Raw genomic sequence first — 72,089 nt, forward strand, 5'->3', positions numbered from 1 at the left:
TTTCAAATGGTATGAATCGCCTTTACTTCGGATGGGCATATTATACCTTGAAACAAACAAAACATGAAAATATGCCTAAATCCATCCTCTAGTGATCACTGTCTCTTTCGACATGATAATCCTTCCTTTATTAAACGGGATATGTTTGTTAGCACTTTGTGGAAAGTAACGTTTCACAAGTGGACTGAAATGAAATGGCTTATGGCTTTTAGTGACGAGAGTGTCCGAGAACAAGTTTGGCTTGCCAGATGCCGGTCATTGAAATTGACTCCCGTAGGCTACCTACGCGTCGTGATGATGATTATGATGATGAATACGACACATACACCCAGCTCCCTTGCTAGCAAAATTAATCAATTATGGCTAAAATTCCAGACCCTGCCGGGAATCGATCACTGGAACCCTGTGACCAAAGGCCAGCATACTAACCATTTAGCCATGGAGCAGGACAGAACTGGACTGATCAGACCAGACTGAAAACCTCAGCCGTATCAAAATCTTCCTGGGTGAACGAGAATGGTGAATTCATCCGGGTCCCTAATTTTCACATCATTTTAACTTTACGTGCTTCAGCGCTGCACTAGGAATAGTCTATTATTTTCTCGGAGACGTTTCGGCATCTGGTAGACAGCATTCGTAGAATTCGAACTGTAAGTTAAAAAAAGACAGAGAGTGGGAGTGGGCGAACGCAGTAAGATGTCCACAACTGGGCAGTACATCCGAAGAGCACATAGAGGACAGTATCAGTTAGATGTCTGGATACTTTTGACTATTTAATAATTTATTCCCATTTTTTCGGAAGTTTCGATTGAATGAACTTGAATAGAACTGAAATTTTACTTTGCATGCTACTGTGCTGAGAAGTCCATATCTGAAATCCCATAAAGCATTGTCACTGCATTGATATATAAAAGAGGCTTGCATTGGGTTCTAAACGACGCACTAGCCAATAGCTTCTTGAAAATTGTGTCGTAATCAAACGGATGAACTCCGTTTCCACACCAGGGCGAAATGCTTGTATTGTCACTTTTCCTGATTGAAAAGGCTTGGAGAGCTTGAATACTTTATCTTGAAATTATTTCACTAAGAACATATTTCGTCACTGAATTGTGTGTACAGTAGTACTTTGGATGTATAGCTGTGACATTAGTCCATAACATTTGGGTACATGTTATTCCGGCCACTAGAATGTATTTGCGGACACCAATCTGAGGAGAAAAAATTCATTTCCTGCCGTTGAATTTAGTGCGAGGGAGAGGGGCAGGCTACTGAATTTTCTATGTGTTAATTTTAGCCTGATTCACACTAAATTTGGTGAGTCATATAGTTTAGTAAAATTACGAAAAATTCAAAATTTGGTTTAAGCTGAGCAAGTATTTTCGGAATTATCAGTCTCCCTTCGACGAATATTGTCTCTTTCGAAGTGATCCAGTCAAACCAATTTTTTGTTTTACGGTTTGAAACTTAGTCATTAAGGGTAGAAGGTTCTTGTAAATAATTGTTATTTTTATTTACTAATTATTAAAATTTTACATTTTTAACATAATTTTTGTTTATAAATGGCATCGTATCTGAGCAGTACTAGTAGTAGTAGTAGTAGTAGCGGTAGTAGTAGTAGTAGTAGTACCAACAAACAAACTTGCTGGTAGCAGCTTCTTCATTACAAATACGATACAGTTCGTGATTGTATCCTCTCCCCGATGACTTCTCAGTTCAGTTCACAGGTGTGACTATAAAACGATGTAATCTAACTTTGTAATCTGCAAACCAATGCAACCCCGATATAATCTGTTGTTTTACCTCCAGGTACTGCGTTAGTTACATGTGTTGAATTCTGAATGAGATGCCTGGCTTATAGAACACAGTAGCTCAAAGCCTGTTGATGTGTTAGAGCGTACGTAATCTACAAACGAATCTGCCTCTGCGGATTATTGATAGAGTGTCGACCTACGTATTCTATGATCGTGGGTTCGAAAAAGGTAGAGGTAGTAGGATTTTTGAAGGCTAAAAGGAAGTCCATTTTGCACTTCAAGTTGGACGACTTTGGCATCTAAATGATATCTGGTGACACATTTATTATTCACCCAACAAAATTAATTAAAACTCAGGCATAAATTATCCAACACATAAGGTTTCTCTGTCGTCTGGTAGAGTACAACGAATCGTCTAAATTTACACGCAGGCAGTTTAAATGGCGGAAGATTACATTGCCTGCACACGGGAGCTGAACCCATATTATTATTATTATTATTATTATTATTATTATTATTATTACTATTATTACTAAACCGAATAGCACCAGCCATCGAAGCATTCCTTCCAGTTGAACAAGCAGGATTTCGACCCAGCCGTGACTGCAGTGACCAAGTACTGTCCTTGACCACATATCTGGAGGTTGGTTTTGAGAAGAAATTGAAAAGCGTCTCTGTCTTCTTAGATCTTACAGCTGCATATGACACAGTCTGGAGGGAAGGTCTTATGCTTAAACTGATTAAAGCTGTTCCTTGCTTAAAAATTACTACACTAATTGACAGAATGTTAAGCAACCGACTATTTCAAGTTCACTCAGAACACAACAGAAGCAAATTCCACAAAGTCAACAATGGTCTGCCTCAAGGGTCGGTTCTATCTCCTACTCTCTTCAACTTATACATCCACGACCTGCCTGAAACAGTGTCCCGAAAGTTCATATATGCGGACGATATTTGCCTTACAATTCAACGACCCAACTTCGCAGAAGCTGAAATAGTTCTTAACCGAGACCTTGAACTGTTGGATGACCACTTTCAAAGATGGTACCTTCATCCCAATCCACAGAAAACAGTGACATCTACATTCCATCTGAACAACGCAGAAGCAAACCACCATCCAAGGGTATTCTTCAAGGGCCATGAACTACAATATTGTGCCAATCCCAGTTACTTAGGAGTAACATTGGACAGGTCTCTTACGTACAAAAATCATCTGCAGAAAACCGCCAACAAACTAAAAAGTCGTAATAACATTCTCCAACGATTGGCTGGAACTTCCTGGGGAGCAGATGGAAACACATTAAGGACAACATCTCTGGCCTTAGTCTATTCTGCAGCAGAATACTACTCTGGTGTCTGGCTTAACAGTGCTCACACACAGCTAGTAGATTCACAACTTCGTCAAACCATGCGAATCATAACTGGTACACTTCGTGCTACACCGACCCAATGGTTACCGGTTCTCAGCAATATACTACCTCCACATATCAGGAGACAGAAGGCCCTTTTTCAGCTATGGACCAGAATGCTAAAGAATGAACGTCTACCTGTCCATGAGGATATCAGACAGAAATGCACACGCCTGAAGTCTCGCCAGCCTGCTTGGAAGACAGCCGTGAAGATAACATCTAGTGAATTCAACCCCACCTCTAAATGGTTAACAGAGTGGTCTTTATCCCCAGCTCGGGCAATAGTGGATATTGATTACCCATCCACAAAGCTGGCAGGCTTTGATCTGCCACGTTGCACCTGGAGTAGACTAAACCGCATGAGATGTGGAGTAGGTAGAACAGCATCTACTTTACACACCTGGGGCTGGTCAGTTTCTCCATACTGTGATTGTGGGGAGGTTCGACAAACAATGAAACATGTAGTGCAGGAATGTCCACTCCGTGCTTTCACTGGCACCATGGAAGATCTCAACACAGCAACACCCGAAGCAGTGAAGTGGGTGGCGGGTTTGGACATTCACATTTAGTGACATGTACATCACTCGCACTCAGTGTGTATATATGAACTGTCAGAGTTGATAGGTGGATAGCGATGTAAATATATTGTGTTTTCTTCTTGTATTTTCAAACTTTGTAAATTGCTTTCTTTGACTGTATAGATATGATAATTTGTATTTACTTTGTACTCATCTTTCACTGGTTGTGTAAATAGTTTATAGGTTGTCATTATTCATCATACGCCAAATAAAATAATAAATAATAAATATTTTATTATATATAATTCACAATTTTACAATTGGGTTTATGACCTCCTTCGGTACAATGTACAGGAAGAAGTACTATTTAGTACATACGCACATATGCTTCATACATATCGGTATACACTTAGATTGTTGACAAATAAATTTAACAGATATTAATGAGATATTTACTATAAATAAATGGTCAAAATTATTAGTTGATGATTTTCACTAGTCCTCTGTATATGGTGGATGGTTCATGCCAATAAACTTCCTTACTATGTGGCTAGTAGCCAGGATTGCTGCTTTTTGTAATTCTCTGTAAGTCAGAGGGTGGAGATTAAGGGCTTAAATGCTCCTGTGTAGTGTCTTTGGTATAATACCATTACTTACAATCACTACTGGAATTATGATAACATTGTTGAGTTTCCACGTGGTTTTTAACTCTGTGGCCAGATCTGTGTATTTGGAAACCTTCTCTCTATGTGTTGATTCGAAGTTGTGAGTATTAGGGCATGCTATGTCAATTATGAAGCAGATTTTGTTGTTTTTATCTACAAAAGTTATATCTCGTCTATTGCAGGTAATAGTTTTATCAGTAATGATACTTCTATCCCAGTAAATTTTGTAATTTTCACTTTCCAAGACTGATTGGGGTTTGTACTTCCAATATGCTGTGGTACAATGGATTAGGTTATTTTGCCGCGCTAATTTCTGGTGAGTGATTTTTGCAATTTGGTCATGGCTGTACATGTAGTCTGTGTTTGCCATTAATTGACAACCTGAGGTTATGTGCTGAATGGTTTCTGGAGGTGTATTACATCGCCAGCACGGATCTGAATAGACAGACGGATCATGTAGTATATGCTTTCTGTAGTTCCTTGTGGCAATGACTTGATCTTGAATGGCGAACATGAAGCCCTCTGTTTCTGGGTATATATCCGAATGTGTCAGCCATTCATGCGACGCTTCTTTGTCGATATATGGCTGATTTAACTCACTTGGATACCGTCCATGGAGAGGTTTCTTTTCCCACAGAATTATCTTTTCCTCATTTGTGGAGAATGACATTGTAAGTGAAGCCGGGGTGTTCATATTGAGGGGTGTAAAACCGTTATCTGCCACAACCATTGCACTATGTAGGGCAGAGGTTTCTGATTTATGTTTGAAGTAGCACTTTAATGATGTAATTTGTCCATTGTGTAATTTCTCAAGGTCTATTAGTCCACGACCACCATCAGAACGAGGCAGAGTGAGTCTTTCTGAGGCTGATTTTGCATTGTGCATGTTGTGTTTTGTTAGTAACACGTTCACTTTCGTCTAAATTGGCACGCAGGCAGTTTAAATGGTGAAAGATTAAATTGCCTGCCCACAGGAGCTGAGCCCATATTATTATTATTATTATTATTATTATTATTATTATTATTATTATTATTATTATTATTATTATTGTATCGTTTGATACACCTATACGCCGCACATTTGAATTTTCCGCCTTAAATTCCTTTCTAGCGGAGAAACTCTGAACTTTAACAACTGAATTAATCCAACAGTTCCTCAGAAGATGCCACTGTGTGTATTTCGATTTTTTTTTCTTTAGGTTGATCAAGAAGTGTGGACCTTCTCTGACAGATGTCTCTACCCAAGAAACTATGATTATGCACCCTGTTGCGAAGTGAAGGAACTTTTGTTGAAGAAATTTTGTATTTATAAGTTTTGGTCCTTACTAAATTTTGTTCTTTCAATTTTGGGGTTGGCAATATTAATCTTTCTTTCCGCCAGTTTTGAACTCAGCCAATCCCGAATTTTTTAAATTAATTTTTGACCAATAGTGTCTTTCTTCTTCGATGTTGATGTATAACTTTTAGCTACCCAATACAGTTGAGTGGGTGTGTCTTAATTATTCATGAAAGGTCTCGAAGCTTCCACGAGGGTTTAAAAACTGCTGATTTTCACGGCTCTTGGCCACTCGAACAACATCTAGCTCAGTGTGTGGATATGTAGCAGGGGGTGGGAAGCGCCTCTTTCTTCAGGCAGCCGTTCTTCAACAAGGTAATGGCCTCTTAACATCTTTATTTTTTTCTTGGTCAGCAGTTTAACCCCCGGGGAAGGTTCAAAACCTTTTCAAGTATCCTACCTGTTTAAATTGTAACTTAGTGCCGGATTATGTAAACATTTTCTTATTACTTTAAATGTAAACCGGGGATAGAGAAGGCCTTACCCTCTCGAGCTCCCCTTCATCTTGAATTTGAGGTGACTACGTTTTTGTAACCGTTCTTCTATTCCTTCTTAATGTGTTAAATTTATTCTGTACTAGCAAATGTACCCGTGCTTCGCTACGGTATTCTGCATTTTATACGAATATTGAAGTAAATACTGTACATGCAGTAAATAAGATTGTTTTAAAATAGCATGTCTCTTAGCGTTATCCGAGAAATAGCATGGAGAGGTTCCCATACGTTGTTTCCAATGTAAAGTGCTTGTTACGGATTTGTGATGATAACGACAGGCTCACTTGCCTACTGCCATTCACAATCGAGTTGGGAAGTTTACATTATAATTGCAGGCCCCGTTGCCCACTACAATCGATTTGGGGAGTTTCCATTAAAATGGCAGCCCCCCTTTCCTACTTCCAGACATATTACAAAATGAGGAGTTTTTATTATAATGGCAGGAAACTTACCTACAACCAGTCAAAATTGAGTTGTACAGTTATCATTATAATGACAGGCCTCTTTTCCAACTGCCAGCCAGCTTACTGCCAGTCACAACATGTTGGTGAGTTTCCATCAAAATAGCAGGCCAGTATGCCTAATGCCAGTCACATTTTAGATGGTTACATCTGCTTATAACTGCGGGAACGCTTGCCTACAGCCAAACACAACCGGGTAAGGGGAGTTTTGAACAAAACTGCATGCTCCCTTGCTTTCTGCAAGAGAAGTGAATAATTCATTACAATGGTAGGCCTGCCTTATTAATGCCACTTACACAGGAATTGGAGAAGGACCCCATTCCCACTGCCAGTCAAAGTCGGTGTGGGGAGTACTGATTACAACATCAGTGAATATATATAGTTCGACATACGAAAGTATGTGCTTGGTTACAATATTGCAGACCTTCATTTACAGATTAACTGCTGCTAAACGGTACATCATATCGAGAAAGTATTGTACCATAAGACGCCGGTTTTCGCGGCCTAAATTGCTGGTCTTATGATATCACATCTATTCATGGGTCAGATTGAGTTAGAAACGTGGAATAGGGTAAAATTTGTGTAAGATTATCTCACATTGCATTGCTTTTCGGATAATTAAGTCACAGCTACATACATAGCATTTGGCTCACATATGGCTACTGGGTGGACCAATTTTCGTGTAGAGTTTGATGATTCTATCTTTCCTATAAATGATGGAAGGTATGAATTATGTATGTGAAAAGTCAAAATTTACTTAATATCGAGAAATAGAGAAAAATCAAACGTAAAAGGATAGAAATACGACAAAAAGTCGTAATACCAAGGTTGTAGATCACTCCAAATTGAACAAGGATTGTGCCATCCGTTATGTGATAATTCTTCCCGAAGGTCTGCACCATCATTAAAATTGCCTCCATATTTCGATATTCTTCGGGATAAGAAGAGAAAAACTTAATAATCTTGAAAGTTTTCCGTCCGTTACAGGCTAAAACGTATAATTTTGCCAAATTTCAATATCCTTCTTCGACTGGCAGATTATGCCGCAATCTGGGTTTTAGGTGAAGAGTGTAAAAATTAGGACTTTCAAGAAACTAAACCAAAAAATATGCAGATGGTCATTATTACCCCTTCAAAGTGTAGCTGTACGAAAATTTCGCCAAAATAGTCAATGTACAGGCTCACAGACGTTACGATTTTATTTGAATAGATAGATAAGGAACCTGCTCAACGTACAACACCTTTTGGGCTATATCCGCTGGACTTAACCTGAAAAACGGACCGTTCATGATATCTCCCTTATTAATCCTCCTGTCGAAAAAATGCACATGAAAATATGCTTTAGGGATGGAATTCCATCACGTTTGGTCGATTTCCAGTCAGGTTGGTCTTGTACTGTATATATTGTGTAAGAGTAAAATCACCATTTCGGTTCCCTATAAACCGCCAGTCCATTCCGGGAACTTGAAATGTTATTGACGATTAACACGTAGCATTTGACAGGTGGATGTCAATGTAAAGTTTGACTCAAATATCTTCAGTAGTTTTCAAGTTGTAAAAAATACGCTTTACACGCACCCGCTCTTGAGTTAAGTCCGGTGGGACTTATTCCGGAAAACGGTCCGTTAATGATATCTCCCTTATTAATCCTCGTATTGAAATGATGCATATGAGGAAAATGGCTTAGAAATTAATTTCCATTAAGGCAGGTAAATTTACATTAAGTTTGGTTGTGTATATTTTGTGGGAATGCAAAATCACGGTTTCAGTTTCGCATAATCCTCCAGTCAATTCAGGGATTTAGAAACAATGTTTGTACTAAAACCTAGCAAAGGACAGGTGGATTCTAAATATCAAGTTTGGTGGAAATATATCCGGTAGTTTCCAAGTTGTAGACAAACAGACAAACAAACAGACAAGACACCAAAACTGAATATATGCAGATGGTCATTATTACACCTGAAACGGATAACTGTACGGAAATTTCGCCAAAATTGTCAATGTACAGACACACTCTAGAAGTGCAGACCTTTATTTCGATAGTTACTGCTTTGAAACTGTACAACATATCTACAAACGGACTTCACCATCAGACGCCGCCCCTTTTAGTGCTCTACATAGCTGGTCCTATGACATCTTCTCGTATCTTCTATAATTATGGGTTAGACTGAGTTAGGGTCATTGAATGGGGTGAAATTTTTGTACAGTTTTCACATACTACTTTATATCTTTGGTACTCATGTGACAGCTAGAATGATAAAATTTGGCTATAACATGGCCAATGGTCATGTCAATGTGCGTGCCGAATGTCATGATTCTACCTTTCTTATAAGTGTGCCAAATGATAACATATACGTGTAAAAGTACAAAATCAACTTGAAATCGAGAAATACAGCTGTATTTAACGTATTAGGGATAGAAATACGACGAAAAGTCATACGGCAAAAGTTGTAGATCTCTCCAAAATGAAACGCCATTTGCTTTCTGACTTGTGATACGACTTACTGATTAGCCACCAATTCCCCGAAACGAAGGTCTGCACCGTCGTTAAAATTGCATCCATATTTCGGAATGGCGTGGAATGACATTAGTAGACGAATAGGTTTGAATGGCGTCTATAAAAGTAGAAAAGATCTCAATATGAAGATAAAGTTGGAATTCAAGAGGACAAACTGGGGCAAATATTCATTTATAGGAAGGGGAATTAGGGATTGGAATAACTTACCAAGGGAGATGTTCAATAAATTTCCATTTTCTTTGAAATCATTTCGGAAAAGGCTAGGAAAGCAACAGATAGGGAATCTGCCACCTGGGTGACTGCCCTAAATGCAGATCAGTATTAATTGATTGATTGATTGATTGATTGATTGATTGATTGATTGATTGATTGATTGATTGATTGATTGATTGATTGATTGATTGATTGATTGATTGATTGATTGATTGATTGATTGATTGATTGATTGATTGGAATTTTCCTGGGCCAAATTTATACATTTGTATAGCTTAGAATATTTCCTCAAATAAAAGAGTGTCCAGCATTCGGGATTAGCACTCGCATACATACGTGGTAATTAAGGAAGAAAATAATACAGTTTAGTAAGTTGAAATTAATAGAAAATGGATTATAACTGAGGACATCCGGATGACGACAAATATGTAAACACCAAGTGAATGTACTGGAAAATCAAACGCTCCTCAATAAATTATGCCGGTGTGAGTTATGGATATAAGAAAGCGGTAATCGGAGATAAATTTAGGCGTAGGGATTCTTAGGTAATCAGATAAGAAGATGAATATTTGCGTTATTACTTAAGCTATTCGAGGACGGTTATAACCTCCAATGATATTCCGCCAATATCCCGCAGAATGGCTGATTGACGACTCTCTTGCTTTCTACCCAAGGAACAACCAAGAATTTAGGGGAATGATGAGGAAAATGGCAATACGTTACTTCCCTGCTGGCAAGCAGTCAGAGACGTTGCCATGGTAACCCATATATTCGTTGTCGGTCTCTTGGTCACTCAATGCAGAGCATGGTATCAGCAGAAAATAGTAAATTTCTCCGTCATTTGAAGAGTAAGGTAAATTATGAACATAACGAAAGTTGTTTATAATTAAGAGACCTTTCACATACGGTCCACAGAGTTTACATAAAATCAATAGTATAGGAGAAAATGGAGGAAAACCGTTGTTGTTTTCCTATAAACCCCCGTCTTTTCAAAGATTTTAAAATAATATGCATATCGAAACCTTCCCCGGGATGAGTATACTCCAAATATGAAGTTTAGTTGAGATCTATCCAGCCGTTTCGACGTGATGGTGGAACAAACAAACAGACAGACACGAAAAGTAAAAACCACCGATTCGGTCTTGAGTTGACCTAAAACGGATAAATATTTGAAAATTTGGCAAAACAAAAGGAGTTACAGACAGCGGACCCCGAACAACTTTATTTTTAAGATACGTGTCACCTCCATGGTATGGGAATAGCCCCTGCTTATCGTCCTAGCGCCACTTAGGTTTTAGAATGTATATTTAGGAGTGCTAATTCACGCCTCCATTTCTTTTGCGTTTTGGGCCGTTTTTATTAACCTAGTATTTGTCCACTAAGGCCCTTTAGAATGGGTACAAGATACCCCTGTTTCTTTGTAAGTGTGCCTTGAGGGCAGTTTGTAGTGAAGTCCGTTTATGGCCCTTTTGTTAGGCTTGAACGTTTGAGAGCGGTCAGCTCTTTCTGGTATTTTGAAAGGTGTCTCTAGGAGGCATTACGAGATGGGAGCAAATGCTCCATGTAATTAGGGGTTTTCTGCCCTTTGGTAATTTTGTGGTTGTGAGCTAAGAGCTCAGGAATTGTTAAACTTGGGGGGCTCGTAGCCCAGAATTGTAAAGACCTCTTAACTTGTGCTTTATTTGTAAAACTTCTATCGTACCTGAATTTTCATTGTTATTTCACCTAGTGAAATGTTGTTAAATTTTTGTTGTCTGTTGAAAATATAACCTTTATTTAAATTGTTAAATTTTCTTTCGGACTTGTAGTTAGACCCATTCCAGCTCGCACCTTCTTTCACCTCTGCTGATCCACCAAAACACGGTAACAATTATTATTTTTATTATTATTATTATTATTATTATTATTATTATTATTATTATCATCTACGTCCTCCTCTGTGGTTATTTCCTCTTCTATTCTTTCCAGTGTTCCTTCCTCATTGCACTTATGCTTTATTCTTCTCTCATCAGACCACTTTGCACTGGGTTTCCTCTAAGTTATTCTTCCATCCTTAAAATTTTCTTTTCAACTCTCTTTAAATAATTTCTTCTTCTCTTATTTTATTTCATTCTAAATCTTTCGTGGCCTCTTGTATCCCGATCTCTGTTGAGCTTTTCCCCCATATGTTCTTGAATGTATGTTTTGTCAACCTGTTTTCATCCATTCCGTAGATATATTCATATATGTACCCGTAGAGACTAATCGACTTCACGATTCCCTCATGAATTTATGTGAAGTTACATGTCTGTAATCGTATATTTAATACGTTATGTTAAACTGATATTCTTTACGAAAGCACGTGGCAGTAACGTAAAGTACGATAAAGCTCAAGAAACTGTAGACAGCGTGGTGTAGATCACAGACATTATTGAACGATGCAGATCTTGGTCCGAAGTTGTGCGTAATTCTCCTTATTTCTCGGTTACATAATTATTGTTTATCTGAAACCGGGGGTGGCGCTGCGGCGGAAGACTCATGAGACCAATCGTTGACGACAACCTCTCTTACTATCTGTTCTACCGAAGAGAGTAAAATACCTCTTATTTAAACCATTTCCTCCAGCTTGAAATGACATGTCAGTCTGTAAAACAGTCCATTAATGATAACTCCCTTGTCATCCTTCTACCAAAAAGGTGCACATGGGAAATTATTCTCAGAAATTCATTTCCGTTACGGCTAGTAGATTCCCATTAAAGTTGGCCATATGTACTTTGTCGGAGGGTAAATTCACTGTTTCTACGTCCTATCAACCCCAAAACCAACCCGTGATTTATAGTAATAATGACCCTAATAATTACCCAAGGGCTGGTATAAAGTTTCGTAGAAATATATAGAGTAGTTTGCCAGTTATAAGAACTCAACAAACAGGCGAACAGAAAAATCGAAGAAAAAAGCTTTAAAAAGTCTGCTAGTAATTAGAGTAAAAAACGGTCCGATAATGATATCTCCCTATTATAGAAATGATGCACACGAGAAAAAAAATTTACAAATTGGTTTCCTTAATGCAGGTAGATTTCCATCAAGTTTGGTTGTGTATATTTTGTGGGAGTGCAAAATCAAGGTTTTGGTTTCGTATAAACTCCTAGTCAATTCAGGTATTCTGAAACAATTTTGGCTCTAAACTCTACCCAAGGACAGGTGGATTCCAAATATGAAGTTTAGTAGAAATATATCCGGTAGTTTTCATGCTATAAGAACTCAGACAAACGAACTAACAGATAAATAGACAAACAAACAGACAAGCAGACACCAAAGCTAAACAAAATATACAGATGGCCATTATTACACCTGAAACATATAACGAATGAAAATTTCGCCAAAATGGCCAATGTACAGACACACGGTCGCTACGGTACTTTTATATAGATAAGGAATCTGCTCCACGTACAACACCTTTTGGGCTATGTCCACTGGACATAGTTTTTGAAATGGATTTCCATGAAGGTTATTAGATTCCCATTCAGGATGGTTTGGTATATTTTTAGGAGAGTAATATCAGTTTTATTGCTATGGGCTTTACGTCGCACCGATACAGATATGTCTTATAGCAACGATGGGATAGGAAAGGCCTGGGAGTTGGAAGGAAGCAGCAGTGGCCTTAATTAAGTTGCAGCCCCAGCATTTGCCTGGTGTGGAAATTGGAAAACCCGGAAAACCATTTTCATGGCTGCCTACAGTGGGATTCGAACTCACTATCTCCCGGATGCAAGCTCGCAGCCGCGCGCCCCTAACCGCACGGTCAACTCACCCGGTAAATATCACTGTTTCGGTTTCCTATAAAATGCCAGTCTACTCCGGATATTTGAAATGCTATGGACCTAAAAAGCTACCTCTTGGCTGCGTAATGCTAAATAAACAAGAAGTTTGGTTAAAATATTTCCAGCAATTTTGCAATTATAAGGAATATGCTTTACACGGTCCCGCTCTTAGGTAAGTCTGCTCTAACTTAGAGTGAAAAACGGTAATGATATCCTCGTATTGAAATAATGCACGTGAGAAAAATGCTTTAGGAATTTATTTTCGTTAAGGCAGGTAGATTTCTATTAAGTTTGGTTGTGTGTATTTTGTAGCAGTGCAAAATCACGGTTACGATTTCGTATATATCCCAAGCCAACTCAGCGATTTAGAAGAAATATTGGGCCTAAAACCTACCCATGAACAGTAGGATTCTAAATACGAAGTTGTAGAAATATATCCTGTAGTTTTCAAGTTATGAGAACTCAGACAAACATACGTACAGACAGACACCAAAGTTAAAAAATATGCAGATGGTTATCATTACACCTGAAACAGAAAACTGAAAGTAAATTTCGCCAAAATAGTCAGTATACAGACACATGGTCGTTGCGATTTTATTTATATAGACAAGGAATCTGTTCCATATACACCACTGTACTTAGCCCGTAAAACCGTCCCTTAATGATATCTCCCTTATTAAACATACTATCGAAAAGATGAACATGAGGAAAAGTTATAGAGACGGATTTCTATAAAGAATGGTTGATTCCTGTCCAGGTTGGTCTGATATATTTTGTGGGAGAGTAAAATCCTGTTTCGGTTTCCTATAAACCCCCAGTCCACTCCGGATATTTGAAATGCCATGGACCTTCAAGCCACTCTTTGGACAGAGTGATGGTAAATATGAAATTTGCTTAAAATATTTCCAGTGGTTTTATATTTATAAGAAATATGCTCTACTTGGACCCGCTTTTGGGATAAGTCCGCTCGAACGTAGAGTGAACAACGGTCCATTAATGATATCTCCCTTATTAATCCTCGTATCGAAATGATGCACATAGTTTTAGAAATTGATTTCCATTAAGGCATGCAGATTTCTATTAATTCTGGTTGCGTATAATATATGGGAGTGCAAAATCACGGTTTCAGTTTTGTATAAAGCTCTAGTTAATTCAGGGATTTAGAAAGAATCTTTTGGCCCGTAAACCTACGCAAGGAGGAGTTCATTCTAAATATTGAAGTTCGATAGAAATATGTCCAGTAGTTTTCAAGTTATAAGAACTCAAACAGACAAACAAAGAAACTGACACCAAAGCTAAAAGGTATGCAGATGGTATTTATTACACATGAAACAGACAACTGAATGAAAATTTCGGCAAAATAGTCAATGTACAGGCACACGGTCGTTACGATTGTATTTATATAGATAAAAAATAGCTATCTCAATTGTCTTATTTATTCTGTTATGTTTTCTGTGTTCTGGTATATTATCTTCATAACTGCCATTGTTCTGTAGTTTTCATAGGATCCAAGAATTTTCTCACGATTCTTCCTTTCTTCATCTAAAATTATTATTATTATTATTATTATTATTATTATTATTATTATTATTATTATTATTATTATTATTATTATTGTTACCGTGTTTTGGTGGTAGTTATGCATGAAAGAAGGTGCTGGGTGGTGAAGGGGTCTCAAGCTACTAAAGTGAAATTAATTTTAAAATTTAACAAGGTTATATTTTCTTTTCAAAATTAGGTAACAACAAATTGAACAGGTACTTAGTAGCCGAAACACGATTGACGATTACATTTACATAGGTACCCCATTTGGGGCTTCAAAAAGTCAGAAACATAATTCTTGAGCCATGAGCTCAACCTTACAATGAACACCATACAACAAAGGGGCCGAAAACCCCCAAACATGCCAGAAACACCGGCTTCCAGTTACATCCAAAAGCCTCCTTGAGGCAGAAACACAATTTTCATAAAGGGCAACTTCCCCTTAAAATACAAGCCTATCATAGGCCACTCCGAACTCCACCTTTAAGCCGTCCTCAAAGGACATATACACAGGAGCAAAATACCCAATCTACTGAGGTCTGTTAAATGACAAGAAAGTTAATACATGACCTCTAAAATCACAATTTGAGAGGAGGCGAACTTGCACTCCTAATACACTTTGTCTTTAAGACCTATTTTGGCTCTAAGGCCACTGATGCAAGGGCTAATCCCATACTACAGAGGTGACTTAAGAAACTGCTAACTTACATTACTGAAGAATAGGTTGCGAAAAATAAGTTCACCTCAAACAATGTGAGTGGGAGCTCGAGAGGGTTAACACTCTCTATCCCAATATGTCGCTTTACAAGAGAATAGAAGAAAAGAGAAGTTACATTTTAGGAAAAGGTTACATAGGGGAACGCTTAGAACCTGCCCCGAAAGTTAAACTGCTGAGCTGGCAAAGAAAAAAAAATTATTAATCGGCCATTACCTAATTGTTGACCGCTGCCGAGGAAAGAGGCGCTTCCCGCCTCCTGCTATGTACTTAATACACTGAAAGATGGAACAGAAGTGGCCCGGAGACCCTAAAATCAGCAGTTTAAATACTCTCGCAGAAAGTTCTAGGCGTTAGGGGAAAGAAAACACCCTCCCACAAAGATTTTATTGGGTAGGACCCCGCAACAGATTCAAGTTGGGGAAAGATACACCAGATTGGTCAGAAATTAATTAAAAAAATTCGTGATTGGATACATTCAAAACAAGGGGAAGAAAGGGGTAAATATTGCCAACTTAAACAATGACAGAAAGAAATTTAACAAAGAACAAACTCCTGAAATTAAATTTTCTCCAACAAAATAGTTCTTTGACTCCGCACTAGGGTGCACTATTGTTGATCTTCAGTAGTGTCCTCTAGAAGAGAAAGTTCACACTTCTTAATACAAGCAAGACAAAAGTACGTCGAAAATGACACAGTTCACAAACTCAAAAGTTTCCAGGTAGTGACATCTTCTGAGAAATTTGGAAATTAAGACCGTAGATAAAGTTCAGACTTCCTCCAGAAGAGGAGTTTCAACTGGCGCAACTTTTAAATAAACGGTGTGGAGGTGTACCGCCCGGTACAATTATTATTATTATTATTATTACCGAGGTTTGGTGGATTAGCAGAGGTGAAAGAAGGTGCGGGGGTGAACAGGTCTCAAAATACGAAATTAAAGTTAAGATAAAATTTAACAAGGTTATATTTTCTTTTTAAGATTAAGAAATAACAAATAGAACAGGTACTCAGTAGCCGAAACACAAATCGATAATGTACAATTACAGTGATTACAGGATTTGGGCTCCGAGAGCCAGACACACAATTCTTGAGCTATAAGCCCAACCTTACGATATACACAATTCAACAAAGGGGCAGAATACCCCAATCATGCCCAGGAGCACTTGCTCCCAATTACACAGTAAAGCCTCCTCGAGGCGCGCAGAAAACAAAATTTTAGAAAGAGCAACCCGCTCTTAAGTTCAAGCCTATCAAAGGCCACACCAAACTCCACTTCAAGCTGTCCTCCAAGGACATGAAAACAGGGGTAAAAATACCCAACCTACTGAGGCCTATTAAGTAAAGAAACAGGTCAATTACATGGCCTCTAAAATACCAACTTGAGAGGAGGCGTTCTTGCACTCCTAATACACTTTATATAAAACCTACTTGGCACTAGGCCGTTACTGCAAGGGCTAATCTCATACTAAAGAGATGACTTATAGAAGGAGACAATTTACATTACGTTAAGGAAGAAACGGTAGTGAAAATAAGTTCACCTCAATGCAATATGAGTGGGAGCTCGAGAGGGTTAAGCACTCTCTATCCCAATATGTAGTTTAAAAAGATAGAATAGGTACCAAGTGTCTTTACATTTTAGGGAAAGTTACATGGTAAAAAGGCTTCGGACCTGCCCCGAGAGTTAAACTGCTGAGCTAGCAAGAAAATAAGTTATTAAAAGGCCATTACCTGGTGGTTGAACTGCTGCCCGAAGAAAGAGGCGCTTCCCGCCCCCTGCTACGTACTTTACACACTGATAGATGTTACTGAAGTGGCCTGGAGACCCGAAAATCAGCAGTTTATATACCCTCGTGGAATGTTCGAGGCGTTTCAGGAATGACAACACCCTCCCACAAGAATTTTATTGGCTAACAACGAAAACACCTACACTAGATGAAGAAGAAACACATTATTGGTGGAAAATTAATTATAGAAATTCCTTATTGGTCAAATTCAAAACTGGCGGAAAGAAAGGGTTAATATTGCCAACTTAAACAATAACTGAAAGAAATTTAACAAAGAACAAACTTATGAATTCAAAATTTCTCCAACAAACACAGTTCTTTCACTTCGCTCTAGGGTGCATAATTGTAGTCCTTCAGTAGTGCCATCTGGAAGAGAATGTCCACACTTCTTACTACAGGCAAAACAAAAAATACATTGAAAACGACCCAGTTCAGAAACTTCAAAATTTACAAGTAGGGACATCTTCTGAGAAACTTGAGACTTAACACAGTAGATAAAGTTCAGACTTCCTCCAGTAGAGGAGTTTCAACTGGCGCAAAGTTTGAATTAGCGGCGTGGAGGTGTACAATTATTATTATTATTATTATTATTATTATTATTATTAACATTATTATTATCATTATTATTATTATTAATAGCTAACGAAATGGTACAAGAGGAAATGCTATTAACCTTCAATCATCGACTTGGTGGAAATCGTTACTCCGGGAAATATCAGGTATTTACTTATACTTACGTTTGTGAATTGTGAATTCTTCAATGTTTAGAGAAGTATGAGTACTAGGTTTAAAAGTAATTCATCCCAAATCTTCAACATACCTACACTTTCTGACGCAGTCTCTAAGCGGACACTTATACACCCCCTCCGTGCTATGGTAATAAATCGTAAAATACTTTTTTTTTCATATTATTGTTTATGAATTTGTCCAGTATAAGTTACACTTTGCGTGCATCTGTAAGGTATATTTCGGTGTATAATCTTAAATAAGGTTACAGCCACTGCTTTCCCAAAACGTTTTCCATTATTATCCCAATTTGTTGGAAATCTACCTGAGTTAGTATGAAAGCTATAAGTTACAAATGGGTTGTGTTCTCCCCTTTAAAAGCACGATAACTTTTGAACTTGTGATTTTGGCAACCAAACGACGACATTCTACTACTAATCCACAGAGGAAGTGGTTACAGTGGATGGCAAAGTAACTATGGGTCGGTGATTTAGAGATCTGTATTAAAAAAAAAAAATCAGGTGGTCCATTAGCGCCGGCATGAAAAGCAAATATAAACAACCAGTCAAACAGGAGAGAGCACGAAGTGTTCTTTATATTAAGGTGGCAATATTTACAGTTCACAGGAAATCAATATAGGAAACTGGATAAAATATAGGCTACATATAAGCCTGCATTTTCAAAATATTGCATTATAATCGTTATGTTGGTAATAATACTATTACTGGTAATAACAATAATATTAAAATTATGATCATCACCACCATAATAATTGTAAGAGTTGTACGTCATCTCACTGAGTTTAGTTAAACATCTGCTGATAAAAAAAATCTCATGGAAACCAGATGAACTGGACTATGCCCACTTAATTTACTGGTGTAGCAGAAGATGTCACTACTGCTGTGGTTTCTATGTTGAGTGTAGTTTCTATATTAGGTGGCCCAGCCTGGGAGATTGTCTTTTGTTTCTAAGCTGCCGTTACTGACATTTTCATCCAAGCAGATTACTGCATTATAACGTCGTTATCAACCAATCATACTGTCTAATTACGTCATTTTCTCAATGCGCATCCAGCCCGTTTGTTTATATAGAGCGAGTTTGTGCTTAATAAGACTGTCTTAATCTGATCGTCGGGAGTGCAACATAAAGTGAGGTCTCCTTCTGAGAGGCGATGGACGAGGATAGCAGCATAAGGTAGGCTTTTCCTGAAATGCACAGTAACTTTCTACGTGTGGCGAAGGGAAGATACCAGCGCTCCACTTTAGTATGTAACATTTAGGATATTCTGCGATTTCCGTAATTTTAATGGACATTCTAAGTTTATTATGTAGGTTTTCTAGGCTGTGTACAGACATGGTGTTAACTCCTCATGGGGACTTGGTAAGTGAAAGGACGGTCCGACTCGTTGGCTGAATAGTCAGCGTACTGGTCTTCGGTTCAGAGGATCCCGGGTTCGATTTCCAGCCGGGTCGGGGATTTTAACCTTAATTGGTTAATTCCAATGGCCTGGGGGCTGGATGTTTGTGCTGTGCTGTCCTCAACATCGCTGCAACTCACACACCACACACAAAACACTATCTTCAACCACAACAACACACAGTTACCTACAGATGATAGATGCCGCCCACCCTCATCGGAGGGTCTGCGTTACAAGGGCTGCACTCAGCTAGAAATAGCCACACGAAAAAAAAAGTGAAAGGACGTACGAGTGTATACCTTAGTTTCCCTTATTCACGTCGTTTTGTGGTGACTAAGATTTATAACTCTAAATTTTCTATCCTATGTTTCGTATTTTAGTATATATCTGTCTTTGTTACCAAGTAGCATAGTTTATACTCAGTATCAGCGAGCCTTCTGCCCCATTAGGATTTACTGACAAGTCATACAACGGGATCGACTGTGGTGTTCAGCATCCCTTCCAGTTTGCTCTCGGCCTTTCTACTATTCTATGTTTTCGTTTTCTTGGCTGTTTGGTATGAGTTTCAGCTTCTGTTTTCTAGATATTTTGATCCCTTATTTGTTTTTTGTTCCACTATGGAATAACCGTAGCGAGTGTAAAATGTGATCAAGGTTTTAAGGGCAGAAGTTGTGTTTTGATACATGTGACAAGAGATGTTCTGATGTGAACTTGTAAATGTAACTTCAAGAATCTGATGTGAATTCGTGGCCCATTAGGCCACTATAAACCGTAAATTGTAAATTAAAGTTCAAGATTCGAGACCCTTCTGATATGTATGTGACATTGAAGTTGAAGGCTTCCTTTCCTTTTCTAACAAATTGAGTTTCTATATTCCCTCTGGAAACTTAAAAGTTATTCACATTTTTAAGTTTCGTGTAAAACCTATTGGTCCTGTGAAGACATCAAATGTCTTGTGTAAGGAAAATGTAAGTTTTTTTCAGGTTGTAAATTATCTAAGCTTCAAAGCCTATCTGCTGTTATTCGTTTCCTGTTGTAAAATCACTATTGTTGTGTTTAAAAAAGGATATCGATCAAAGAAAAGAAATCATGTTTCAGTAAATATTACTTTCAAAGTTTAATATCTTGTACACGCATTATCCGGCTATTTATCCCTCACGTTTCTTTCCCTCTCTGGGCCACTCAAATAAAGTAATAATAATAATAAAGTAATAAAATGTGTGAAAATTTGTGTGATCATTGATGAACGCTATGAAATACATTTCTGGCTTTCTTCCTGAAGGTGTTCATTCATAATATAGGTGTACAAAATCTTCCCCCCTGCTAATCCATACAATGACGCAAACGTTCCATGTTTTTTCAGGAACTATTTTCAGAATATCTGGAGTCACATATGCCCGTAGCTCAATAAATCCCTGACGTAAGTCCTTTAGATTCAGGAGTTCGGTTTGTAACACCTTAGTCTTCAGGTAGCTTCATAGCAAAGAAATGAAACAGGGTTAAATCGGAAAATGTTTCTGGCCAAGATGAAGGAGCAATCCAGCGTCCAGGATACGCTTGATTAAGATGATTTGTCACAGGTGTTAAAAAATGAGGTGATGCGCCATCCTACTGGAGACCATGCTGTGGAACGTCTTCCAGAAAGTTTTCCAAAACTGGAATTCCAAATCTAGATGGAAAAAATACAGGTTCGATGAGCCGGTCTCTAAGAACACCACAACAGACGTTAGCAACCGAATATTTCTGTTGATGGCCCTCTTCAGCTCCATGAAGGTTGTGTTGAGCCCGTTAACAGTGTTATTATTTGAAAAATTAAACATAACGTGTTAATGAAGTCAGGATTATCGCTGAGTATTTGATTAACACTTCTACAGTGTAGACATGATAATACGCTTTTGGGCTTTTGCCGTGTCAGGAAATAAGTTGTAATTCTTTACGTTTCGGAGAGAACTTTGCGCTTTGTCTTCAGAAAAAAGTCTGTCCACGAGCGGGACTTCTCTAATAATGAAGCATTGAGTTGAAGAATACTTTACCGTTAGCCTATAATAAGTGGTACTCTCGTTCCTCACTAGATGGCTCACTGTGCACTATCCTTCCGAGCTCCAATTCAGATGTTTCTTTTTCCGTCGCATGTGCGTTCGAAGTAAACAGTAAGGTTATAGACGAATGGTGACTAATATGTTGTAAGAAATAATGAAGAAAAATAAAATAAAGTGCAACGGACGACTGACAGGATAGAAGAACAGAATAGAGCTGAAGATGGAAAGAAAAATGTGTAGCAAAAAAAGAAAAAAAAAGAAAAATGAGTGAGATTCAGGCAGGGGAGGGGAGAGAGGGAAGAAGAAAGAAGAACGTACTACAACGAGGTTAAAGATACGGGAGTAAAAGGAAGTAAGAATAATACATCAAACAGGTTTATACAAGTTATGAAAGTGTGAATTTGGAAAAACCCGGGACGACATGACTAGAGCCCGGATTTTGATGCATTAATAGGTTATATTGCAAAATTACTGAAGCGAGTAGCAACTATAGTCTACCTTCACAACGATTGTGCTATGAGGTTTGCATAAATATTAGGGGAACGGCCCATCAGAACCCCTTTAATTTATGTTACTCCAGCTACATTACGGAAGAGCGGGTGGCCGACACTTCCTACCAATCAAATTAGTTTGCAATCTATCCTGTTACTGCATAAAATCCGGGCTTTAGACATGACAATAGTAGGCAACTACCTATGTAAATTCTTAATGACCGGCAACCACGTATTACTTAATTGATAGCCAGTGCCCCTGCTGAAATTATTAAGATTTCTACGTATTTCCACATCTTCTCGTGTAATCGTAGACCTGTAGTATTTAGTGTGAGTAAAAGCTTTAACAACTTGGAACACTATATCATGACCCGTTGATAGGACGTGCTCAGCTATTTCTGACACTTCTGGCTGGTTGAACGGATATATTGTTGGTGTTCCTTGGTACGAGTACCAACGGACCGGCATGTTTGGCCAACGTATACCTTGCTGCAATTACAGGTAATTTTTTACACCCCAGGGTATAATAGTGGAGAGAATCTCTTCTTGATTTTATCAAAACTGAGAGAAAATTTTGTGATAGCACAAACCCTCAAACACACATACCAGACGGCCCACCAGCACCGTATTTTCAACTTCTAAGTAAGTGTTCCGCATGTACTAATGATGGATGGGATGTCCAATAAATGATATTCACAGAGGAAATACTGTCTTCATGTAGGTTACGTCAGAATACGGAGAACCGGGCGAGTTGGCCGTGCGCGTAGAGGCGCGTGGCTGTGAGCTTGCATCTGGGAGATAGTTGGTTCGAATTCCACTATCGGCAGCCCTGAAGATGGTTTTCCGTGGTTTCCCATTTTCACACCAGGCAAATGCTGGGGCTGTACCTTAATTAAGGCCACGGCCGCTTCCTTCCAACTCCTAGGCCTTTCCTATCCCATCGTCGCCATAAGACCTATCTGTGTCGGTGCGACGTAAAGCCCCTAGCAAAAAAAAAAGAATACGGGGATTTTACTACCTGACGGCCGCTTGCAGCGTGCTCCTCAGCGCTAACTGTCAATGCGGCCCCTTGCGTTAGTAGGCCTCGTTTTCGAACGCTCAGTATTAGGCTGGTATTTAGTACAGTAGAACTACAGTTGCTGTCAATATATTGAAAATGGCTGATGTATTCAGCAACGACGAATACACTGACATAATAATTTTCATCTATGTCGGAATTCAGCCGAAGCTCACAGACGATATATCCAGGAGTTTCTAAATAACCACCTGCCTTTAATACTCGTATCTGACAGAACATATTTGCAATGCAATTAAGAGCGAATTGTTCGTTCAAGGCACATACAAACAACTTGTTTGCTAGATTGGAATGACAATACGTGTATAAATTAATGAATTGTTAAACTTTATCCTCTGCATCTTTGACATGTTTACAAATGCAGCTTTTTACCGAAAGTGTGTAGTAAAAATACTAATATTTGTTTCGCATCCGAAATATAGCACGTAGTAGCGCTGCTTTGTACACCTGCATGTAGGCATCCCATATATCATTAGTGTGTAGGGGACACTTGTAAATAGAAACTACAGGGATAGAGGGCCACCTGGTGGTATATTTTTTGACGTACATCAACCTTCAAAAGTTGGTGAGCCCGTATCTGTACTTCCCCTTATTTTCGAGCTCTCAGTAATAGGCTATTATTCGGTACTACTAGCACTATAGTTGTTTTCAACATATCGATAATGGCTTATGTTTTCAGCGTCAATATTTATAACTAGTACAGTTGATTGGTTTTGATGGTTTCGATGTTTGACCTCCTAAGTCAAGAAAGACCACCCTCATCATCATCACCTTCATGAGTACTGTAACCTCATAAATGATCCTTCTTTAGCCCTTAACCATCAAACACATTATAACCAGCGCGGTTCAGATCTCTACACCCTTTCCTTATCCTTCACGTCATGGTTTCTAACTCACCCACACATCTCATGTCACTTCATTAAGCCATCCCACTCGAAACTAGTTCATGTGAACAACTACTCTTTTTGTATCAATGCCTAAATTATCATCCATATTAATATATCCTGCAATTATTCCGAATAATTTGTGTCAGCAGCCATTTACTGAATTGGTAAGCCCTTTGTAGTTCAGCCAGAAAATCTATGTGAATGAACAAAAGTTTTGCATAATATCTTATTCTCAGCTTGAGTTGATTATACGCCTCCTACCAAGAAACAATGTGTCTAATTATCTCTTATTTCTCTTAATCATAACGATGGATTCCACTAATCTTCTATTTCTCCATTCACTTCACACGAATTCACAGCTGAAGCCAGCGTATCGAGCTTGTCCTATAAGTCTGTTATGAAATTAATTTCACCAGTGCACTCATTATTTTTACAATATACCTTTAAACACGTTCACTGTCGTTTAGATTTAATTAGGATTTACGAGATGCATGACCACACTAGATTCGGGAGAGGTTTCACAGACACTAAGTAACGGAGCTGTATATTATCGTAAAGCCCCAAACTCCTTAACAAGAAGCATCAACACTACAGGGTAGTGTTATTGGAAGTTTCTAAACTTTTTCGATGATTGTTAAGTCTTCTACAGTCCACAACATATTTATCTAGGAAGTTTGCACAAGAAGCCGGTAACATACGTCTAAAGTTTACACAAATCCTCGAACAACGTTCTACTTCAGTCTTTCACATCTAGACTGAATAAGATTAGAATATAACCTGGTGGTGCATACAATCAATCGTGAGAAGATTAATCAACACAGTGTGATATATAGTATATTGAATTCAGTCAATGTTCGACGTCTTTGCATTGGATTCGTTGATTTGATGGTCCCCTTCAACGCCGCAAATTGGAAACACAAACAAGTCGTTAAGAAATAATTATTTGTTTGAAGTCCTTGTAACTATTTTCAGCATGATTTTTTGCTGCGGTACAGACTGGCAACAAATAACCTGATATGAAGTTCAGTGCAGCATAAAAGAAGAAATCACAATATGTAATGTCAAGGCGTTTTGTAGTTTAGAACATACACATCAAATTAATGTTGGGGTGGGGAATTTTGTGGAAAGTGACACTAACAGATGATTCACGAACTGTGACACTACTGTTAGGTTTTATTAGAATTGTCTATATTATTTTACTCCTGTTCGTTGGGCTATTTATTCGGTAATTCATCTCCACTAATACGTAGGCACTGTATTGTGATGTAGCTACCGGCTTTCTAGCCAGTCAGTACCGTGGGAAGGTGGCTATCCAACTGATGACTCCATACTGCACTGGGATGAAACACTGGTAACCTTTCCTAAATTATATTTAAATCATGAGTTTGTTTACATTTTGCTTATTTCCTTAATTATTGCTCATTTCAATATATATATATATATATCATTAATATCCTTTGCGTTACTTATTGATCTGATATTTGAATTTTGTTTTTGTCATCTGGCTACACAGCCGGTCGCAGGTTGAGGAATTAAACTTTGGCCTATGATATTTTGTTGTGTAACGTTGTGCTGTAAACTAGCATTAATGAGAATTGCACCATATTACGCTATAGAAAGGCTAGCACATGACCGGCACTTAGAGTTTACAAAAAACGATTAAATTTTAAAGCTCTGTCTGTAATAAACCGCAGCCACACTGAACAACATAACAGCTATAATCCCAAACTCGCTTGCACATTAAATTTATTTTTACACAAGAGTTCCGTACTATTGATATTTAATGTCTAGCCTTTTAATGCCTCCTGTGTGAAACATGGCGCCAGTATCTGCTGTATTTACAATACGTGAAATACAGTGTTAGATTTATCATCCCTTTTAGTAACAAGTTTTATTCACCCTTAGTTGTACGAGATGTTCATTTGACACATTGACTGGTGTTCACAAACTTGCATTATATACACTGTATCAAAAACGTGAGAATATTTAAGGTACTTTATGAATAAATAAACCTCTTACCAGTCACATGTTTTATTAAATTATTTACTTCACGACACGTTTCAGAGACTTTGCTCCATCGACAGGTGACATTTAATTGTTCCTGTACTTGGTACGCAATTGTTTTCAATAATGTTATAGTATTACGATTTATTTAAAAATAAATCGTCTATCTTCCGGTGAAGGTGACCATAAATGTCCGTAATAAGTAATTTATAGTATATAGTATATCATTTTAGTAATAGTATTTTCTGGAAAATTAATCGTAAGGGGATTATGATTTCTGGTACGAATGAAAGTGAATAATTTGCAGAGACTAACTTATGATCTGTAATAAGATTTTCTCTATGTCACAAAAATAATTTGTTAATTTATTTCGGAGGACAGTGGCCGTGTTCTTCAGAAGTGTACTTCTGGATCCCGACAGAAGGCCTCTGACAACTCACTGACCAAGAGGAATATTTCATATGGCAGACATGGCGTATAAATTGCTTCTTTTTCCAGATTAACATACTGAGCCTGTTGAAGGTCTCTCTCGAATCGAATTGTAAGATCTAACACCATCTCTCTCTTATCGATGGCTATGATGTCCACTCTTCTCGTTGAGTAGTCGGTAGAGACGCAGTGAACTTCATCGTGCAACTCCCATCCACGCTGACTCCGGCTTTGAACAATATTGATGTCCTTACTCGATGGTCACGATTGTTACGCAGTACTTCGATGCTCCTGCAGAACCTCAGTACATGTCCAAGTGCTTCGGTTTCGTGGCAAACGTGCTATGTACATTTATGTTGGATCAACTATAGATGTCACTTGTCCCAGAAATATGGGTCTACACATGCCGCTAAAGCTTAACATTATTTTTAAATATTCATTGTCAGTTTTAGCATTGAGCGGCTGGTGAGGATCACTTTAGTGATATCCATAAATTTAGAGAGTTTCAAATACATTCAATTTTGTCCCTTTGAATGTGTGCGCAAAACGGCGAGATAATTCTGTATATTTTATACTTCATCTCCTGTATCACATAAATGTGCAGCAACTGCTGATTTTTCATGCTTATGTAGCCGGAATGCCGCCAGGTGTTTTTAAAATCTGGTATAAATTCCTCTTCCTTTCTCCAATGTGAAAACATTCAAAGTTTTTACTATTGATTTTATATACATCAGTCTGTTTCAATTCATCAGTTTATATTGACGGGATTGTAAATAAAGGTTGTCATATGGTTGCGAGGGTATTTAGAGGTTATACTACGGATGTAGAGGAAAGGGCGTTTAAGTCACTAGAAGGCTAGAGTATGGTTTTATTGAATGGAACCCTCACCAGGATTATTTGATACGAAAACTGGAAAACAATCTGAGTAAGGAAGTATTATTTATTCTGGGTTATTTCTGACAAAAGAGTAGTGTCACAAAAATGTTTCAAGTAAGTTATTCGGCTGGGAAGACTTGAAAGTAATGAAACGCATAGTTCAACTAACCGGAATATTCTGAGCCGTCATTGAAAGGTTGCCTTGGTATGACATTAGTAGATGGATAGGTAGATGATTTGTGAATAGGAATAACTTATCAAGTCCCAACTTATTTCAAATAATTTAAGAGAAGTCTAGATAAACAACTGATAGTAAATCTACCACATGGCCGAAAATTTGTTTGAGTGGTGATCGATTGTTCGTATATACTGTAAATAAGATTTAATTTTCCTTCACCAGGCGAATTGGCCGTGCGCGTAGAGGCGCGCGGCTGTGAGCTTGCATCCGGAAGATAGTAGGTTCGAATCCCACTATCGACAGCCCTGAATATGGTTTTCCGTGGTTTCCCATTTTCACACCAGGCAAATGCTGGGGCTGTACCTTAATTAAGGCCACGGCCGCTTCCTTCCAACTCCTAGGCCTTTCCTATCCCATCGTCGCCATAAGACCTATCTGTGTCGGTGCGACGTAAAGCCCCTAGCAAAAAAAAAAGTAATGTAGATGTTATAGGAAATTTCAGAGATTTTAAGTCCATGTACCGATAGATCCAGTGAACGTGCAGACATTGCAGTGAGTTATAAGACATAAAATAATCATTACATGGAGCAGAAAAGTATACTAGATTTAGCTATTACAGTGACATAGATGTGAATAGATCTTCCGAACCCCTCGACTCTCAGAAGTTTCATGAAACCTTATGCGAAACAATACTTCCAATGCTTACTGATGTTAAATGCACGTACGTGGTCCTTTTTATCGAGTTTCTTTATTTGTCGGTCCGTGAAGAATTGGTATATTTACGAAAATAATGAACCTGTAATGATATTATTTGCAGTTTATTAATCTTAGCTTCTAAACCTCTGACACTTATGGAATGCTATTGCAGTAACTTGCGAAGGGTTTTTACTGTTAGCAAAGGTAAAAACTTTTATTATGGCCAAACCTTTAGAGATAAGTATGTGATCTCGAGGACTTTTGTAGCACAGTTTATGCTCTGTACTAGCCATCTCTGAAATTTTTGGAAATGAAGAGGTATTAATACAAGCATTTGAGAAATTGAGTCATATTTTACTTCATGTAGGGAAGACTTGGCTAAAGGTAATACAGAAAGTATGACGCATTTTGCTAATGATTATCAAAGTAATATTTATACACTGGAAAACATTTGCTTATGTTATTTATTTAATCTCCAATACAATATTATCGTTTAAATTTTGGCCATAATATAATGGACTTACTGCATTTAACGTAACTGTATCGTAAAGATATCCATTAAGTTACTGCCATTCATTAAAGTGTCAGGCTCGTTGACTGAATGGTCAGAGTAATGGACTTCGGTTCAGAGGGTCCCGGGTTCGATTACCGGCCGGGTCGGGGATTTTAACCTTAATTAGTTAATTCCAGTGGCTCGGGGGCTGGTTGTGTGTGCCGTATTCAGCGTTAGAAATCATCTTCACAGATATGTAAGTCGCCTAATAGTCCGTCTACGATAAAAAGACCCGCACCAGGCCCGCTATATCATTCATTAAAGTACTGTTATAATTCCAAAAATATCCTATACCGATTAATATTGTGCGCGGAGCAATACTCAATCCTTGAAATCAGCAATTCAAAATAGCAGCCGCAAGTTTTGAAAGTAATACCGAATTCGAATCACCAGAAATTGCCGCTAGAGCATTGAACGATACTAACAATTTATTACCACAACAGTCAATGAAGATGTATGAAAGATTCTATGGGAATTTTATGGACTACAGAAAAATTTATTTGACTTCCTTCGGGTTAAAATCCGTATAGGCCATGTATTCAACTAGTAGCGAACACCCATAGTCAGGAAACGGTTAACTAGATCTACGCTGTGCTAGAACTAGCTTGAGCGCCGTATGAAGTCATCGGTCGTATTCAATATGTATCATGTAGGTCATCTGTTTCAAGAGTGTACTAAATTATTGACCAGTGTGGATAAATCTGCATAAATTTTAGGACTTTATTCAACTATACTGAATAAATGAATAATTTCTGACAAAACCATTAAAAGTATTTAATGAATATCAATATACTAATTTCAGCCATGTGCATGTTGTTACGCAGTATTTTTTGTAAAGTCTGTTTGTTTTCAGGTTTTTTCAAAGTACTCTTAGAATGTATACACCCGGTGTTGCACTTGTACATACGACCAAGTAGAGTAGGTGTTGGTTTAACAGCAGCTAGCTTTACTAGCCTTGCAGGTCTACATTCAGGAGTTAAAAGGCTGGTCTTCACCGTCGGTTTTCCTAAGAATGGTTTTCCGTGTATTTCCATTTTCCTGCACTGAGGCAAATGCAAGGACAGTTTCTATATTAGGACACGGTCGCCTGCACCTTTCCTTCCCCGTATATCACACCACCGCCACAAATCTCCGCGAGAGATGGCATTACCGTCTAGCAAAAACGGGAGTTAGGGATTGGAAAAACTTACCAAGAGAGATGTTCAATAAATTTCCAATTTCTTTGAAATCATTCAAGAAAAGGCTAGGAAAATATCAGGTAGGGAATCTGCCACCTGGGTTACTGCCATAAATGCACGGAAAGAAATTCCCCTGCCCCAGGCAAAGTGGAGTGTCTATGACTTAACAGCTTTGCATCTGGGAAGCGAGTGTGTCAAGCCAAGCCGCCGGCTGCCCTGAGAATGTTTCTTCTGCCGTTTCCTATTCTCGCTTCCAGGCAAATCCCAGGACAGTCTCGATGTCCAGATCACTGGCGCTCCATCCTCCCTCTTCCGTCTATGCACTTCAAATCACCACGCAACTCCTAGCCAGAGAGAGGGCGTCAACCTCTAAGTAGGCCGATTATGTTCGTGTACAGTCGTACGCATTTTGCCTATGAAGGTTAGTAAGACCCTCGTTCCATGAACACACTCACGTCTTAATAAATACCATTATAGGCTCCTTGCATAATACACTATTTCCAAACAACTCCCATAATTGTAATACTTCGGCTAAAATGATCGGAGTGCGTGTAATTCTGCAGCATATCATGCCTCGTTCGTCAGTAATCCGTGAGATCATTGCCAATAACGCTGCAGTAATATTAATTGTAGATGCACTCACTTTAAATAAATCTTGTCATACAAACGCAGTAAACAGGTTAAGTAGTGATGTTTCTTGAAATTACAAACAAAGGGTTTAACTGAACAATTTACAAACTTCACCATTAGAGTACAAGATGTTTAGACGAAATATGCCGATCAGAATTCCCCCCTCACGTTGGCGTGTGGCCACAGTAAAGTCATATTTCAGTTACTGTGCACTTAGTCGATCATTTGTGCTTTTGCTAGTGACTTTACGTCGCACCGACACAGATATGTCTTATGGCGACGATGGGATAGGAAAGGCCTAGGAGCTCGAAAGAAGCGGCCGAGGCCTTAATTAAGGTACAGCCCCAGCATTTGCCTGGTGTAAAAATGGGAAACCACGGATCATCTGTAGAATGAGCTGTGAAGACTCAGTTATCCTGGACTAATGGATTAAAATAGTGTGACAATTTTATTAACAATTACTAACGGCGTAATAACCGGGTGTCATAGCAATGAATTTCAAAAAGGGCAGAAAAATTCACCTTGACACTATAGGACAAGCAATTATAAATTGTGCCAAAATGCAAATATCTTTGTATGACTCTAAACATATCTCTCAAATTAATCAGTATTCACATACAAAAGAAAGCAGCAAAATCAATGGAAGCTATTTATTCCATCAAAAACCTCGAATAACTAGCAACAAATATAGTAATGCTTATTATTATTATTATTATTATTATTATTATTATTATTATTATTATTATTATTATTATTATTATTATTATTATTATTATTATTGTCACATTAATTGCTGTACTGATATGTAGGCCTAACTTAGTCTTAGAATTATCTGTCCGTAGTATTATTTCTTTTCAGAATTTCTATGTCCTTTTATGTTTACATTTTAAAATTTTGTATATAAGGGTTAAGTATAAGAGAGGGCGCGAGCACTAACTTCGCCACAAATGTAGGTCAGGAATAAATAAATAAATAAATAAATAAATAAATAAATAAATAAATAAATAAATAAATAAATAAATAAATAAATTAAACAAACAAATAAATAAATAAATAAATAAATAAATAAATAAATAAATAAATAAATAAATAAATAAATATTTATGTCAATTATATTTACAATAGCAACATATGGAATCGACGTAATCTGGGACAAAGTGACAGTCAGAGACTTGAACACGATTGAGACGGTAAATGTATGTTTCATTAAACGAGTATTAGAAGTAGGGATAACATCATAATCGAGGCTGGCTTACGAGATGATGAGGGAGAGTTTCTTCATCGAGGATATTAGAACGCAACTGCTTTAGCCTAACTGGAGTGAATTTTATTCACCAGACGTTATGATGACAAACGAATTGCAGCAATCAAAATGATGATGATGATGATGGTTGTAGTTTAAAGGGGCCTAGCAGATAGGTCATCAGCCCATAATGGTAGGAAGTGTAACGAAATTAAACGATAATTACAATTTCGAAATATATCCACTGACTAAAGTATAAAACGAATGATGATGAGAAAATGACCATTAATCCCAAACAATCAGTGGATCCAATTCACAATACCTTCTTTTCTGAGATGATATCTTGTTATAAAAGGGGGTCCAAAATCCAGGAGACTGGCTCTTCATAACGGTACGAATCACTGGTAAAGAAGAACAATGGTGTTCCTTCCATGGTGGTACTTATCACACGTAATGGCACCACTTGTTGGCAAGACAGACTCAGGGCACCACTGCCAAGCAACGCAGACCCATGGTGCTCCTCACATAGTGAGAATAATGACGGGTGCCGTTATTCCCGTTGTTTTCCTCACATAGTGGATCTAATCACAGGCCACGTATACTCTTAATGCCGCTCACCTGGTGGTACTAATGATAGTCAATGCAAACCCACGGCGTATCACACATTATGGTACTGCCCACAGGCAACACAGACCCATGGTGTACCTCACAGAAGTCCGACTCGTTGGCTGAATGGTCAGCGTACTGGCCTTCGGTTCAGAGGGTCCCGGGTTCGATTCCCGGTCGGGTCGGGGATTTTAACATTCATTGGTTAATTCCAATGGCTCGGGGGCTGGATGTTTGTGATGTCCCCAACATCCCTGCAACTCTCACACCACACATTACACTATCCTCCACTACAATAACACGCAGTTACCTACACATAGCAGATGCCGCCCATCCTCATCGGAGGGTCTGCCTTACAAGGGCTGCACTTGGCTAGAAATAGCCACACGAAATTATTATTAGGCTACCTCACAGATTGGTACTACTCCCAGGCAACACAGACCCATGGTATTCCTCGCATAGTGGTACTAATCAGAGGCAATGTAGACCAGTGGTGTTCTTCGTATAGTGGTACTATTCGTAGGTAACGCAAGCCCCTGAACACGGCGGAACCGACACATTCCAGCGCAGCGTACGGCACCTTTTCTCGCATCGACATTAGTCCGCGCAACCGAGTGTTCGCACCTTGGTGGGATACACACGATGATACTAAGCACAGGCAACGTCCAGACCCGTAGTGTTCCTCACACAAGAGTACTACTCATAGGTAACGTAGATACATTTTGTTCCTCACGAAATAGTACTAATCACAAGACCGGGCAAGTTGGCCATGCGGTTAGAGGCGCGCAGCTGTGAGCTTGCATCCGGAAGATAATGGGTTCGAACCCCAATGTCGCCAGCCCTGAAGATGGTTTACCGTGGTTTCCCATTTTCACACCAGGCAAATGCTGGGACTGTACCTTAAAAAAGGCCACGGCCGCTTTCTTCCCATTTCTAGGCCTTTCCTATCCTATTGTCGCCATGCCGTCCTATCTGTGTCGGTGCGACGTAACGCAAGTAGCAAAAATCTATCACAAGTAGTCTCATGGTTTTAATTTCATGAACATTTGGACGCCCCTTTTAGTCGTCTCTTATCAGAGGCAGGGTATACCAGGGGTGTATTCTTCATCTGCGTCCCCCACACACAAGGGGCATTAAGACATTAAGACACGCATTTCACAGCACGTGGGTTTCACCACAAGGTATGTGGTAGGTTTCCTTGACTCAAGTGAAGACTGCAAGTGTACGTCATGCGATTAGCACTTTGGCCGACACTACATTGGCATTTGAAAAATTAGGACAATATCGCTAACTAATTTCTGCTCAGAGTAATCAGTATATTAAACATGAACATAAATATTTTAAGTAATGACAAATAAAATTGTAACCCCCCCCCCCTTGGCCATTTGGAGCATGGTATTTTTTTTACAAGTTGCTTTACGTCGTATCGACTCAGATAGGTCTTATGGCGACGATGAGACAAGAAAGGGCTAGAAGTGGGAAGGAAGCGACCGTGGCCTTAATTAAGGCACAGCCCCAGCATTTGCCTGGTTTGAAAATAGGAAAACCACGGAAAACCGTCTTCAGGGCTGCCAACAGTTCGGTTCGAACCCACCATCTGCCGAATACTGGATACTGGCCGCACTTAAGCGACTGCAGCTAATCAAGCTCGGTTAAATAAATAATAGTCTTGGATTCTTCCCACATCTCCCGAAAAAAGCCGCAGTTCGAATCACGGCCAGAACGGTTGAAATTTTGATTTAAAATATCATGTCTCAGTGGTTCGGATCGTATTTAAAGCTATAGGATATGCTCGTGATAACCACAATCATATTCCGGCTGGAAAACGGAGCACTCTGTTCACTTTGCGGCAGAGGAGGATTTATTTTCTGTTCGACCTTTTATTTACGTAAGCCTCGGAGGAAAGGTTAGCTGTAACTGACAAAGCTTAAAAGACTACTGCTACGACCACAAACACAAACAAGTCTCCTTACATTCCCTGTTTTATTATGTCTTACAAAGCACAGTCTACCACTACACTACCGAGGTCTATAATATGCATGGTTGGCCACAAAGAGACGTCTAGTGAAATACAAGAGTTCTGTCTCCTATTAAATGTGACGTCTTTAAAAGAGTGAAACTCTATACTGCTTTGATAGAATAAGACCTATAATATAAATCTTTCAATGAAGACGACCTCAATGTCGCGTTTCAAAGAATTACGCTCATATCCTCCCGAGCTAACACAGAGGGAGCTCTGCAATTAACTCGTCACAAGATTTATCGCCGAGCCATCGGCAAGGGGCTCGTGAAAGGAGGTGCAGTAGCTGTACCACCTGCAATGAAATTCTCATCCACGGTACATTCACTTAGCTTAAAGCGTGCATAGTCGCTCGAAATAGGAATAAGCACATGGTACTGTATGTTACTCGCATTTAGTACTTTATCAGACTTCGTATTAAATATTTTCAAAATTTAATTTATCCGGGTTATGCTTAATCTTAATCTACTACATAATATTCCTAGAGCACATTCACAATTCTCATACGCAGGTGGTACGTCTCATCCACTAAAATAATCGAAGGATATCACAATTTGGAGTATGTGGTAAGGGACAAATTTTTAGAAAGTTTATTTAATTTTTCCAGAGTTACTTGCGTAATTTTGACTTATAAAACACTGCACCGTAGTTCGATCCTACATCAACGAATAGAAAAGGACCATTTAGTGCCAACAACTGCGTGCAAAACGTCCGAAAGTTTTCCTTTTTCATACTAGGAGCCACAGTTGGATGGTTACCTAATTATTAGGTGTTTCCCATAAATGCATTCAGTACAGTGAGGGAAGTTCCACACCCGTTCAAAATGCTGAGCATTATACTACGATTCTTCTTCTAAATACGTTATTTTCAGGTAAACATGATGAAGTTCTGTACGTCACATTTGCAAGTTTTCGATACAAAGGAACAGTTTATAATGGCACCCATTCGAAATTCGTAATGTGATACAGAAAATTAATCTTCATTAGCTAGAAATATGGAATGAAAGAGAAATAATCAATTTTAATGATTTACACTTCAACCTACCAGTGGATTCCATTACTGCTCACAAATAAGATCGTTTGTACTGACTAGAAGTGTCTCCTCTTGTTTTATTTTACGACTGTGTTGACTAATTATGTCTTGTATTTCCCTGAGTAATCTCTTTGAGTTCCACCGAAATAATACTCTTCCCCTTAAATTACTTAACTAGAAAATTGGGAAACATTTTAAAAGCTCAATGATAATTTTACTCATGTTCAGTAAGCACACAATGTGTAATCGAAACCGACTTTCAAACTATTAGGTCGTGTTACGTAAATTTAGTATGTGTTGAAGAGATGTTAAGTACAGAACGAAAATGGCCAACCGGACACCAGTGGGATCCGAAACCACAACCTCCCGATTCATATAATTTGTGTTAAAATTATAAATGTTATATTACTATTAAAAACTGAATATCGGTAAACCTTCATCAATATCAGAAAAAATCCCCTTCACGAAAATACAGTATCACTAACTCGTACATCTCTAAAGAGTTGTGGGCATATCGTATTATTATTATTATTATTATTATTGTTACCGTGTTTTTGTGGTAGTTAGAGGTGAAAGAAGGTGCGGGGTGGTGAACAGGTCTCAAGCTACGAAAGTAAAATTAATTTAAAATTTAACAAGGTTATATTTTCTTTTCAAACTCAGAAATAACAAGAATGGCAGGTACAGAGTAGCAAGGCAACAAAGAGCAACAATAGTATTTACAGGTTTTGGGCTTCGGGCCCCGAACTTCCAATTCTCGAGCAGTTAGCCCGAATTTACATGTACATAAGGTTTAGCAAAGGGGCAGAAAACCCCAATCATGCCCAGGAGCACTTGCTCCGAATTACACGGTAATACCTCCTAGAGGCACGCAGAAACAAATTGCAAAAGAGCGATCCGCTCTCAAAGTTTTGAGCCTATCACAAGGCCACACCTAACTCTACTTTCAAGCTGTCCTCTAAGGACGTAAGCACAGGGGTAAAATACCCAACCTACTGAGGTCTATTAAGCGATAAAAGGATAATTACATGACCTCTAAAATAACAATTTGAGAGGAGGCGATCTGCACTCCTAATGTATTTGTTTCAAAACCTAATTTGGCTCTAGGCTACTGATGCAAGTGCTAATCCCATACTAAAGAGGTGACTTTAGAAAGAAACAAATTTACATAATGTTAAGGAAGAATAGGTTGAGAAAATAAGTTCACCTCAAAACAATATGAGTGGGAGCTCGAGAGGGTTAAGCACTCTCTATCCCAATATGTAGTTTAAAAGATAGAATAGATACAAGTTTCTTTACATTTTAAGGAAGGTTACATAATGGAAAAACTTCGGACCCGCCCCGAGAGTTAAACTGCTGAGCAAGCAAGAAAAGAAGTAATTAATCGGCCATTACCTGGTTGTTGACTGCCGCCGAAGAAAGAGGCGCTTCCCGCCCCCTGCTATGTACTTTACACACGAAAAGATGGAACAGAAGTGGCGCCGAGACCCTAAAATCAGCAGTTTATATACTCTCGCGGAAAGTTCGAGGCGTTTTAGGAAGGAAAACACCCGCCCACAATCTTTTATTGGTGGTTAAAGAAAACCCCTACACAAGATGAAGAAGAAACACATTATTGATGGAAAATTAATTAAAGAAATTCGGGATTGGCTAGATACAAAACAAGGGGAAAGAGAGGGGTATACAGCCGACTTAAACAATAACAGAAAGAAATTTAACAAGAAACAAACTTTTGAAATAAAAATTTCTCCAAAAAAAACAGTTCTTTCACGTCGCACGAGGGTGCACCATTGTAGTTTTTCAGTAGTGTCCTCTAGAAGAGAACGTTCACACTAATTACTACCGGTAAAACAAAAATACATCAAAAGTGGCACAGTTGAAAAACTTCAAACTTTCCACGTAGTGACATCTTCTGAGAAAGTAGAAAATTAATACCGTAGATAAAGTTCAGACTTCCTCCAGCAGAGGAGTTTCAACTGGCGCAAATTTTAAATAAGCGGCGTGGAGGTGTACCGCCCGGTACAGACCTCCTCCCCCCCCCCAAAGGTTACTCCAGGGGTGACACATGAAATTTGTTTGAAAACAAGGTCCAAGTTATGATGTGGATATGAAGATTGATTGCAGAAGCATTTATCGAAATGGCTGAAATTTAGTTTGATTCAGTTTCAAAATTTCTTGTAGTAACAGCGGAAGTACTGTCTTAATGTTTGTAGAAGGTTGAATTGAGAAGGAAAACTTTAGTTTTAAAGTTGAGGAAAAATTTTCTAAGTCCACCAGATATTGTTGTTGAATTCTCAGGTATAGTAATTGCTGATAGTAATTGTCCATGTAGTTAATTAAATTGGATGGCCAGAGCGGCCGCTGCAGCTTGTGTCCAGAGGAGGCCGCTCGGACCCCTCAAGTACCCTGAGATACCGCTCACCCGCACTATGAGAGGAGTAGAGGTGTTGAAGCACGCCGCGCCCGCGGTGAACATATACAGGCTGCGGGCCAGTAGCAGGTCGTGCGCCGCACATCAGCCTTGGCTGGGAGGAGGGCTCCGGCTCGCCGTGCACATGTCGTCCTCGCTGGGGAAGAGGGGGCCCTTCCTCTATCCCAGTCGCAGCACGGCGCCGCGCGGCTGCGGGGGCACTGAAACATTAAAGCTAGGCGGCAAAATTGTTGGACCATCATCATTTTTTGAGGGCACAGGCTTTGTGGAGAGGTTGAGGGGCCAGCGGCGTGCAGAAATTCATTTCAGATGCGAGCCACTGTGTGTAGTGGAGCAGGAGACGGGAGCGTGGTAATGGCCGTGGCAAGGAGAGGATGGCAGTTTAACCGTGCGGGGAAGGTTTACAAAAAACTTACATATGAAACAAAATATTATAGAAGGGGCAGAATGCCTTAAAAGTGAAAACTCAAAAAAAATATAACCTTCATATTCCTTTCACGATTATATGAAGGAAGTTAACCCAGAAATTACACCGGTTTCACCTGTGACAGGTGAACCCTAAATATCCTCTCGGTGGCTGGATTGCTTAATAATAATGTGACCGGCGTAAGGAAATCTAGAATGATACACGGCCCATGAAATCTGGGGGCAAGCTTGCCCGCGGGAACAAAATTCTTGACCATCACCTGGTCACCTACCTTCAAATGGGTGGGTCTCCGTCCACGATCATATCTTTCCCTAACCTTTTCATGAGAGACTTTAAGATTGGCTTTAGCCTTCTTCCAAAGATCTTTAATATTATCCGGATCTATTGTCTCGGGTAGAATGTCACTCAGAGACCAGAGGTTAGAGAGCGGCGTGTTGGGAACGAACTTGAACATCAAAGAAGCTGGAGTAAACTTGTGAGATTCATGAACCGCCGAATTCAAAGCAAAAGCTAACCAATGCAGGGACGTGTCCCACCTGGAATGATCTTCATGATGATAGGCAATAAGCGCGGACCTGAGATTACGATTAACCCGTTCAGCCAGAGATGGTTGAGGGTAATAAGCAGAAGTAGTTACATGAGAGATGGACAAGTCAAAACAAAATTTACGAAAAAGATTTGATGTGAACGCCTTAGCATTATCAGACACAATATATTGGCACGGACCAAAAGAAGCAAAAATAGAATTTAGGCAAGTAATGGTGGACTGAGCGGTAGCCAGCTTAGTCGGAAATAACCAGGAAAATCTAGTAAAGCCATCTACGCATACAAAGATAAACTTGTTAGCATTTCCCTTAGACTGGGGGAAGGGTCCTACATAATCAATATACAGGCGTTCCATGTGGCGCGACGCTTGATGAGAAGACAAAAGGCCTACCTTGGTGGACATGGTTGGCTTACTAAGCAAACAGGATTTACAAGCCTTCACTAGTTCACGGATTTCACCGTCCATACCTTTCCAGATGAACATTTCACGAATCTTCTCACGAGTTTTAAAGATACCAAGATGCCCTCCTAATGGGGTCTCATGATAATACTTGAAGATCATAGGTACAAGAACAGCTGGAACGACAACTTTCATCATCTTATCATGCCTCGATGGGCAACATAAAACACCATTCCTCAGAACATAAGGGACCACATGTTCCCCAGAAGAAAGGGTTTCCATTATCGGAGCCAGCGTCGGATCTTCACGTTGGTATTTTTCGATATCCCTAAGGAGCATGGGAGCATCTGTTAAGATGGCATTAACATCAGATAATATGGACTCGGAAGGTGATGAACTGTCGACCGGTTCATGGGTCTCGACGTCGTTGGAAAACATACGGCTGAGTCCATCAACAACAACATTTTCGGTGCCTCGGATATGCCTGACATCGAATTGGAAGGCAGAAATACGGATGGCCCAACGGGCTATACGGCCAGTACGACGCGGCCTACCTAAGACCCAGCTTAAGGCTTGATTATCTGTCTCCAGGTCGAATTTGACATGTCCAAGATAGAGACGGAACTTTTCTAAGGCAAATAAGACTGCCAAACCTTCGAGCTCATAGATAGAATACTTGGCTTCTTGAGCCGACAAGGTCCTAGATGCATAGGCGATGGGTCGCCTCCCTAGTTCAGTCTCTTGAAGAAGGACTGCAGCTACTGCTGACGACGACGCGTCGGTTTGGACAATGAATTTCTTCGAGAAATCAGGCATAGCAAGGACAGGGGCATTACAGAGAGCTAATTTAAGATCTTCAAAAGCGGCTTGTTGAGAAGGTCCCCACTCGAATTTGATGCCTTTCCTACGAAGAAGGTTCAAGGGCGCCGCTCTATTAGCAACGTTAGGAATGAACTTCCTGAAGAAATTCACCATTCCAATGAACCTGGCGATACCTTTGATGTCCTTAGGTGGTTTAAAATCACGGATGGCCTGTGTTCTCGAATGATCGACTGCTACACCATCAGGTGACACAATATGCCCTAGGAATGACATAGAGGGCTTAGCAAAGGCAACCTTGGACAACTTGACAGTTAACCCAGCCTTACGAAGGCGATTGATAACTTCTCGCAGATGATCTAGATGTTCTTCAAAGGTCTCCGAAAATACGACGACATCATCCAAGTAGTGATACAAGTACTCAAATTTGATGTCGGAGAAGACCCTATCTAGCAGCCTAGTGAGTACAGCTGCTCCCGTGGGGAGCCCGAAAGGCACGCGGTTGTATTCATATAAGTTCCAGTCCGTGGCAAACGCTGTAAGATGTTTAGACTCTTCGGCTAGAGGAATTTGATTGTAGGCCTGATTCAAGTCCAAGATGGTGAAGAACTTGGCCTTACGGAACCATGAAAAACAAGAATGAAGGTCGGGAAGGGGCACAGATTGTAACACCACCTTGCGATTGAGAGCCCTATAATCAATGACAGGCCTGAAGCCCCCCTGGGGTTTCGGGACTAGAAAAATAGGCGACGAATACGCCGACTTAGAGGGCCTAATAATACCATCCTTCAACATCTGATCGATGATTTCTTTTAGAGCCTTCATTTTAGGTGGAGATAGCCTATAAGGTGGAAAACGGACAGGAATCGAATCCGTGACCTCAATTTTGTATTCGATAAGGTCAGTAACACCAAGAGTATCAGAGAACACCTCTGGAAACGACTGACACAACTTACGAATACTATCAGGCTGCTCCTCAGGTAGATGTCTATGGTCTAACAACATCTCATCCTGGGTAGGCGAAATAGATGAACATGATACAGAATTGCATTTCAATAATGGGATTTTAAAATTAAACGCAAATTTGAAAGAGCACGACCTACTCTGGAGATCGAGCACAAGCCCAGTGTAGGAAATGAAGTCAGCTCCCAATATAATGGGGCAAGACAAGTGCTTGGCCACAAACAATTTGATTTTCCATGTAAATTTAAAAATACGAATTTTGACCTGTAAAGAACCTAGAATTTCAAATGGGGATGAATTAGCCGAAACATATTGAACAGGAGATGAGATATAGTCAGGTAGTTTACAAACAGATTTCAATTTTGCATACCATTCGGCCGAAATAATAGAACAAACACTGTCTGAATCTAATAGAGCTGTTATAGGTTCGTTATTTACCTCGATTTTGAGAAAGGGGACCGGTGCGGGGGTATCCGCCGCAATCCTAAGACACTCTTTAGGGCATTCAAAAGATGAATTTCAAGACTGATCGTTCCCTGAATTTTCGACCTGTTTACCAGGGGCTGAGCCTCGGGAAGAAGGATTAGTCGACTCAGCCGAAGCCACTAGTCATTTCTTATTATTGGCATTGGTGGAATTTACACCAGAAGTTGAGCAGGAGGGGGTGCTATTTGAATTTGGGCAATTCTTGGCGATATGTGAGAAAGCCCCACATTTAAAACAGCCTTGTGATGAACCAGCTCCATTATTTGCCCTACTAGATTTGATCAATGGACACTTGTTCCGCAGATGGTCAGGCGACCCGCAAGCGTAACATTTACGAGGAGTGACTGATCGGCGAGGTGGAGGCCGAGTATTACTAAAGGAAGGTGGGGGTTCTTTCGCGACACGCAAGGAATCGGCGTATCTAACCCCTTCCGCTGAAACGGCCAATGCTTCAAGTTCCGAGAAGGTTTGCGGGCACGCCGCGAAACATAAATATGACCTATAGGATGGTGAAATTCCTTCTACAATAGCCTGTACAATCTGATCTTCAGGAAAATGAAGGGCAAACACCCTAGTATAGAATTTAATATCTTGGATGAAGTCTGCTAAGTTTTCATCCAAACGCTGTACACGATAATAGTACTTCTGAATAAGGGAGGACCTGGCCCTAGCCGGGATGAAGTTAGCTAGCAAGTGGGCGTGGAAATCCTCAATAGATGATTGCTCGGCAATGGCACTTACTATTTTGTCTGAGAGAATACCAATTGCATAGGGATAGATGATTTGTAAAAAATCTGACATGGGGAAAGAGAAAAAACAAGGGCATGATCCTGAAATTCAACTAAAAATCTTAAAAATGAAATTACGTCACTGGTGGTATTAACGGAAAACTTAGAGATACCTCTGAGCAACATTGCCAATGGATGAGGCAAGCTGCTAAACCCGGGTGACATAGTAGGTAAAGGTTTCAGTGGCAAGGAACTTAATTCAGAACGTACATTATTTAATGAGTTACGGCGTTCAGACTCGTCCAATGGGGCAGAGGTTGTTTGAGCAGCGATGGTTTTCCTATTTACTTCTCCCTTAGGAGGCTCTTCCTCGCTACCTACATTCACTGTGGTGGGTAGATCGCTTTTGGGAGGAACCTCCCCAGTTAACAATAGAGTGACCTTGCTAGATATTTCAGAAATATTTTCAAGCAGCGTACTAGCTTCCTTCTTCTGAACGTCATTCAACTTTAGAGACAACAGATCGTTAACTCTATTTGAAAAATGAAACAGCCTGGCTTGCACACGCTTAATTTGATTAGGAGAAGGATCATTTTCATCAAAAAAACTAACTACAGATGCTAGCCCAGTAATATTCTCGGTGATCGTGGAAAGAGAGTCGTCAATTTCTTTCTCTCCCAAGGTGGGGATGGAAATGGGCAAATCAAGGGACTCTCTAAGCTTATTTGTGTCTACTGCAACCGTGCCTCCAGATTGCACATTTCTGATAGTTAACTCATAGATCAACTCCTCCTTGAGCAAATAGTTAAGATGGAGAACATCGCGAGGGCCGGGCATGATGACAGAACAATTTTGAAAAACTCAAAAAATTCCAGCAACTGAGAAAATGGTTAGAGTTCGGAACAAAACAATGTTTAGCCGTCAAAAGGGGCTAAATTGAGACCCATTCAACCGCGCTCTGCTACCACTTGTTACCGTGTTTTTGTGGTAGTTAGAGGTGAAAGAAGGTGCGGGGTGGTGAACAGGTCTCAAGCTACGAAAGTAAAATTAATTTAAAATTTAACAAGGTTATATTTTCTTTTCAAACTCAGAAATAACAAGAATGGCAGGTACAGAGTAGCAAGGCAACAAAGAGCAACAATAGTATTTACAGGTTTTGGGCTTCGGGCCCCGAACTTCCAATTCTCGAGCAGTTAGCCCGAATTTACATGTACATAAGGTTTAGCAAAGGGGCAGAAAACCCCAATCATGCCCAGGAGCACTTGCTCCGAATTACACGGTAATACCTCCTAGAGGCACGCAGAAACAAATTGCAAAAGAGCGATCCGCTCTCAAAGTTTTGAGCCTATCACAAGGCCACACCTAACTCTACTTTCAAGCTGTCCTCTAAGGACGTAAGCACAGGGGTAAAATACCCAACCTACTGAGGTCTATTAAGCGATAAAAGGATAATTACATGACCTCTAAAATAACAATTTGAGAGGAGGCGATCTGCACTCATAATGTATTTGTTTCAAAACCTAATTTGGCTCTAGGCCACTGATGCAAGTGCTAATCCCATACTAAAGAGGTGACTTTAGAAAGAAACAAATTTACATAATGTTAAGGGAGAATAGGTTGAGAAAATAAGTTCACCTCAAAACAATATGAGTGGTAGCTCGAGAGGGTTAAGCACTCTCTATCCCAATATGTAGTTTAAAAGATAGAATAGATACAAGTTTCTTTACATTTTAAGGAAGGTTACATAATGGAAAAACTTTGGACCCGCCCCGAGAGTTAAACTGCTGAGCAAGCAAGAAAAGAAGTAATTAATCGGCCATTACCTGGTTGTTGACTGCCGCCGAAGAAAGAGGCGCTTCCCGCCCCCTGCTATGTACTTTACACACGAAAAGATGGAACAGAAGTGGCGCCGAGACCCTAAAATCAGCAGTTTATATACTCTCGCGGAAAGTTCGAGGCGTTTTAGGAAGGAAAACACCCGCCCACAATCTTTTATTGGTGATTAAAGAAAACCCCTACACAAGATGAAGAAGAAACACATTATTGGTGGAAAATTAATTAAAGAAATTCGGGATTGGCTAGATACAAAACAAGGGGAAAGAGAGGGGTATACAGCCAACTTAAACAATAACAGAAAGAAATTTAACAAGAAACAAACTTTTGAAATAAAAATTTCTCAAAAAAACAGTTCTTTCACGTCGCACGAGGGTGCACCATTGTAGTTTTTCAGTAGTGTCCTCTAGAAAAGAAAGTTCACACTAATTACTACCGGTAAAACAAAAATACATCAAAAGTGGCACAGTTCAAAAACTTCAAACTTTCCACGTAGTGACATCTTCTGAGAAACTTGAAAATTAATACCGTAGATAAAGTTCAGACTTCCTCCAGCAGAGGACTTTCAACTGGCGCAAATTTTAAATAAGCGGCGTGGAGGTGTACCGCCCGGTACAATTATTATTATTATTATTATTATTCCAATGCGTTCTCCTCGTAGGGGTTTGGAGACCTTCATGGAGTAGTTATCCTTACTTTGAGTTTTTCATGATAGAGTTGCCGTATCGTAGAATTCGAACCGTTGTGGGTTCCTAATCCGGTACAATATTCTCCACCCACAAATACGTTTAAATTCTCTCTTACCACCTACAGTCAATTATGTCAGGCTTTATTCGTCCTTTTGGAATATGAAATAAGACTTCTTCTAGGGAGGAGAGAGTACCTAATATTTTTATGTCGGCTAAATCGGGATTATTTAAACAGAGGAAATTCATGTCATTTTCATAAAGAAAAGACGTTGGAACATCTACGCATGTAAAGCTGCATAATGTGGCTAAACTTGTCAGTGTGTTCTGTATAACCGTAACCTCATAATATACAGAGTATAACTGTGATGATGTTACAAATGGATCAATTTGAGATCAGGAACCGTAGTCCGGAAATGTTCGAGTCAAAAGTTATTAATAATCCAAGTTGTTTAACGTACGTACGTTCAGGCGACACCGAAGATATTCGAACGGGTACGACAGAACTTTGTGCGATGATACAGGGGGATGCCATTTCGAACATATGTTGTAAACGGACTTAAATGAGTACAGGTAAGGTAAGGGTGTATTCTGCCTGAAGGCAGGTCCGAACCTCCGCAGAGGTGTTTCTGAGCCGGAGTTTACGTACGGTAGGGTGGCCAGTTCCTTTCCGCTCCTCCATTTCCTTACCCAACACCAACAGCGCGTGACAACCCATCCAACTCCTGACCACGCCCAATGTTGCTTAACTTCGCAGATCTCACGGGATTCGGTGTTTCAACACGGCTACGCCCGTTGGCTAAATGAGTACAAGTTTGTTTAAATTTTGACTCGATCGTTTCGGGAATATGGTTGGTTCCTTATCTCAAATTAATCCATTTGTAACATCATCACTAGAGCCCGAATTTTCAGGTACTGATAGGCTAGACTGCAAACTTATTTAAGCCAATAAGAAGTGTACCCTACCGTGTACAACATTTATGCTATGAGGTTTGCATAGACATGAGGAATATGCCCTATAGAACTCCTAGAATATATGTTACTCGTACTACAGTATGGAAGAGCGGGTTGTGCGACACTTCTTGTTAACCAAATCAGTTAGCATTCTAACCTATTACCACCTAAAAATCCGAAGTCTGATCATCTCGTATACACCCTGTACAAGTACTGTATATCGTCGCTGCACCCGCAAAACCTCGTATTCCACAATGCTCTTCCTATCCAGTACTCTCTTTAAGACAGGTCACGCCTGAATATGCAGCCCATCAAAACAATTTTTGTTATGTTCGTTTTCTTATGCTAACCGGTAAACAAAAGTACTGTAGGAGTGCACAAATACATCATGCACACATACATTTCTACAGTACGGTACAATAAAGTTCATTTTCCTTTACACATTGGCTTACTAGAAAATTTGTTATGATGGACTGCATATCCATACGTGGCTGGGAGGCGTGACCAGTCTTAAGGAGAATGACGAATAGGAAGGACATTGTGGGATGCGAGGGTTTGCCGATGCAGTAAAGATATGTTAGTGTTCATTGAGATACTAGAGAGAATTAATCCCAGTGTAATACCTTCACCATCATAATTACCGGTGCCCTCTATTCGTGATGTGTGTAGGTTAGAGATGTGGTAAGATTCAATATTTATTTATTTATTTATTTATTTATTTATTTATTTATTTATTTATTTATTTATTTAGGATCAGCAACAGTATAACGCCGAAGAACAAAGATCCGAGCTATGTGCAGTAGTTGAAAATGGAAACCTACAACTTGTTTTCCAGTCATTGACCGGGTCAGGGATGGAATGAATGAAGCCCCCATCTTGCGGCGAGAGTACGAATTGTCCGGCTTCCTAGGCCTGACTCACTCCTCTGGGGGCAATTATTAATGACTGACAGATGAAATGAAATAATAGTAGCGAGTGTGGTTAATTTGATCGATATATCTTGTTGGAGGTCTTGCACGGTTTCGTGAGCTTTCAACCATACATTGCACGATATTTTTTAAAATCCGACCTTCTAATAGTGAGCCCAAAATATGTCGCAATTATTCGCTTCAATATTAAATGCAGGCACATTTTGATCTGCACCTCATCAAGTAGAGATTAATTGGTTCCCTTAGCAGTCCATGGAATTCCCAGCATCCACCTGCAGCAGAACTTCTCGATGGCATGGCATATTGAAGATCAATCATTTTCAACGTCCATTATTCAGATCCGTATAGGAAGACGAAGAACATCAGTGTGATGGTGATGGTCTTCTATATTCTCGTAAGATGCACCATAGTATGGCAATAGTTACCAGTGTTTGTAATAAGTGGGTCTAGATAATAAAAAAAAAGATGTCCTCTACTTGGAAGCTGTTCACTTACTTCATAAAATCTCTTTGACCTATCTTTGGTCATCACTTTGAACTTCTCAATTAATGTATAATCCCGTTACATTGTTAACCTCCTCATCTTTGTTAAGGATAGTGAACACTTCAAATTTTGAGGAAACACTGAGTGTGGTATCATGAGAATACCTCAGGTTGTTTATCATTTTTCCATCTACTTCGGTACCGCCATGGAATTTTTTCACTTCCTTCCTCATTAGACGTGAAAATATGAAATGAAGCTCAGTCCACAGTGCATCGGCCACAATAGGGAAAGTTAGAATAGCGTGACAATGAAACACGTCTTTGTAATGATGGAGATGTTCTTTCTAATGCTAGTAAGTTGTTATGTTAAATTCCATACCACATCATATATCAATGTTGATTAATTGATATCGATTGCCGATTGTAATTCAGTTACATTGTGTATGCGAAGGACAACAGATATTCCTTTTCTAAACTTGATACCTAGCCGTATTTTAGTTTAGTTATAGTGATTTCAATGCTTACCAACATTTTCATTTAAAACAAGAAATCTGCCAAGAACAACATTGTGTCATGTCGAATAACGCGTTGTAGAAGCGAATGTTGTCATAAGTATCAATGCAACGTAATTATCAGTATCACACATATGTTGAACAGATGCGTAAGTTAATGAGGTGATCCGTAACTGAGTGGTATAAGGAAAGAAGAGGCATGCTTCACTTCCTGATTCATGTATTGAATTTTCTATAATTGGAATCTTTCAGCTTGTTTAGGTCAACCCATGATCCGGTAAAACGGAGTGAATTACATTAGTACGTAATCATGGGCCATTGGTGTGAGTAACAGTTCTTCTTAAGAGGATATAGTGCTTGGCGGTGTAGCTGATACAGTCGTCGTACCGGAACGTCCAAATATTATAATTTAGGGATAATCTCAAAGATGTGCTACTATTGACTGTTACTAATTTAGATAATATTTTGGACAGAAAGAGCAAAGAGTATTGTTTGCCAGACGGAGTGGCTCGGATAGTAGAGTGGTGCCTTTCAGAACCCAAGTTTGTGGGTTTGATCCGGGCTCAATTCAGTGGTATTTCAAGTTTAACAAACATACCAGCCCCGCGTCGGTAGATTTACTAACACGCAAGAGAACTCCTGAGCAACGAAATTCTAGCTCTTCGGTGTCTCTTCAGCACTGAACATGGTTAGAAGGAAGTGAAACAAATGACATAATTGTTATCAATGCATTACATTGAAGAATGATTTCAATATCATTATACTATGAAGGAAAAAGGTGTAAATTATAACGAATCAAAACCAAATACCGTGTCACTACAGCCCTGATGAAATTTGGCCTACTATGTGACCACTGCTCAGTCCAAAGGCCTATATTTTATGAGGAGACACATGGCCAGTAAGTGCCTAGCGCCATTATTTTACACCTCACTACCTAACACAGCGCTCACGCGTCCGGCCACACTCTGGCCAAAGATTGTCTAGAATCTCACCCTGACCCCATTCATCAGCAATATTACAGCCATGAGATTAGACATTATTGACATAGCGCTCAAGACCGGTATCAGCTCAATGCTGCGAACAGGGTGACGGCATGGGGTCAGCATGGCGAATGCCCTCGGCTTTTATTTTTGGATTACTATACGATGGTCTCTGTAGCATCATTAACTGTGATCATACAAGCTGAGTGGACATCGAAAAATTCCCCATGTTATCCCAATGCAAATCCTAACCTGGTCGGCAACTGACCACAGGAGCCTCTGATTGAGAGGCAGGCTTGCTATCCTGTACACTGGGACCAGCTATATAATGTAATACTCTCATTAGATATGTGATTTCGTATACCTGCAATAGCTAAAGCGATACGCAGTCACGCCTTCACTTATTCCAGATTTTCTCTTCTTGTTACAACATGCTTTACATCGCACCGACACAGATTGGTCTTATGACGACGATGGGATAGGAAAAGGCTGCGAATGGGGAAACTGACTCAGGATCTATGAAGCGACCACGAATGAAATATTTATAGCATGATGAGATGAGGTCTCTTTGATATGTCTCTCATTGATGGCCTCCCTTCACATCACAACCTTCAAGATCACATCGACCATCCGTAGTGTAACACTCCTCTTCGATAATATGTCTCTCACACACGGCCATCCATCTATACTAATTGATATCACGACCTAAAATGTTGCTAGGTCATATCGCGTAATTTTCAGACGACCCAGGCCATTCGACATATTTATGTCAAGGAGGCTTCCTAAAATGCATGTCTTACGAAACGTAGTCAGCAATGGCCCTAAACGATATAAAAATTATAAAAACGTTGACATGCAATATACCCCATTCGTTGAACGCTACATTGTAAGGAACATCCCCTCAAATAGTATATATCTTCCTCTCGAAGAAACTTTTACCGAGCTCGATAGCTGCAGTCGCTTAAGTGCGGCCAGTATCCAGTATTCGGGAGATAGTAGGTTCGAACCCCACTGTCGGCAGCCCTAAAAATGGTTTTCCGTGGTTTCCCATTTTCACACCAGGAAAATGCTGGGACTGTACCTTAATTAAGGCCATGGCCGCTTCCTTCCCACTCCTAGCCCTTTCCTGTCCCATCGTCGCCATAAGAGGTATCTATGTCGGTGCGACGTAAAGCAACTAGCAAAAGAAAACTTTTCTACTCTGTGATTATTATTTCGTCTCTTATACACATTTTCATGCGTCACTTTACTAGCTGTTCCCATGGCTCAGATCGTGTTCACGTCAGAATTAGATGTGTGCACCGTTACTAGTAATACCGTCTGTCTGTTAGGTATTCATCCCGAAGGTTGGTTAGATCTCCAGATTGTACCACCGAAAACTAAGTTTTCATAGGTAAATGGCAAAATGCCTCTGTGGTGTAGTGGTTAGCGTGATTAGCTGCCACCCCCGGAGGTCCGGGTTCGATTCCCGGCTCTGCCACGAAATTTGAAAAGTGGTACGAGGGCTGGAACGGGGTCCACTCAGCCACGGGAGGTCAACTGAGTAGAGGTTGGTTCGATTCCCACCTCAGCCATCCTCGAAGTGGTTTTCCGTGGTTTCCCACTTCACCTCCAGGCGAATGCCGGGATGGTACCTAACTTAAGGCCACGGCCGCTTCCTTCCCTCATCCTTGCCTATCCCTTCCAATCTTCCCTTCCCCCTACAAGGCCCCTGTTCAGCATAGCAGGTGAGGCCGCCTGGGCGAGGTACTGGTCATACTCCCCGGTTGTATCCCCGACCAAGAGTCTGAAGCTCCAGGACACTGCCCTTGAGGCGGTAGAGGTGGGATCCTTCGCTGAGTCCGAGGGAAAAGCCGAACCTGGAGGGTAAACAGATGATGATGATGATGAAATGGCAAAATAGGCACCAAAATGTAGTTTGCCACCGGTTTCCTCACTGGTCCAGAAAGTGCTATTGCATAAACTGACCGTATCAGCAGCACTTGTCATAGCATCCAGATGAATTTGTACTGCTAATGTCATTTATCAGAAATGCCCATACCTCAAAAACAATAATAACATGTCCAATAACGACTTACAGCTGAGTGTTTACTGAGTAAAATTTCATCTCTCCACTCTGCCTCTGCATCAACCAAGATGTCAAGCTCGTAGCCAGGAAGCTTCACTTTTCTCAGGATATACTACAGGGCAACCCTAAAGTCCGTTTACATTTGACGAGGCAATACATCACGAAATATTAGTGGTAGAACAATAATAATAGACACATATGATTGGCATGTCCGACTCGTTGGCTGAACGGTCAGCGTACTGGCCTTCGGTTCAGAGGTCCCGGGTTCGATTCCCGGCCGGGTCGGGGATTTTAACCTTAATTGGTTAATTCCAATGGCACGGGGGCTGGGTGTATGTGTTGTCTTCATCATCATTTCATCCTCATCACGACCCGCAGGTCACCTACGGGTGTCAAATAGAAAGACCTGCACCTGGCGAGCCGAACCCGTCCTGGGATATCCCGGCACTAAAAGCCATACGACATTTCATTTTTTTTCATTGGCATGACATGGAGTTTTATTGAACCAAAACAAATACACAACATGATGAACAGATGGCGCTGGACAACAACACGTCAGGTAAAATTGGCCACACATGCTTGACATGACATGGGGTTTTATTGAAACCAACAACGAGTGCACAAACAGTCTAACAGATGGCGATGGACAGCAACAGTGATGCCGCATGCGATCCTTGTATGTTATAACAAGAGCTGTGGTGAAAGGGGGCGTCAGATACACCTGAAGTCGCGGTATGTTGACATTACCAGTTAGTGAAGCTTTAGTACTTTTTCTAGTGTCAACCCCATGTTATGCCAATCACGTCTGTTAATTATTACCCCTCAGCCTCCAACATTCCGTGAAGTATTGCCTCGTCAAATGTTAAAGGACATTTAGGCCAATCTAAACTTCTTTCTGAACATGCCCCAAAATTATATTTCCTTCACTTCTGTTTCAAACTATATCGCACGGACTGAAAAAGAATCGTGGATCAGTGTCAGAGTGATGTCGGCATTAAAAATATCTCTTGAAACATTCGGTGTTTGCATGTTTGTGCGGTCCTCAGCCCTAAAGCTCTTTGGATTCTCAACAACTCTGCCACCAACTGTCATAGATGGCCTAGGCATCACTGAAGAGGCATACTAGGGTAATGAGGAGTGAGGTAGTTTCCCATTGCTTTCCTCATCGAGTCAGAAGGCGCTATTACATACCAGTCTGCCAAGCCCACTGAAATACATGCATCAAACTGAGCAACATTATCACACCATTCATAGCAGGGACGGGCTGCATAAGGATTGGCATTACTAGTATTGCTCGTACCTCAGTCACTTTCACATTTCAAAGCCAAGGATAAGAGTGAGACAGGCCAATGGAAGTAACAAAATTTCTCTAGCCTATACCAGAAGACGTAGTGTACTGTAAACACCAGGTCCCGCCAGCAAAGGCATATTCGGTGTTTACCCGACATAATTGATTAAGACTCCCCCATAGATCGCCAAATTGGTCCTATTCAGTTTGATTTTAGATATATAGAGGGGCCCTTTCTTTCTCTGAATGTTTTGACTCGGAGGTGCCTGGATATGAATGCCGACGTGTGCGCATCGGAAAGCTTTTGATTGCGTATCTCATGCAAAACTTGCAGAGGTTTGAAAAACTACTGGTACTGATGCTGCTGATCTACGTATCATCAATCAACTGGAACCAAACAGCAGAGGTGAAAGTGAAGAGGAACACAGCTGAGGAAATAGCTATATGTAGAGTCGCGCGACCGGGCTGTGTCCTATCCCCTCTCCTTCTTAATATCTCCTCTAAGGCTGTGTTCAGAGAAGCTGTCGGTGATGTTAACCTAGAGATCGGAATAAATGGCAATGCCATTAATAACATCTGCTTTGCTGTGTTAGCCAACAACCTTGTTGATTTTAAAGTTATTATTATTGGCCACACATGCTTGACATGACATGGGGTTTTATTGAAACCAACAACGAGTGCACAAACAGTCCAACAGATGGCGATGGACAGCAACAGTGACGCCGCATGCGATCCTTGTATGTTATAACAAGAGCTGTGGTGAGAGGGGGCGTCAGATACACCTGAAGTCGCGGTATGTTGACAAGGATCAGTGCAGAATTCTGTGTGTTGATGAATATTGGCAAGACCAAGCTGATTATATTTTCGAAAACACCCAATGAGGCCACCCTGCACCTCAACAACACAATTGTTCAACAAGTGCCATCCTTCAGATACCTTGGGACTATAGTGACTGAGCACTGCGATCCCAAGAATGATATCTCATCCAGGATTGGGCAAGCCAAAAATTTGGTTACCGGTATGAGGTCCCTGTTCACCAGTAGAGATCTCAACCATCAGCTCCGAATTCGGATGTTGCGATTCTATGTTTTCCCTGCCCTTCTGTTTGGTTTTGAAGGCTCAGCTCTTTGATGGAGGGGAGGAGCGAAGCTTTCAAAATGTACTGGTACATAGGAATGCTTCGAACACCCTGGGTAGAAAGGAGGATCAATGATAGAGTCCTCAACTTGTTAAATAAGAAAAAAGAGCCTCTAATGATCATCAAGAAACGAAAGTTCAGGTACATCTGACACTTCATCATGAGAAGTGAACGATATGAACTTCTCCAGCTCATCACAGAGGGGAGAACTGAAGGAAAACTATCTGTGGGGGGACGGAGAAATTCCTGGCTTAAAGACCTGCGCCGCTAGTATGAACGAGCCCCCATTGAACTGTTTCGAGCCGCTGTTTCGTGAGTTATCAAAATCAACTGGATCGACAGCCTTCGTAAGGAGACGACGTCCTAAGAAGAAGAAGAAGAAGAATTGCCAGATAAAAATCCGGTCTACACCGTTATCTGGTGGAGTAATTCGAAAAGTCGAAATTGAATCGCAGGCAGCCCATACGGCATAAAATGCCATCATGTGATAACTGAGAACAATCTTCTTCTTCTTCTTCTTCTTCTTCTTCTTCTTCTTCTTCTTCTTCTTCTTATTATTATTATTATTATTATTATTATTATTATTATTATTATTATTATTATTATTATTATTATTATTATTATTATTGCACCGGGCGGTACACCTCTACGACGCAAGTTCAAATCTTGCGCCAATTGAAACTCCTCTACAAGAGAAACTCTGAACTTTAACAACTGAACTAACTCTACTGGTTATCAGAAGATGTCACTGTGTGTTTTTGATTTGCTTTTGTTTTTCATTGATCAAGAAGCGTGGACATTCTCTAACAGATGTCTCTACACAAAACTATGATAACGCACTCTGGTGTAAAGGAATGAACTTTCTTGGAGAAATTTTGTATTCATAAGTTTTCTCTTTACTAAATTTTGTTCTGTCATTTGTGGGTTGGCAATATTAATCCTTTCTTTCCGCCTGTTTTGAAAGTAGCCAATCAGGAATTTCTGTAATTAATTTTCGGCCAAGCGGGGCTTTCTTCTTCAATGTTGTATGTAACTGTGTACTGTAGCCAATAAAAGTTTGAGGGCGGGTTGTTATCATTCATGAAGGGTCTCGAACTTTCCACGAGGGTATAAAACTGCTGATTTTCTTGTCTCCGTGCCACTCGAATAACATCTAGCTCAGTGTGTGAATATGTGGCAGGGGGCGGGAAGCGCCTCGTTCTTCAGGCAGCAGCTCTTCAACAAGATAATGGCCGTTTAACATATTTTCTTGCTAGCTCAGCAGTTTAACCCGCGGGGCAGGTTCGAAACCTTTAATATGTAAACCATAACTTAAAACATGTAATCCTTCCTATCTGGTAAAACTTCATTTATCTTAAACTGTAATTCGGGGATAGAGAGTGCCTTACCCTCTCGAGCTCCCCTTCATTTTTGACTTTGAGGTGACTACGTTTTCGTAATCGTTTTTCTCTTCCTTCTTAATGTGTTAAATTTATTCTGTAGGCTAGTCACCTCCATAGATTGGGATTAGCCCCTGTATGATCGGCCGAGTGCCTCTTAGGTTTTAAAATGTGTATTTAGGAGTGCTAATTGACGCCTTTATTCCTTTTGCGTTTTGGGCCGTTCTTATTAACCTAGTATTTGTCCACTAAGGCCCAGGTAGAATGGGTACAAGTTACCCATGTTTATTTATAAGTATGCCTTAAGGGCAGTTAAGTGTAAAGTCCGTTTATGGCCTCTTAATAGGCTTGAAAGATTGATAGCGGGTCAGCTCCTTTTGGTATTTTGAAAGGTGCCTCGGGGAGGCGTGACATTTTGATTGCTGGGAGCTAGTGCTCCATGTAATTAGGGGCATTCTGCCCTTTGGTATTTTGTGGTTGTGAGCTGAGAGCTCAAGGATTGACGAGTTTGGGCTCGTAGCCCAGAATTTGTAAAGACCTACTTATCTTGTGCTTTATTTTGTAAAGTTGCATTGTACCTGATTTTCTTTGTTATTTCACCTAGTGAAAAGTTGTTAAATATTGTTGTCTGTTAAAAATATAACCTTTATTTAAATTTTAAATTCATCTTTCGGTCTTATACTTAGACCAATTCCAGCCCGCACCTTCTTTCACATCTGCTGTTCCACAGATAAATCGGAACAATTATTATTATTATTATTATTATTATTATTATTATTATTATTATTATTATTATTATTATTATTATTATTGAGCATATAAACTACCCACATAGGCTATACAGCGCTCGACGAACAAGCACTCCGGGCCACCTGCTCCAAAAGCTCCTTTAACTCGTAGAAATGCTATTTTACGGTAAAACTTTATAGAAATACGAAATAAATTGTATAATAATATTCGTTTTACCTTCCACTAACTGTACTAGACACGCCGAGGTGCCTGAATTTTGTCCTGCCGTAATAGAAAACATACATATTCTATAGGAAGTGTGAAACTGTGCATACGCCCTTTTCTGATAACAATAATAGTTTATCAGTAATTTTGAAGTTTTTTGGATATTGCCTGTCTCTATAAAACGACTAGGAAGCAAATATATGTCAAACCATTTTATTTTGGGAAACTCTATGAGTATATACATATCTCTTAATAGGACTATTTTTCCTCAAGGGTCCTAGATGCATATTTTTCCTAATTTGTACTAATCTTAGCAAAAACTGCCGGTTCCAAATATAAGCTGGTATATGTGTATGGCGGATAATAATTCGGTATAAATTATCTTTGTAATTGAGAAATAATTACTGAAATTGTTTGAGGGATTCCGTAGATTAGCCTCCAAAAAATTGACTCACAAACTTTCTAACTTTATAACATTCATTTAGAGACACTTTGTTTTGCTTCACCTCAAAGAGAAATGCCTTTCTCTTTTATTATTGAATCCCCAGATTTTACATGGAACTATTAATATTTGACTGAATGAAATATCCAAAGATGAGAGTTCGTCACAAACTTTACTGATGGTATCAGAAGACCGAGGGCAAAAGTCATATATTTACATATTCGATTTTTATCTACAGGTTTTGTGTACACTTGACCGATAAAAATCTTATTAGTGACAGTGAAATTGCTTGAGACTGGCACGTAGAAGCGACGAGAGTAACTGAACGTTAAGATAAGGGAGATCACTTTGCTGCACTCGGTGCTGATATTACTAGCGTTCAGTCTCATAAGTGCACTGCAGATGCCTTGATATCGAGGTTAATTTCCAGGCAAACAGAAGACATTCTCGATCGTCAGTGAACCCATCAGTCCGCTCTGTGAATGCAGAGTATGTATGTGGTATATGTCGAGATCAATCATTCTGCTAAGTGTATCGTACGTTCGCTGTGGTACTGGAGTTAGCTTTGTAGCTTTCCAATTTCTGGCTCTGCCAAGGCTTAATATAGCTTTATAAGCACCTGGACTTGAAAATTAAAAGCCAACATACGAGAAATTGTTCCTTCCTGCATTTTAAACAAACTAAGCAGTACCATAAGGAAGCGAGAGAAGAAACACTTTGATGCATTTGAGCTCTGGTATTGGAGAAAGTTATTTCGTATCGCTTGAACAGCAAATAAGACAAATGCATGGTTGATTCATAAGATCAAATCAGATCTGTCTCTTAGCGCATTCATTACACGAGTACAGATATACCGGGCGAGTTGGCCGTGCGTGTAGAGGCGCGCGGCTGTGAGCTTGCATCCGGGAGATAGTAGGTTCGAATCCCACTATCGGCAGCCCTGAAAATGGTTTTCCGTGGTTTCCCATTTTCACACCAGGCAAATGCTGGGGCTGTACCTTAATTAAGGCCACGGCCGCTTCCTTCCAACTCCTAGGCCTTTCCTATCCCATCGTCGCCATAAGACCTATCTGTGTCGGTGCGACGAAAAGCCCCTAGCAAAAAAAAGAGTACAGATGTCGTTTTTGGACACATTACACTCCATAAAATCCAAAATGAACACGCCACTGAAAGGTCTGAAGACCGAGACAACTGGATGCAATCCATCCATGTAGTCACCAGGAATCGACATCGACTTGATGACACCTGATCATCATCATCAAGTGAAAATACATGTATAATATCAACTATAAATTATCTCGCTTAGTTCATCAACAGGGATTGCAATTGCAGCAAATCATATTTAAACACTCACATTTCTTTCACTATTTTAGGTAACCTACAATTTTTAAGTATATGAGTTATAATGCATTTTTCACACGTTTATAACATTCGTAGCTACAATAAAGACTTATAATAATATCCAAAATATATTTTACCATTATAAAATGGGTTCTGGAGAGCCATATAATTAGCATTTCAGATAAAATAAACGTTTCTTCTAGTACTCTTAATAGCTTCAGTGCAAATGTAGTTATTTACACTACAGCCACGGAATTTAGAAACAATCAATATAAACTTATCACGGTGAAGTTACTTATTTTAACATGAACACACTTCAATCTTGGAAGCATCCATTCACTAATTTCGCGAACTTGAGGCCGTGTTCGTTTCTGCGAAGGGAGTGAAATACGCCGACACTCTTAGAATTGCGCGCGATCTACCACATTCTTCTAATGTTTCTTGGCCACCTCCGCGTAGGATCTTCTCCTTTCGTTAATGCTGTCCTTTTCGGTCTGCCGATCACTTCTAAAATGGATCTTCTCCCTCTTCACGATGTTTTAAGTGTGGGTCATTTATGCACTTGGCGACGAATTGTAACTCTCCTTCTTGTTCAACCTCTAGTAATAACAGTAATAAAATTTTACTAGACTGCCCGGCTGAGTCTTCGTCCCAATCAGTGTCTCCCGGCGCAGCCAAGGTTAAATCAAGCTGTACTACTTCAAGTGTAAAGTGTGGAATATCTTCTAAAGTTATTCTTTAAAGTCCTAGAGAATGTTTTAAAATTGTTGCTGATGCTCCAGGATTTGTGCCATTTCTTAAAATTGAAATAAACAACGAAGCTGTCGCCGCCCTATTAGATTCTGGAAGTATAGTATCCATCATATCGGAAGAGTGGTTTTAAGTTAAAGACCACTTGCAAATTTGCTGAATATATTTCCTAGAGTTTAAAATGTGCTTCGGCCAACTCTACTCCTTTAGTCATTTCAGGATACATCTTTGTAAAGATACGTATTGCCAAATTTGCATGGAAATTTCAAGATGTATGTTGCTAACAGTTTGTCGTGCTCCCTTACATTGAGTGCAGATTTCATGTCTTACTCGGGTCATGTGCTTAGTCTTCAAAGGAAATCATGCACTTTCAAGTTTGACAATAAGTTCCATGTTCCCATTTCACCCTGTAAATCTGCGTCATGTGCTCTAGTTGCGCCCCCTCAAAGTGAGATGACATTAGGTCTTAGTAATTTACCTGAGGACAGGCCAATAATATTCGTATATTACGTCAGTCATTTTCCGATGTACAGGGTGATCAACATAAAGCGGAACCAGTTCCGCAGCCTGCACAGGGGAGGTGCGTGCGTGACAGGAAGTTCGCACTAAATATATTGTCACGTAATATATTGCTAACAATGAAAAAAAAAGTACTCACATATACTACGCCAGGAGATGTTGAAACTGCTCACTTCGTTGTTCAAGCATTTCTGGCACCTCCTTAGGATATTGCCCATTACCCTCTGAAGTTCCCTCTGAGAAATGGTAGTACTTTCTTGACGAATGATATGTAAAGTGTGTGGATTGCTTTTGCACACTGTCTCTTTCAATGCCCCCACCCCAGAGATAAAAATTTCAGAGGGTTAAATCTGGGATCAAGGAGGCCATGTTGTCAGTGATAACTCTATCTTCACACACTGCATGGATTACCTGTGAGGAGAAGTGTATGTGTCGTCGCAGAGTCTTGCTGGATAATCGGGACACCCCTTTCCCTCTCAGTTAATTCTCCAAAAACGACCGCAAAATGGTTTGCACATACCTACCAATATTGATAGATTCCAAAAAAACTTGGTGTTACTATTCTCTCGCCGCTAGTAGCATACCGCTCTCCTACTTTTGCATCATGCAGGGCTAATTGCTGAAGCTGATTAGGTTTTTCAGCACTCCAATAACGATTATTTTGTGGATTAATGTAGCCACTTACGTGCAACCATGATTCGACCGAAAAGAACTTTAGATTAGGGTCAATTTCTCCGTCAAGTATTGCATTCAAAACCCTATCACAAAATCGCATTCATAATACAGGGTCACTCGGTTTAAGTTCTTGCACTGCAGCAATTTTATACTGCTATAACTTCAGTAACTTTCCACCCGTTCGAACAGAACCATAGGAAATTTCCATTTCCTGAGCAAGTCGTCGAAGTGATTTTGTAGGAGACCTTTCCAGAACCTTACCAGTATTACCTACAGTTTCTTGTACTAGTACTCTAAGTAATTTATTACGTTTCTTATCAAGAAGACTTTCCGTCCTACGAAATATTTTTACTAATCTACGAATCGAAGTCAGACCTGGAACGTTAATATTAAGAAACACATCTTTAAATAATATCCTTACAGCCTCTTACTTTCTGTACGGACGTATGAATCGTAAATGAGTACTCTTTAGTGAAAAGAGTACTGATAACCGACTTGATCCACCAGAGCCATTTCACTGAATTCGCACACCGTACCAATGTCACCAGCGAAACATGTGCCACGTTTGCAAACGTTCGAAAAAGACTGAAACCCAACGCGGTAGCGCGGCCTTGAGTACATCCGGCACTGAATTTCGTTACCGGCCGACTCACTCACTCACTCAGGAATTCCCGCACACAGGATAGAGCGATTCCGCTTTATTTGCTCACGCGGTATTTTAGGAAAAGCTAGGTACGACTGGCATGATTGACTACCAGATTGACGTCACGGATTCGATTCCTGTCAAATTTTCTCCTTGTAGACTGTCACCTACTAAGATGAAAGCCCTCAATGATATCATTGATTAAGATGTTGAATGACGCTATCATTCGTCCCTCTAGTTCGGCACATTTGTCATCCAATTTTCTAGTTCCAAAACAGCAGGGCGACTTCAGGCCAGTGAACCGTAATATTGTTCTCCAGTCAGTAACTCTTCTTGACTTATTTTCATCGTTTTTTGGATTCGTAAGGCTAAATTCTTCACGATCTTGGGCCTCAATCAGACCTATGAAATGAAATGGCGTATGGCTTTTAGTGCTGGGAGTGTCGGAGGACAAGTTCGGCTCGCCAGGTGCAGGTCTTTTTAATTGACTCCCATAGGCGACCTGCGCGTCCTGATGAGGATCAAATGATGATGAATACGACACATACACCCAGCCCCCGTGCCAGCGGAATAAACCCATCATGCTTAAAATTCCCGACCCTGCCAGGAATCGAACCCGGGACCCTGGTGACCAAAAGGCCAGCATGCTAACCATTTAGCCATGGAGCCGGACAATCAAACCTATAATCAGATACCTCTTGAGGAGGAATCGAAACCTTTAACTGCTTTTGCTACCGACTGGAATATCTACAAATACAATCGAGTACCATTCGGGCTCTCCACGGGAGCGGCTGTTCTCACTAGATTGTTAGATAGGGTCTTATCGGAATTCATATTCGACTATCTTTACCAACCATTTAGATGATGTCGTTGTATACTCAGGGACTTTCAAAAAACATCCAGCTCATCTATGGGAAGTATTCAAATATCTTCAAAAAGCGGGACTGGCTGTCAAGTTGTTGAAGGTAACTTTTGCTAAACCACCGATGTCTTTCATGGGGCAAAGAGTTTCCCTAGACGGAGTTTCTGTGGATCAGTCTAGAACTCAAGTGATCCGTGATTTTAAGCCTCCTAAAATGTTAAAGCTGTTTGCTAGGTTCATTGACACTGTAAATGTGTTTAGGAAGTTCATCTCCAACTTCGCTAACCAGGTGGCAAACTTGAATCTGCTACATAGGAAAGGTGTCAAGTTTGAATGCGATCCTTCTCAACAAGCTGCCTTCAAGGATCTCAAATTATCCCTACGTAATGCACCTGTCTTGGGCATGCCAGATTTTTCCAGTGAGTTTATAGTACAGAACGACGCCACTTCACCTGCTGTCGCAGCGGTTTTTCTACAAGTAACTGAACTCGGAAGGCTATGTATAGCCTATACATCTAGTAGCTTGTCACCTCAAGAGGCTAAGTACTCAGTGTACGAGTTAGAGGGACTTGCTGTGCTTTTCACCTTGGAAATATTCCACATGTATTTAGAGCACGCCAAATTTGAACGAAAGACCGAAAAACAATCTTTAAGCAGGACGCTTGCTAGAAATCAACGCACTGGTCGAATTGTCGCTGGACAATTCGAATCTCCGCTTTCCAATTCGTTGTACGACACATTCTATGTTCGGAGAATGTAGGGGCAGATGGGTTAAGTAGGATGTTTTCTGGGGATCCTACTAGTTATTCTGAGTTTCTCCGCCTTCTCTTTCCACACATTCTGGTGCTTATGCTTTCTCGGTGATGCTCCCATTTTATATAATGTATTCTGAAGTATCAACAAGAAGATCCTGTGCTAGCCCCCATCATTGAAACACTTCCTTCTGGGGAAAATGTTCTCCCTTATGTGCTGAGGAATGGGGTTCTATGTTGCCCATCACGGCATGACCAAAAGATGAAAATTAAAATTCCGTCAGTCTTAGTGCCAACGATTTTCATATACTACCATGAGACACCACTGGATAGGCTGGGTGAGGTGACATCTGGTTGTTTTTAAAACCAGACAAAAAATAAAGGAACTGTTTTTTGGAAAGCCATGGATGGTGAAATTAAAGAACTGGTGAAGGAATGTAAAACCAGTTTGATTATTAAGCCTCTATTAGCCACCAAGTTTGGATTGTCATCATATCATCAAGCTACTCAACCAATGGAGCGTCCGTACATAGACTACGTAGGACCTTTCCCGCAATCAAAAGGGAACAGCAATAAATTCATTCTGGTGTGTGGACGGTATCACCCCATTTTCATGGATGTTTCCTACTAGGCTCGCCACTGCACAAACTACTATTTCTTGTCTCTACTCAATATTTTCTTCATTTGGACCGTACCAGTACATCGTTTACGATAACGCTTCGCTTTTACTTCCAAACTTTTTCACAAGTTTTGTTTTGATCTTTCCATTTCACACGTCACTACTTCTGCATATTATCCCCTGCCATCTCTGGCTGAGAGGATTAATCGAAATATTCGGTTAGTACTTATTGCCTTCCTCTACAAAGACCATTCTCATTGGGATACTTCCTTGCATCGACTATCTTTGGCTTTTTTGCTAGTGGCTTTACGTCCCTGCGACACAGATAGGTCTTGTGGCGACGATGGGATAGGAAAGGTCTAGGAGTTGGAAGGAAGCGGCCGTGGCCTTAATTAAGGTAGAGCCCCAGCATTTACCTGGTGTGAATATGAGAAACCACAGAAAACCATCTTCAGGGCTGCCGACAGTGTAATTCGAAACCGCTATCTCCTGGAAGAAAGCTCCCCTAACCGCACTGCTAACTCGCCCGGTATCCTTGGCTTTTAATTCTACCGTTCATGAAATGCAAAAGTTCTCATCAGTTTGACTTATGTTTAAGTTCGTTCCGAACAATCCATTGTCTAATTAGTGGTCTATCAACGAGCTCATACCGGAGAAAATAGATCCAGTTGATATCCGGGATCTATGGAAGAAAGCTAAGAGTAACGTTTAAGCCTCTCATAGGAGAGTAACATTGTTACGACCGTTGAAAGTTGGCGATCAGGACATGGTCAAAAAATTGTGTTCCCTCGGGAAAGTTTGCCCCCGGATTTTTCGTGTTCATCGCTATCAAGTTAAGCCTGTGTGAAGGCTTTCCATTTGCTTACTCTTAGCTAGACCTCTCTTCTCCCATCATCGCCATAAGATCTATCGGTATCCGTACTAAGTGAATCAAATTATAAAATAGTAATAACAATAATAACATGACTCAAGTACAGTATTGAAGGCCTTCCGACGTGTTGCAATCTAAGGTGTTTGCCTACCAATTTTGAAGTTCTGATTATACTGCTACCTAACAACGAAAGCACTTTATTGAACCGGTGGAGTAATTCCATTTTTCCTTAGGTTAGTTTGTAAGTGTATAAGTATTATATGGAAAACTCGTCCCCCTTATTTCTTACATATCAAAGGAAATTGGGACGTCTTGCCTTTTGTTTTTTTTATCAAAAATCATGTATTTGAAGTAGTATTTATTCATAAGGTTAGGATGCTTCCTAAATTTTAACATAACTTAGAATGTTTGTTGAGAAATGTCCATTTGTAAAGTCTTCCCTTCTAATATTAAAACGTATTCTGCCACTGCCGCCCCTGCCTCCAAATTGAATAAGAACAAACTCTGTTTTGCCCCTTCTCCAATGTCGCCAGGCATGTTTAAGCACCTATTTAACCATTTGTACAACAGTTATTCTGGCCAACAAATATCCCTGTTATAGTGCCCACCTTTACATCTGAGGCCACTAGCAGTCAACCTTGGAGAGATGCCGTTTCGGGGATTGGGCCCGCCTTGTTCCGACTCAGAATCCAGACTCTATCTCATCTGGGCCTGTCACCGTGGGAATCTGCTGCGACACAGCACAAAACTTACCATTCACTCCTTGTGTGGGACCATGGTCTTTGGACTTGGCCTTTCAACAACCTGTCTTCAAACTCTCATGCTATTGGGAGGATGGTATCTGAGGGTACCCAAGGTGTCCGAGCATCTCATCCGGACATCGGCCGCTGCTGTCGCAATTGCCGTCAACCCTGAGCATTATAGCCCGGACTTCGATAACTTCTGTGCTTTTCAATCACACCTCTTCTACATCAAGCCAAAACAAACAAACAAACAAACAAACAAACAAACAAAAAGGTAACTCAAGATTACTGATGTATTTCTGAGTTACAATGTTTCAAAAAATTTTGGTACTCAAGATTTCAAACTTATAAGTCTATTGTAAAACCATAGGGGTTGGAGGTCTGTACCAGGGGTACACCTTCCCCGCATATTTAAGTTGTGCGCCTTCTCCACTTTGGCCATCTCTGGCAGTGAATAAGAACTCTTACGATTTTGTAAAACTTGTTTCTTCGATGGTTAGATGGCTCTGGCATCTTTTTCTAGCAATCTCTGTGGAACTAAGCCTCCGTTAATCTACGATAAATTCCTGTAATTATAATAATATCGCTGCTTGATTTAGGTCATATATCTAACGGCTTGTATTCGAATGAGAGTGGACTGACAACTTTCACACCACAGAAATGCTGGGGCTGTACTGCAATTTTGGCCATGGTCGCTTCCTTCCCACTGCTAGACCTCTCTTCTCCCATCATCGCCATAAGACCTATCGGTATCCGTACTAAGTGAATCAAATTATAAAATAGTAATAACAATAATAACATGACTCAAGTACAGTATTGAAGGCCTTCCGACGTGTTGCAATCTAAGGTGTTTGCCTACCAATTTTGAAGTTCTGATTATACTGCTACCTAACAACGAAAGCCGAGTTCTACTGGAAAGGATACTATAACAGTTATTTTAACTTGTCGGGTGACACAGAGTGCGCCAACAACAACGTCATAGCGTGTTAAGGCTTACGACCGTCATTCAAAAATCCTCTAACTCAGCCAGAATCGGACTAGCGCACACGGGATCATGAACACTGGACACTGTACCACTGATCTACCGAGGCAGCGTGTAGAGAAGTGTACATAAAATGCAGATATTACAAGATACTATGAGATATTACAAGTCCTCTCCTCTCCCATGATTGCCATATGACATATCTGTGTCGGTATGACGTAAATCAAATTGTAAAATAATAATAATAATAATAATAATAATAATAATAATAATAATAATAATAATAATAATAATTGTGTGGCCTCTTCTACCATATTTGGTTCTCAAGCTGCTGGACTCAACGATTCGCTCCGAATATTCGGGATTCCTTCGTTGTTTTTTTTTTTTTTTTTTTTTTTTTTTGCACTTAGGGATTGAATTCTTGAAAGGGATTTCATGAAAGGGATATATTATTGGAAAGAAGAAGTAGCATTGGAAGATTCCCTAACCTTTCATGTCTGAAATTTCACCTTCAGAAATTACCCTTGCAATTCAAGAGCACTATTTTTTATTTTTATATTTTTAAAGTTATTTGTTCGTGGCGTCGACCCATGCGAATCTGTTGCCCCTACTGGCACCATACTGTATGAACCTGCGTGTTATTGGAATAGCGGTAGTGTCGAATGTTGTGTGTGAGGAAATGAACATTAAGGACGTCACAAACACCCAGTCCCCAGGCCAGGGATATTAATCATTACAATAAAAAAAACTGACCAGTCCGGTAATCGAACCCGGGGCGTTGGGTGACAAGTGGATGCGTTTCCCACTACACCGTGGGGCCGGACCAAGATAATTATACTTTGAAAAGAAGAATAATCAATTATTCCTCTTATGATTTTGTACAAAACTTCATTCCTCCTTCAGATCTCAATTCGGTCGAATTTATAGTGTAGTAAAAATTGTCAATAGTCAGTATAGCGATATGACTGTTCATAGATAATTATTCAAACTTTCATGTATAAATAAATATGAGGTGAATACGGAAAAATGAACTTCATATTGTTTTCGTATGAGAAATATTTCTCAGTTCTATTCTTCTCTTCTTTACAAAGTCTTGTTCATTGTCACAGTGCCAAAAAGCAGACCGCAGGCCTTCAGAAAAGGATTCTATTATATCCCAAACTACTAACTTCTTGCTGACTTTGCTCTGTGTGGTGACATCTATTCTGTAAGAGAATTGATTGCTGGTTGGGTTTCCAGGCTTTGTTTGAGATTTTCATGCTCTGAGACCAGAAAGTAGTAGATTACTTCGGAATATTAGCTCTGTGTCATAATAAAGAGATATTTTTATTTTAGAAATCACAAAGTATTTTCAAAATATTGAAGGTTAATTGAAGCACATTCGTACAATAAGTAAACTAGTATCTGAAGGATGCAATACGTTTAATATGGACCTTGTTGAAACTGGCGAGGAAGATGGTAAATCTCCGAAACCTGACATCAAATTCTTCAATCTTTTGGAAATTTACTAGGTGAATTTGCATGGACTTAGTTGTTCAAGCAGGTAAGGAATCAATTCAAATATTCAGTATTCATTTGTGTAATCATTTAATCAAATTTTATCTTGATGAACAGGTAACTGCAATGAGAAATTCCAATAATAATAATAATAATAATAATAATAATAATAATAATAATAATAATAATAATAATAATAATAATAATAATAATAATAATAATAATAATAATAATAATAATAATAATAATTTAATCTGACACTAAAATGTGCTTGCAATGAGAGGCAGAACAATACGCAATTGATTTGCATTCATTTAATTTCTTTTTTTCTTCCTCCAACGGATTTCCCCATATCCAGGAGGGTTCGTGGATGTGAACTTCGGCGCACACATCGATTCAGCCTTATTTTATGCCCGAATTCCATTACTGACGCCGGCCTTACGTTGAGTAATGCATTTCACAACTGGATGTTGATTGTGTGGTGTGTTATGTTCACATGACGAGTTGCTTAATGAAAATAACCCTATCATCCATCATTGAGCCATTGGAGTTTACCAGAAGCGGCTTAAGTCGCCGACCCATCCGGAAATTGAATGCAGGACCGTCTGAACTTAAGGAAACTATTGATTATTGATCCTAAGGGTCGGTCGAAATTCAAACGTTCCTATTATTTTAAAATACCAGGAGTTATTTCTCAGTATCATTTTGACAACATACCGCTGCAGGAAGAAGGAAGTTGACATTTCTGGGAGTGTTAATAACTCACATTAATTCTTAAAGATTCGTCTGACATAGATAAAAACACAATAATTCGGGACGCATTTGTAGCTGCTTTATATGTTTGTGGTGAAGATGGAATTGAAATCCACGTCACTCTCTGTGTGCTGAAATGTTACGTAACCCTAGTGCTGAATGATGAACATATAAAGACGTAGACAAGAAACTTTATAGATATCTATACTGATGAAACGATAATAACTGACAACCACATTCCTTTGAATGAACAAATTGACAGACTAATTATAACAGTAATATTACATTTCATTAAAGAATTTCCTTCTTTTACGAATGACGATTTAGTGACATAAAATTGACACAGATTTGCTACTGATGGTTTTATTTAAAAGGCGAAAAACTGCAAGTGAAAATTAATATCAAGATATTTCTTTAATATTTACCTTGTATTAAAAGCTCGATAGCTGCAGTCGCTTAAGTGCGGCCAGTATCCAGTATTCGGAAGATAGTAGGTTCGAACCCCACTGTCGGCAGCCCTGAAAATGGTTTTCCGTGGTTTCCCATTTTCACACCAGGCAAATGCTGGGGCTGTACCTTAATTAAGGCCACGGCCGATTCCTTCCCACTCCTAGCCCTTTCCTGTCCCATCGTCGCCGTAAGACCTATCTGTGTCGGTGTGACGTAAAACAACTAGCAAGAAAAAAAAAAGTGTCAGCTGATGTATTTGGGTGGATTAAATGAAAACGGAACAGGAATCACAGAATAAAATCAATAAGGTTTAATTCAAAAGTAATCTCCAAATTGTACAAGAACTTGTCTCACTGTTTCACCAAGCAGTAGAACTTGAAGAACTCCAGTAACCGAGATTGGAACCGGTTGCGAACAACATTGCCTATAATTTCACTGTCCGAGAATATTCGCCGAATTTTCAGTGCCTTTTGTCAACGAACTGAAGGTATGGAAGACGTGTTAGATCAAGGCTGTACGGTGGATGGTCTGTTGAAAAAAAAAGCATTGAAGGTTGGCGTTTCTACTCGGACAATCAAATCATGGACACTGTTCGCAGGCAAAGGGGTCTCGCAAAACCGTCGATGTATTTAGTAGGATATAAATCCAATGACATTATTATTTATTACTAGCAAATGTACCCGTGCTTCGTTACGGTATTCTACCTTGTACACGGAGTTCTACGTAAATCATTTTACCCGAAGTGAGTAAGATTATATTATATTGCATGTCGCTTAGCGCTATCCAAGGAACAAAACGGGTAGGACACCATACGTTTAGAATATTCTGTATGTTTCTTGATTTAATATGAATAAAAAATAACTTCTGAACACATTGTCATCATTACCTTTGTTGCCACAGCCATACGTTCCTATCCTGAGCCAGTCATTTCAACTCAGGTAGATTCTTGCAGTTCACCCTAAGAAATTCTGGGTCCTCTTCTTCTTCTTTCCCCATCAGTACTCCCTCTAGTGATGTTACAAGGGAACCCCTAACATATAAACATATATTTTCAATAAAATGTAGAATAAAGTAATCGAAGTTCTTGTAGTGCCACATTTTGATTATTGATTGACAATTTTCCCTAAGGCTACAGCGCGCTCTAAATGCATGTGTGAGCTACAAATGCAACTTAAGAAAATATGACCACATGTGCTTTCCTAGAACTAGAGTGGTCGCGAATCCATGTGCGTCTTAACCATCATACTTAATCGCCCTCCTCCGAGTTCTTACTACCCCTTCCCCATCTTACCTTCCTTCGTGTTTCCATTACTTCTCAAATGTTCCTAACAGAGGTACAAGGGCTCAAACATCAAACCTGCTCGTCATTCCTCACCATCGAACTGCCGCATATAACAACTCATTTTCTATGTTTGCCACGCGAGAAAGATACCGTTTACCGGATAGCGTCAGAAGAATACCAAACACAGTGCAATTTAAAAGTGCGTTGAGGTACAGCAGGATACAAGTGAACCGTGCATTTCTGGCCTTTCGTTGATCGTTCCATTACAGTGTTATTACTAGCTATTGTTATTATTACTATTATTTTTATTATTATTGCTGTAGTAGGTATATATGTCTAACTAGAGTGGAATTTTATTTCAGTTACATATTTTGATTGCGTTTACTTGACCGGAGAGATGGCCGTGCGGTTAGGGTGCGCAGCTCTGAGCTTGCATCCGGCAGATAGTGGTTTAGAATACCACTGTCGGAAGTCCTGAACATGTTTAGCCGTTGTTTCCCATTTTAACACCAGGAAAATGCTGGGGCTGTACCATAATTAAGGCCACAACCGCTCCTTTGTCATTCCTAGGCCTTTCCTAATCTATCGTCGCAATAAGACCTATCTGTGTCGGTGCGACGTAAAGCAAAGTGACACGCATCTGGTGAGCATTTCATGAATCAATGCATATTCCACATGCGTTCCAAGATATTTATAGAATATCTTTGATCTTAGTTACCCATTTTCATATTATATTTGATGTAGTAACTAGACTGAATTGCAACTGTATGTTTACTCATGATGTTGCATATATGCAACATTAAATAATTGCTATATTCGAAAACTTACTGACATATATCTTCAATATTCTTCCTGTTCTATGAACCTTATGGAAAGTCCAAAAATAATGTTTAAGCATGAAAATAAAAAGTCATGCGTTTATGGGCTGTAGGCTTAACGCCTCAGCCACTCAGTCCGACGATAAAATTTTTAAAAAAACTGTCTACTAAATGTAATGAAACTTAAAAGAAAGGTGACATTTTAAATGCTGAGAAAGCCTACTGAATCCGTAGAGACCGGGCGAGCTGGCCGTGCGGTTAGAGGCGCGCGGCTGTGAGCTTGCATCCGGCAGATAGTGGATTCGAATCCCACTATCGGCAGCCCTGAAGATGTTTTTCCGTGGTTTCCCATTTTCACACCAGGCAAACGTTGGGGTTATACCTTAATCAAGGTCACAGCCGCTTCCTTCCAACTCCTAGGCCTTTCCTATCAAATCTTAGCCATAAGACCTATCTGTGTCGGTGCAACGTAAAGCCACTACCAAAAAAAAAAAGGAATCCGTAGAGAAGGCACTATTGTAATGGACTATCCGTGGAGCCTCCAGGTAGACCGATAGGAAGCTCTAAATGTGCATTAATAATAATAATAATAATAATAATAATAATAATAATAATAATAATAATAATAATAATAATAATTGTACCGGGCGGTACACCTCCTCAATGCAAATTCTAATATTGCGCCAGTTTAAACTCCTCTACAGGAGAACGCCTGAACTTTAACAAACTGTACTGATTCAAAAGGTTTCTTGGAAGATGTCACTACCGTCAATTTTGAAGTGTTCCGAACTGTGTCTATTTCGATTTGTTTGCTCCATATCAAGAAATTTGAACATTCTCTAACAGATGTCTCTACCAAAACTAATATCGCACTCTGGTGTAAAGGAATGTACCTTCCTGAAGAAATTTTGTATTCATAAGTTTTGTCTTAACTAAATTTTGTTCTGTCAGTTGTAGGTTGGCAATATAATCCTTTCTTTCCGCCTGTTTTGAATGTAGCCAATCAGGAATTTCTGTAATTAATTTTCCACCAATAAGGTGTTTCTTCTTCGTCTGGTGTGTTAGTTTTTGCTGTTATCCAATAAAATTTTGTGGGCCGGTTGTAATCATTAATGAACCGTCTCGAATTTTCCACGAGGGTATATAAAATGCTGATTTTCTTGTCTCGGGGCCACTTCAGTTACATCTCTCCTAGTGTGATTATGTAGCAGGGGGCGGGAAACGCCTCTTTCTTCGGGCAGCAGTTCATCCATAAGGTATTGGCCGTTTAATAACTTCATTTCTTGCTAGCTCAGCAGTTTAACCATCGGGGCAGGTTCGAAACTTTTCTCATGTAACCTATCCTTAAAATGTAATAGACATTTGGTAAAATTTTGGCTTTTTAACTATAAATTGGGATAGAGAGTGCCTAACCCTCTCGAGCTCCCACTCATATTGTTCTGAGGTGACTACGTTTTCATTTCCATTTTTCCTCCCTTCGTAATGTAAATAAGTTTTCTTATCGTGTCACCTCTGTAGTATGGGATTAGCCCTTGCATAAGCGGCCTAGTGCCAAATAGGTTTTAAAAATGTATTATGAGTGCAAGTTACGCCTCCATTCAAATCAGAATTTTGGGCCATGTAATTGACCTGTTTCTTTACTGATTAGGCCTCAGTAGATTGGGTATTATTACCCCTGTTCTTGTGTGCCTGGAGGGCAGATTGAAGGTGGAGTTTGGTGTGGCCTTTGTATAGGCTTGATCTTTGAGAGCGGGTTTGCTCTTTCTTAAAAGTGGATTATCTGTGTGCCTCGAGGAGGCTTTAGTGGGTAATTGGGAGCAAGTGCTCCTTGGCATGATTGGGGTTTTCTGCCCCTTTGTTGAACTTTGTACATAGGTAAAGTTGGGCTCATTGCTCAAGGATTGTGAGTCTGGGGCTCGAAGCCCAAATTCAGTAACAAACTGTAATTGTACTTTCTTAACTTGTTGATATACTACTGGGTGCCTGTTGTACTTGTTATTTCTTGATCTTGAAAAGAAAATATAACCTTTGTTAAAATTTAAATTAACTTTAATTTCGTAGTTGAGACCTATTCCACCCAGCACCTTCTTTCACCTCTGCTGTTCCACAGATACCTCGGAACAACAACAACAACAACAACAACAATAATAATAATAATAATAATAATAATAATAATAATAATAATAAAAATAATAATAATAATAATCTGGATGGTAAGGAAATCTCATGACATGTATCAACACTCAGAGAAAATGTCAGACACAACTTAGGAAAAGACGTTTGCAATTGTATGGACATTCTCAGAATGAGTAATCAGAGATTTACCAAAAGAATTCTGCCCCTTGCCCTATCAATGATATTTTTTAAAAAACAACTGTCCGCTAGAAGTTGGAAAATACCTTCAGGAAATAGGCGTCACTGATGACATTGTATTGTACATATCTAAGTTCAGAAAATTAGTCCAAAATGACCGCTTTAAACATCATCGGAGCACTACCACCAACAAAACCTTGTCAGAAGATCGCAAGGAAGGGCACAGCGAGAAGATGAAGAGATTTTGCCAGAAGAAATAGGTAAGGACATCAACTAAATAAGTTCAGTCGCGCTCATTAGTTGGACATAACGAAGAAAGAATAATAAGAATACCACCAACAACAAATTAATCATAATATGATTCGCGTAAGTTTCTCCGTTTGCTAATAGTTTTAACAGACTTCACTGTGTCGACGACATTCTGACCCATAGGAATTCTTTGACTTGTAAGCTGAGGACTCGAGGTTGTTTTATTTGAGCATCTTCAG

Source organism: Anabrus simplex, chromosome 5, assembly GCF_040414725.1.
Source record: "Anabrus simplex isolate iqAnaSimp1 chromosome 5, ASM4041472v1, whole genome shotgun sequence".
In the NCBI taxonomy this organism is placed as follows: Eukaryota; Metazoa; Arthropoda; class Insecta; order Orthoptera; family Tettigoniidae; genus Anabrus; species Anabrus simplex.